The sequence below is a fragment of the Lactuca virosa genome, chromosome 2 (assembly GCF_052849685.1).
Source record: "Lactuca virosa cultivar CGN04683 chromosome 2, Lactuca_virosa_CGN04683_v6, whole genome shotgun sequence".
In the NCBI taxonomy this organism is placed as follows: Eukaryota; Viridiplantae; Streptophyta; class Magnoliopsida; order Asterales; family Asteraceae; genus Lactuca; species Lactuca virosa.
In genome coordinates this window covers 161,558,404-161,609,289 of record NC_136427.1, presented here as the reverse complement: position 1 = coordinate 161,609,289, position 50,886 = coordinate 161,558,404, and the positions used below count along the sequence as shown (strand labels likewise).

Here is a 50,886-nt window from a genome sequence, read left to right as displayed (position 1 = left end):
AGTTTAAATGTTTGTTTTCATTTCATTTAGACTAAGAAAATATTTTCTCCATAGTGGTAATGAAAGCAATAGATTACTCTTTGGATTTGGTGACTCTTAAAACCTAATGCTAATTGATTTTCACAAAATTACATGCTTCATTAGTTTTGTGACTTTGATTTAGGAAATGTGTTGTGAGCTTCTATAGTCATTTTAATACAAAAGAAGAGTTGAGGCAAGTTATGCTTATAAATTGCTATAGCCAAGTTAGATTATAAACACAAGTATTGCACCTTGGTATTCTCATGATTATTTAACCAAATGTTCATGTAATGAAAGTCCAAAGTCAACCATCTTTATCTTATTGATTTTACATCAAACTTTGCTTTTGTTGAATTGTGTTTTTAAATCTTAGTGTAATTCTAGTTTTCTTTTAAACATATCAAAAGATCAAAATCCCCCAATTTTATTTTATTTTAGTTTTACAAGTATTTGTACAACAAGATTATCATAGAGTTATAAATTTGAACCAATCTCCGTGGATACGATCCATTTACCACGATACACTATTTTAGTGTGTAATATTTAGGGTATTTATTTTGTTGGCCTCGACAACCACCGGTATTCAAAAGGAATCGTAGATTATTTTTTGTTATCTTGGGTATCCTTCGGTGTTAGACGAATATTCAAAATGCAAGTTGGATATCTAACTTAGAGGATCATTCTTCTACAAGTAATTATGTATTATTGCTCTAGGAGGGTACTATTTATTGGGTAACTAAGAAGAAAACTTACATCACAAACTCAACAACTGGATATGAGTGTGTTATATTAGTCACATCAATTCAAGAGATTGAGTGGCTAAGGAATTTAACAATTTCTATCCATTGTGATAGTGCGGCCATTTTGGATAAATCTTATAGCAAAGTGTATAATGGAAGGTCTAGACACTTAGGTGTTAGACATAACATGATTAGAGAGGTAATCATGAGTGGTGTAATTTTCAATAGAGTTAGTAAAATCTCAACATAATTTGGCGGCCCATTTGTCAAAACGTTTAACCCCAGATTTAGTGCACAAGTCTTTGATAGGGATGGATTAAAGTTCGTATAAATCCTAAATGGTGAGACACCTAATTCTACTCTAATACAACGTTATAGATTGAATACAATGGAAAAATCTATCATTTTGGGATTGGAACACACACGTCAATAATATCTTAGGTAATTCATTATTGATTGTATAAATCTAACTTCCAAGCTTTCTTAAATGTGGTAATATTTTATTATCATTTAGGTAATTCATTTATTCATGTGCCTCCTTATATTTTATCAAAGGAACTAATAAGAATATAAGTTCAACCTTTTAACTACAGCTCTGAACACACCCATTGGGACACCGAGTGATAATAATGTCATGTTGTATTTTACTAGATGATTTAATTAGAACTTGTGTGTATATTAATTGCATTTATTCAAATGGGTTGATCGGTTAAATCCTTATGACACGTAAATTCCTGAATATTTGGAACGTGTAATATACTAATATAAAAACTCAATTGATTTAATATTTTCATTTATGCGTAAGATTGGTTTATTTTATTCTTTTTTGCGTGGATTCATGGTTACATTAAAATAGGGGGATTTTTGGTTATTTTAGTGTCATCAAGTCATTTTAGTCTAGCGGAAATTAAAAGATTACTAATTGAATTCAAACTTTTTATAAAAATTAGGAAGTACATAGTGTATATTTTTATAAGACCAATTTGTTATCAGCATGACTAAAATGGTCGGAGTTAAGAGGGTTGTGCCCACTTGTGAGTTTCTAGGGGCAGCCCCCCTAGCGGGATCCAAGGGGTTGCATGTACCGCTAGCATGTGTCCCACTGCCCATTTATCGGGCGAGGTAGAGGGGGTCTCCCCCACGTAGTGCATGGCAGCACCCGACCAAAATGGATTGTATGAAGAAAAAGTGTTGTGGAAAATGTGAATTCTAAAGTGTGTATAAAAAAATAAGTCATATCATGTTGTCTTTAGGTTGCATGTTTTTATCATTATTTGACAGCATATGGAAATCCATTTTGGGAAATCTACAAAAAAAAAATCCCTAAAGTTTGGCTCTATTAACGCAAAAGTCATCCTTAATTTTTTTTTTTTTACTTTTTTTTTTGCAATTAAGCCCAAAAAGTCGGTAAATACTTGCAAAATAACCATTGTTTCTGGCTAATTCCATTTTTATGGCTTTTTTGAAAATTTTAAAGACTTTTCTGAAAATAAACAATCAGATATGGCTTTTTCATTAATAGGATTAAAGTTTAAGGATTTTTTTTAAAAAATTTCTTTTTATATATATTAAATTAATTTGAAGAAAACTCATATTTATTTATTTATTTAAAAAAACTCAAAATAAAGATACCATCTACATCATTTTCACTAAAAAAAAATCATTTTTATTTATTAAAAAACACAATAATGATAATTTATATATCATTTTTGGGTTTTTTGTGATTTCTTCAATAAATATCATAACTATATACTCATTTTTAGCATGTGTTTTTATAACTATTGTAACTACTATAACGTTCTTTGCAACTGTTTAACTATGTTGGCATTTAAGTTATGTGTTGTAGAACAACTTGAACTAAATTTGGTTGCTTCTAAAAAAATTAAAACAAAATTACAAAAATGGTCCCTATGGTTTGTCAAAAGTCACAAAGTCAATCCCTGCTAAATTTTTTTTATGCAAATGGTCTTTGTGGTTTGCAAAACTTGCACGGATGACCCTTTTTATTAACTCTGTTAGTATTCAACCGTTAGAGACTGAATTTATAAGGGCATTTTCATCTTTTAAAGTATAAAGGAACTGAATTCGTGACATTTGGTAAACCACATGTACCATTTTTGTAATTTGTCTTAAAATAATATAAATGATAGAAAAATGAGTCCCCCTCCTCCTTAATCAACCAAAGCCTTACCCAACTAGGCCAGTTTTATATTTTCGAAAACTAGTTAATATTATCTACAAATCGTAAATAAATTAATAATAAAAAAATTAAAAAAACTTTTTTTAATAAAACAAAATATATTTTTAGCGTGTTGTAAAAAAATTACAAACAATTTATATGTTTCTTTTACGTATTTGTTTTACGTAAAATATACGTTTTTATGTATTTAAAAAAATATGTTTTCGTATAATACGTTATTACGTTGTTATAATCCTAAAAGTTTTTTGTATATATTTATTTTATGTGAAGTATGTTTATTATGTATTTAAAAAATACATTTTCGTATAATACGTTATTACGTTGTTATAATCCTAAAATATACTTTCACAGTTTTACGTTATCTTAATGTCTTTAATTGATTGAAAGGGAATATGTAAATATTTTTTACCAAAAAACGTTAACGTAATAACATATTATATGAAGACGCATTTTTATGTTTTGTTAACGTCTTTAGTTTGTTTTAAAAAAAAATATGTTTTTGTATGATATGTTATTACGTTTTTTTAGGTATTTAAAAGTATATTTTCGGATTTTAACAATGTAATAACATATTATACGTATATAAAAAAATAAAAAATAAATAAATAAATAAAGTTTTTTTTCTACGTGAAAAAAAACTTATTTTTTTAAGAAAAAATAAAAATATTTTTTAGGATCATAGCAATGTAATAACGTATTATACGAAAACGTATTTTTTTAAATACATAAAAATGCATATTTTACGTAAAACAAATACGTAAAAAAATATATATTGTTTGTAATTTTTTTACAATACGCTTAAAATATATTTTGTTTTATTAAAAAAAGTTTTTTTTTTCTAAAAATATGTTTTTTAATTTTTTATTATTAATTTATTTACGATTTCTGGATAATATTAACTAATTTTCGAAAATATAAAACAAGTATGGCTCTAGCCTAGTTGGCTAAGGCTTTAGATGATTAAGGAAGAGAGGGAGTTGGTCTCAAGTTCGAATAGTTCATTTATACTTGAAAAGACGAAAATGCCCTTACAAATTCAGTCCCTAACGGGCTAAATACTAACGGAGTAAGTAAGAAGGGTCATCCGTGCAAGTTTTGCAAACCACAAAGACCATTTGCATAAAAATAATTAGCAGGGACTGACTTTGTGTCTTTTAGCAAACCACAATGATCATTTTTGTAATTTTGTCAAAGTAAAAACTCCCTTCATTTCCATTCTTTACACCTAAGTCACTTTTTTTACGTCTAAGATCTAAATATTCAACAATAAAGATAGCATTGGCCTAGAAACATGCTATATACTACAAATCAACAAAGTCCTATTAAATTATATATGATAACTATAATCATTAAGATATCTTCTATATCCTATATAATTTAAGAGAACTTTATTGATTTGTCATATGAAGGGCGTTTCTAGGCCACATGGTGTCTTTTATTGTTAAATGTTCAATTTAGATAGTCACTATATATATATATATATATATATATATATATATATATATATATATATATATATATATATAATGAAGAGACAATGGAAAAACAAGGAAGTAAAGGGACTGGAAAGAAGTCGGTTGAAGTTTAATAATTTTTTGATAGATTGTTTGTTTTGATATGATGGTATTTTGGTACATTGTTATTTTGGTATAATGGTCAGGGACAGAACACAAACACTACAAGTAGGGGCGGAATCAAAACTTCATAATTAAACTATATAACCAACTTTTATTTTGTTCCAAGTTATGACATATTAAAAGTGTAAACAAGAAAACTAATATAAAGATTGTTACATCGTTTTTCAAAGTGGAACGCGACGATCTTTTGCATTTTTAAAGTCTTGTACAATTGTCTCTAAACTAATCTTTTCAGCAAGTTCTCATTCGAAGTGCAAAACCAATGAGTCATTCAAAAACTTGTCTTCCATTTTATTTTGTAACCTTGTTTTAATGAGGTTCATTGCTGAAAATGGCATCTCCGTTGTAGCTGTAGAAACTGGAAGAGTAAGTATGAGACTAGCTACTCAATAAATAAGATGAAAGTTCGCCACTCTTCTTGTGTTTATCAACCATTGACACAATTTTGACATAGATGTCAATAGTTTATAATCTACATGTTGAACGACATCAATCTCATAATGTTGAAGTTGTATCTTCAAAACTACTTTCTCTTGTTCAATGAAATAATCGGGATAAAACTTATCTACTAACTTAATTACATCACCACTTCGAAAAGGATCATCAAAACTTTTAGGATCTAAAGTTGTTGAAAGTCGAAGCAACTTCGTTGATCTATCATTGAATCGATGATTTAGTTCCATTAACTGACAATTAATTGCTTCATAAAATATACCCCCCCCCCCCGCGGTAATGATGCTTAAGTGTATGATCACTATGCTCGTTACGCGCTCGAGCCCCTCTACTAAAGTATGGAGAAGACATATCAAGGATATCAATGTTGTGTTCCTGACAAAACGACATAACAAGAGACAACAAACCATCCCATCTTTCATCTTTCATTTTTTGCAATAACAATTTGGTGCATGCAACTAGCCTCAATGCATTACAAATATCTTGAGATTGTCTTTGTAAAGCTTGACAAAGTAAATCAGCGATCTCCATTATTTCTTTCTCAAGCTGAAGAACAAAAATGAACTCAAATGTAGTAATAGCCTCATATGATGAATCTACGTCGCCTTTGATTGGACCGGTGCCATCTTTAATAATTTTAAGTAAAACCTCACAAGTTGGACTAAACATTTTAATTAAGCTCGAAACTGATTTGAGGTCCATCTAGTATCGCCAGCTCGTTGTAATGTACCAATTTGATTAAGACCTCTACCTGTCTCTAACTCATCAATAGAAATCTTATATGCAATTTCCTCAGCTTGTGCATCTCTAAATTGGTAGGTACGCTTAGAGGAAGCACCAACAACATTGATAACAAAAGATAATCGAGTAAAAAAACTTATGTAATGCAACAACTCCTTATGAAGCAGCCATTAATGCTAATTGTAATTGATGTGCAAAAGAATGAACATAATACGCATATGGACAATCATTTGAAATCAATGCTTGCAAGCCCTTGAAATGACCTCGCATATTACTTGCACCATCATAGCCTTGACCACAAATTGACTTAAGATCAAGATTGTTATGTGACAATACAGAATAAATTGCATTCTTAAGAGTTTGTGATGTAGTGTCAAGTACATGAACAAGCCCAAAGAAACGCTCCATAATAAAGCCATCTTTATTTAAAAATCTCAAAACAATTGACATTTGTTCTTTAGTAGACTGATCATGTGCTTCATCAACAACTAAACAAAATTTTCCTCCATTAATCTCCTCACAAATCATCCTCCTCGCCCTAGTTGATATAAGGTTTAAAATCTCTTTTTGAATTGATGGTGAAGTATATAATGCATGTTTAGGAGCAGTACGGAACAATTCTTTCATCTTTGTGTTAAAATGGCCAATTGCCTTCAATATTTAACGAAAATTTCCTCTGTTTATGGAATTTGATCCTTCATCGTGGCCTCTATATGCAATTCCTTGAAATGCACATAAACGGACCGTATAAATAGTAGCCTTCAATCTCAATCTATTATTTTTACGCTTTTCTTATGTAAATGTATCAAACACATTTTGTATATCTTGAGCCTCATTTAACAAATCATCACATGATTTTTGTGCAACATTGTGAAAAGATGTACACTCATTCCCTATGTGATTCAAAAAGGAACAACTTTTTCCACCAACTTTCTTCTGGTTATGAAATCTATCTATAGTAAATGCTTGTTGGCCGTAGTGTCCCATTCCAGAAGGCTTGTTGAATAGAAAACATGGAAAACAAAACTCAGCATCTAAGCTCTCTGAATATTTAAGCCAAGGATATAACTTAAACCAAGAAGCTTGAAAACTATGTTTATGGGTTTCTGGTCCAGATTTTGGATATACAGAAAGTGTTTGTTGAAAGGGACCACGATTAATATATGCTCGTATAATAGTATCTCGTTGATTAATTGGATAATCATGAATTTGCTTACGCAAACCAGGATCTCGTTTCTAGTGTACTATGATCCATTTCATTACTTTTAATATGAGGTTTTTTGAAACGGTTTTCAGTAATAGGAACATCAGGCGTGGGGGTATCTTCATCCAAAACAAACTGTGGTGGGTTTTCAGAATCTTGAGTAGAACTTGCTTGTTTTCTTTTGAAAAATCCATCAATAGTAGATTGTTTTTTCATGTTCATATAAACTACACAATCATATTTACTAACAATTAACAAATAGCAATATAAGATAGCAATAAACAAATAAATTTTTATATTTTCAAAAAATAATATAAAATATATATAATTTTAATTAGTTTAATATCATAACAAGTAACAAATATACATACAAAAATATATGATAGTATATTATATATACATATCATCGATTCCATAAAGTTTATATGCTAATAAATAAATCATAATATATTATATATACATACTATCGTTCCTATCCAAATAAATCAGTCCATTTAAAGTGAATAACATACTAAGGTTGGAGGGAGTGGTAGCATGCTTAGCATGTTGCCACATCAAAATTTTTGATGCCATGTCAAATTTTTTGAAGCCACATAGGACGAAGAAAATGGTGGTGGTGTGTTAGTTAAATGGATTTTATTTTAGAAAAAAAATAAAAAAAATAGAAAAGAAAAAGGTTTCAACTAGCACTTATAGCGAATTAAGAGTCGAGAGGGGCGGCGATGCCACTCCCTCAAGCCTAATAAGTTTTAAGTGCAAAATGTATATTTCTTAATTCAACAAATACTATCTGTCATTATGTCATACACTCATAGAGGTTGTGTGTATGTGTATTAATCAATAGTACCAATTTCTACTTTATTGACTAAGTGACTATGTGAGAGAAAACGCATTAAATAGAGATAAAAAGAACAAGAGAGACAAAATCCATATACCTTAAGAACGGAGATTGCGAACAGGCGAAGAAAAACCTTAGGGGAGGCAGCAGCCGGCTGAGCACTCAAGCGCACAGTGGTCGGCGGAGGTCAAGTCTCAGCAGTCCATGCTCCGGTGACTAGGAAAGAGGCGAGACGGCATACGGTACGAACGTGGTCAACAATATGACGACCGGAAAAGTGAGCAAGACAGCAACAGTCGTATCAGGCGGCGTTCTTCCGGTGAGTTTCGAGAAGTAATTTTCTAACGGCCGAATTAGATTTTAGATTTTAGGTTTACACTTTTCAGTTTTATTAAACTCAAACTTGGGTTAAATTGTTGTAAATTTGACTAGATTTTGGGGTTTTTATAGATTTTAATAGATACATGTATTAGGAGACTCAAAAGATGTGATTCTAGTTAATTTTTCAATTGGGTCATGTAGATACATGTATTAGGAGACCCGAAATCAGGGAGGTCATGCCCCCCCCCCTGCGGCTCCTATGAGGGTCTGCCACTGATAATGGTATATTGAAATTTGATATATTAGTCCTTTATTTACTAATTTAAATGGTATTTTGCAAGTTGAAATTTAATATAATGGAATTTGGCTATTTAGTGTGATACATTCATTGAAATTTGATATATTGGTATCTTGGTTTGATTCTTAAATGTACATTCCATTGTTTTAAGACAAATCTTTAAAAATGGTATATGCGGTTTCTAAAAAAATCGAGTCCAGTTCTTAACTTTTTTTATCTTTAAGGATCATCCCTGTGGTTTGAAAACTTTTAATGGATTGTCTTTATGGCTAACTCCATTAGTTTCTTCTGTTAAGTCTAACCATGTGAGGGTGAAATCATATTTCCATGATGTAGGGACCATTCTTGAAGTTTTGTCTTGAAATTTTTTATTAACTGATTTTATTGAGAGTCGGAGTTGTGTAGAACAGGTTTTTATAAGATTTTCAACATAATCACATAGATCAGATCCATATTTCTTCAACATTTAATACCAAAATCCAATTCTTGTGTGTATTCACACCTACCTAAAAAAAATTTCAATTCAAACAAACCCTAACTTATCCTTGTAACGTCCCAATTTTCAACCCAAAATTTTTATTTCTATTTATTCAAATATATCATAGTATATTTACATTATGCGGAAAAACATGATGCGAATGCATGTATGTATAGTTGAGCCTTGCCCTTTTGACGAATCATTGAAGTGCTTGAAAAACATTTATAATCAACTCGGTAAGCATAAACCTTAGTGAGTTCCCCAAAATACCATATACCATAATACATATATAATGCATACACATAATGACCTTAAACATAAAGCTGGTCCACCTCTTGGCCTCCAGCATAAAGCTGGTCCACTCCTTTGCCTTCAGCATAAAGTCGGTCCGCTCATTGGCCTTCAACATAAATTTGGTACGCCCGAGTCTATTGGCCTTCAGCACGAAGCTGGTCCACCCTCAACTCCCCCACATAGTTTATCATATCTAGCAGACAAACAGATCCACACAACAGGCGACTAACTAAGTTGGTCTAAGTGCCTAATAACATACTACACGCAACTATATCCTAACATACGTAGGATACATATTGGAGCATACAATATAGTGAGAAAACTCACCTGGACAATTTCTTTGGATATTAACAGTTATCCAGGTAATCCAATTGTAAGCAACACGTCTAACAAGTATTAACCTATAATACTATAACTTATTAGTCCCTATGACAATCGGGTAATGAAGGATAGATCTTTCACTAATCCCAATGAATATTGTGAGTTCTATCAAATAAGGATCAGCCAGGCAGGACAGGGTGGCAGGATCATTTCGGCATATTGTTTTTCTGAAATCCAACAACCAAGCCAACGTACCCATTCTAGATACCTCTCATATAAGTAGACCACTCAGTATTATAACTGGAATTACTGAGAAATCTTATGTATACATTCATAACAACGACTATGAATATAAATATAAGTTACACTTAAAGTGTAGTAAGTGCAACTTAACTTACAGGAGTTTCTAGCGAAAACCGGAATTTGCACAGACAAGACTTCGATACCAAACACTTCTATTTTTGGGGCTTATTGAAGCCTCCGATCCTTGCTAGAAGGAAGTTTCCCAAAAATCTTGAAAACCCCAAAGAAATTCGAATTAGAGAGAAAAAATGATAAGATATGATTGTGTGAGGAATGAAGGAGGGCTAAGCATCAATTTATAGAGCTGGGAACGAGGCTTGCCGCACATGTTGTCTTGGGCGTGTTGTGTGCTTGGTTGGCAGCATTGTGTTGGCTCCTCTTAAAGACTAACACATGTCATCACCATATTGCTCCACCTTTCCACCTTCTAGAATGTCCTATTGTCACACCCCCAAACCGGAACGGCGGAAACGTTCGGGGGCGGAGGACGTCATGCACAGTATCACAACAACTGCATCATAGTAACCAAAGTAAACACAACCATTACATTGAATATATATATAAGGTATTTACATCTGTTTGATACATAGTTTGTATAACAGCAAAAGTGCAACAAAAGTATAAAAGACACGACTCTATACGCTCCGCCTTCTCAAAAGTCTGCGGGTGTACCTGTCTACCGGTTCCCTGAGAATACAAGCGGTTTTGAAAGAGTATCAGCATTTAAGCTGGTGAGTTCATAAGTATGTTTTTGTAATGAAAACCTGTCTGTGAATCTGTAAAATGTTTGCATGTTCTCAAGAAAATACAATATTTTCTTTAGTAATGAAAAGTAGTCTTAAACCCTAAAACCAAAATGTACGTTCGTTACTGTATCCTGTAGTAGTATATGAAAATGTTAGTCTGTATGCCTAGTTACCACCAGTTGTATTGTATAGTGTGTTCCGTACGAAAACCTTTGTATGAAAACCCTGGCTTTAACCAGTAATATATAATGTGTTCTGTATGAAAACCCTAGCTATCACCAGTATGTATTGTGTGTTCTGTATGAAAACCCGGGCTACCACCAGTATGTATAGTAGTTTTATTACTTAAAATAAAACCATGTATTTGTATTCCCTGGGATCCTCCGGTTGTAGTGTATGATAGTTCTATTAATGAAAATAAAACTATTTGAAGAATTCAAATACCGTAAACAAATGGTTAGTTTATACTGTTGTGAGTTTGGTATAACCATGCTTGATATGACCTAGTGACCTCTACGACGTTCTTCAGGCGTCGGATGTTATGAAATTTGTCACCCCAGGCATGTCTGCCTAACTGTAGCTAGCAGTTTAGGTGTGGGATTGTCAGTCCCGAATAGATCTATTTACAAATCTCACACTCTCCCTCCAGGAGACTCTGGTTATACTGTGGTAGGATTTAGTTCCGCACCCCAAAGGGTACAATTGAAGTAGTGCCTCACAACCCTGTATTAACTAGTTTACGTGTAGTGTTGTAGTGTTCTCTTGTACTTGAAACTGTATGTATACTTGTAGAGTAAAATAATTATACTTAAATAATTATTTGGTATTGTGCTCTTATTTTCAGGAAAATAGTATTGTATGCCATAAACTATATCTATCATAGTTTATATGTTTGTTAATGTATAAGCTCTGGAATTGATAAAACCGTGTGTTGAATCCCAAACTATACCTATTATAGTTTGCATGTAAGTTATGTATTTGATTCATGTATTGTACTGAAAACTTTGCAATTATGGTTGTATGTTGAAAACTTCACTTATGCTCAACATGTTACAAAAGGGATAAAATATCTAAATATTTTATAAAAATGTAGTCATCTCTTGGTTGTATCAATTGCATAAGTTTTAATTCTGTTGAAATCCTTTATATAAGAACACAAAATTTCTTTGTGTTTTCTTGTATTCCCCCCCCCCCCCTGAAAACGTTAAAAAACAGTAAAAGTGTAGAGGTATGAACTCACAGTTGATTATGTGTACGTGCTCGACAGCAAAACCGGAAAGATGACCCTCGAGTTGGAGTACGCGGAATTAACGGTATCCTAATGATAATTAAACACATAATTGTATTTAAATTAGCGAAACCATAAATTAAAGTGTTAGAACACACTTGCTTTTGGGTTAGGAATGTTACCGAGACTTGTTTGAAGTTGAAAAAGAGGGTTTTCAGCCAAGGTTCTCGGCTCAAGGCTGTTTGCGGCCGTGAACTGGGTTTGCGGCCGTGAACTAGGTTTGCAGCTATGAACTGGGTTTGCAGCTGTGAACTAGGTTTACGGCTGTGAACGGGGTTTGCGGTCTGTGAAGATATGAAGGTTGTTCTTGGTGTTCTTGGTGAAAATAAGAAGATTTGAAGGTTTGTTCTTGAGGATATGAATGTTCTTGGGAGGTCCTTGGGAGCAACTTGAGAGAGTTTTCGGGTGAAAAATATGAGAAATGGAGAATCTCTCCAGGAAAAACCTTTATACCGATTGGGTTTACGGCCGTAAATGGGTCCTCGGCTGTAAACGGGTTTACGGCCGAGGAGTTTATGGCCATAAACGTCTGGCTGAACGAGTTTCTAGATTTTTCGAGGGAAATCTTGATTTTTCGAGCGTTTTTGGTTCCGAAAACTTATATAACCTCTAGTTATATATTTTAGATTATTTTCTAACCCACAAGAACTTAACAGAACAAATAAAATTCAAAATTTTATTTAACGAAAATTGACTTATGTTGACTAGAAAGTATTGGGTTGTCACATCATCCCCCCGTTAGAGGGAATTTCCTCCCGAAATTCTAAAATGAATACAATTATGGACTAGGGAAAGAGATGTTGATACTTCTGTTGCATCTGATCTTCTCGCTCCCAAGTGAATTCGGGTCCCCGCTTGGCATTCCAGTGAACCTTCACTATCGGAATGCGACTTTCTTTCGTTCGTTTGACTTCCCGATCCATAATCTCTACTGGTTCTTCCACGAAGTTAAGACTCTCATTTATCTTGATTTCATCGAGTGGAATTACAAGAGTCTCGTCGGATAGACACTTTTTAATATTTGACATGTGGAAGACGGGATGAATGTTCTTAAGCTCTTGGGGTAACCAGAGTTTGTAGGCTACGGGGCCGATCCTAGCGAGGATCTCGAATGGCCCAATGTATCTTGGATTTAGCTTTACACACTTTCCGAAGCGTATCATGCCCTTCCAGGGTGAGACCTTCAATAGAACGCGGTCACCAACTTGGAATTCCAAGGGTTTTCGTCTTTTGTCGGCGTAGCTCTTTTGTCTATCTATGGAGGATTTTAGTCGTTCTCGGATTTGCACGATCCTTTCGGTGGGTTCTCGAATGATTTCAGGGCCAATGAGAGTGTTATCAGGGACTTGACCTCTGGCTAGCTACGCGTCACCCACCTCAGCCCAGCACAGAGGGGATCTGCACTTACGGCCATAGAGGGCTTCGAATGGAGCAGCCTTAATACAAGTGTGATAGTTGTTGTTGTGGGAAAACTAGACCAGGGGCAAATAGGTATCCCATGACTTTCCAAAGTCGATAACGCACGATCTCAGCATGTCTTCAAGGGTTTGAATGGTTCTCTCACTCTGCCCGTCCGTTTGAGGATGATAAGTTGTACTCATGTCCAGCTTAGTTCCAAGAGCCTTCTGCAGTGACTGCCAAAATCTTGAGGTGAATCTGCTATCTCTATCCGAGATAATGGATACGGTCACCCCGTGCAGTCGTACTATCTCTTGGATGTAGGTTCTAGTCAGTCTCTCCATTTTGTATGTTTACTTGATTGGCAGGAAGTGAGCGGACTTGGTCAGTCCGTCGACGATTACCCAAATAGTATCATGACCACCCGGTGTCTTGGGTAACTTGGTAATGAAATCCATTGTGATCCGCTCCCACTTCCACTCAGGTATTTCTGGCTATTGGAGTAAACCTGAGGGCTTTTGATATTCTACCTTGGCTTTGGCGCAAGTTAGGCACTTGCCCACGTAGGTAGCAATATCTGCTTTCATGTTTAGCCACCAATAGAGCTTCTTGAGATCCAGATACATCTTATCTGAACTTGGGTGAACGGAGTATCGATGTCTGTGAGCTTCGTTTATGACGATCTCACTGTACCCACCGAACTTTGAGGTCCAGATCCGGTTCATGAAGTAGTAAACTCCGTCTCCCTTGATTTCTAAGTTCTTCTACATTCCCCTCAAGGCTTCATCCGTCGTGATCTCTGGTTTCAAGGCTTCCAGCTGAGCCTCTCTGATTTGGGCGGACAGATGGGAATGGATTGTCATTGTTAGTGCCTTCACTCTGCGACCCGAGTACTCTTTACGGCTGAGGGCATCCGCTACCACATTGGCCTTGCCAGGATGATAGAGTATTTCACACTCATAATCATTAAGTAGTTCTACCCATCGCCGTTGCCTCATGTTAAGCTCCTTTTGGTCAAAAATATGTTGGAGGCTTTTGTGGTCGGTGAAGACAGTGCACTTGGTTCCGTAGAGGTAATGTCTCCAGATTTTCAGCACAAAGACCACTGCTCCTAACTCAAGATCGTGAGTAGTGTAGTTGACTTCGTGTGTCTTTAGATGTCTCGAGGCATAAGCAATAACCTTTCTTCGCTGCATAAGTACACAACCTAGCCCCTGATTGGATGCATCGCAGTAAACTACGAAGTCTTCTGTCCCTTCAGGAAGAGACAAGATAGGTGCCCTGCACAGGGCTTGCTTCAGAGTCTGGAACGTAGTGTCTTGTTGTTCTCCCCAATTAAAGGTTACACCTTTCTGAGTCAGGGTGGTAAGCGGCTTAGCGATTCTGGAGAAATTCTATATAAATCTTCGATAGTAACCAGCAAGTCCTAAAAATTGACGTATCTTTGTGGGCGTTCTCGGTGCTGACCAATTCTCAATTGCCTTAATTTTGGAAGGGTCCACGTGTATGCCTTCCTCGCTAACCACGTGACCCAAGAAGGCTACCTTCCTAATCCAAAACTCACACTTAAAGAATTTCGCGTAAAGCTTTTCTGCCCTCAGTGTTTCTAGGACTTGTCTTAAGTGTTGGCTGTGTTCTTCCTCGCTTCGTGAATAGATAAGTATATCGTCTATGAATACTATCACAAACTTGTCTAGGAAGGGGCGGCACACCCAGTTCCTCGTATCCATGAATACGGCGGGTGCATTGGTTAGACCAAAGGGCATTACTACAAACTCGTAGTGCCCATATCGAGTTCGAAAAGTTGTCTTAGGAACATCACTCTCCTGGACTCGTAGCTGATGGTACCCTGATCACAGGTCTATCTTCAAAAAGTAGCTAGCTCCTTGAAGTTGATCGAAGAGGTCATCGATTCTGGGTAGAGGGTAGCGATTCTTGATAGTGACTTTGTTGAGCTCACGATAGTCTATGCACATTCGGAAAGATCCATCCTTCTTCTTAACGAACAAGACCGGTGCTCCCCAGGGTGAGAAGCTTGGTCTAATGAATCCCTTGCTGAGAAGTTCGTTAAGTTGGCTGGATAATTCCTGCATTTCCGCTGGAGCTAGACGATACGGGGATTTGGCTACGGGGGTAGCTCCGGGAATTAAGTCGATTCGGAACTCGACTTGGCGTTCGGGAGGAACTCCTGGAAGATCCTCGGGGAACATATCGGGAAAGTTACATACTTTGGGGATGCTCTCGAGGTCTTTAACTTCTTGTTTTTCGTTGACAACATGGGCTAAGAATACATGACACTCTTTTCGCAGGTATTTTTGGGCTTTAATGCACGAAATGATACGAAGGTTCGTGCTGAGTTTGTCGTCATAGATAACGAGGGTTTCGCCAGATGGCAGATTGAGGCGAATGGCTTTTTCGTAACAAAGGATATCAGCACGATTGGGGCTCAACCAATCCATGCCGATGATGACATGAAAGCTTTTTATGGAGACTGACATAAGGTCAATGGAAAAAGAGTGGTCGTTTAGAGTGAGGGTACAGCCTATGAATATGTCATTAGTGCTCCCTTTCTTGACGTTAGCCATCTCGCCGGTGAACGTTTCGGTTAGAGGTTGGGATTTGTGTTTGAGTAAGTGTTTAAATGCATGACTGACAAAACTCCTCTTCGCACCACTATCAAAAAGAATGCATGCATAAGAGTTGTCGAGGAGGAACGTACTCGTAACTACGGTGGGATCAGCAACTGCCACCTCCTGACCCATTGCTAGCACCTTCTCCGTGTTTCCAGCAGTCGTTGCTTTGGGGCAATTCCTCTTGTAATGACCGGTTTCTCCATACCCATAGCAAGCTTGTCCTATTCCAGCTCCGGGGGTTTGACTGGTTGGTTGGACTTGTGTCTTGGAAAAACGGGCTGTGTGCCCCTTTTTGCCACAGTTGGTGCATTGCATGTCACGGAAAGGTCCGTGATGATGGAAGTTACATTTGTCGCACCTTGGAAGGGTTCCAGCATATCTACTGGCATGTGCTTGAGCAGTAGGAACAGCAGCAGGAATGATAGCAGCATGGACTGCCACTGTCTGTTGCTTCTTAGAGGGCTCTTGTAAAGGCTGGCCTTTGCGCTTGTTCCAGAACTTTTTCTTTCCACCACTCTCTTTAGGTGGTTCGGGAGCAGCTGCTACGGGTTCATAGCTATCCCCGTGATCTTTCAAGGTCTGCGCCAGACGCTTGGCGCTGTCGAATGTGAGAGGTTTAGCAGCCAAAACGTTCCCCTGAGTTGGGGGTGTCAATCCCCATATGTATCTCTCAACTTTCTTGCTTTCCAGGGTGACCATCCCGGTACATAGAAGAGCCAGGTCGCTGAACCTAGTAGTGTATGCAGCGACGTCGGAACCTTTCATCTTCAGATTCCACAGCTCTTGTTCCACCTTTTGCATCTCGCCCCGCGGGCAGTATTCGACGAGCATTAACTCCTTCAAATCGTCCCACCTCATGGCATTAGCCACTGGAATAGTTAGGGATTTGACTTGGCTATTCCACCAAGTTAGTGCTCTGTCAGTGAAGGTGCATGCAACAAATTTCACCTTGCTTGCCTCGGGGCACGCACATATCTCGAAGATTGATTCGATTTTCTCGAACCAACGAGTTAGAGAAATGACTCATCCATTGTCGTCGAAGGATTTGGGCTTCGTGTTCATGAAATCCTTGTAGGAACACTCCTTCGGGTGTCCCTGGCTACCATCGAGGTTAAGGGGATGGGTACCACTACCCGATCCGCTAGTGCCACTAGACTTGATCTGCGTCATGGCGGCAGCCACAACGGCTGTAACTGCAGCTTGGAACACAACAGGGTCGAACTGAGGAGGTGGCGGCGGTAGAGGATTGTTGTTCTTTCGGTTGGACTTCTTCTTCGGAGGCATCTTTCTCTAAAATAATTTGTGAGAAAAATGAAGATAAGTCCTCTATAGTGGTCGGAAGTCAGGTGATATTGAACAGGATATATCGCAACCTGATAGATAAAGTGTTCTATTAAGCGATTTTACATAGGAAGTCTACTAATACAAGTAAACAATCGCTAGAAAATAAATAGCAACACTTGGAATGAAATGTCTACAATGTGTTTGGCTCTAGATAAAATACTCCTATTGTATTTTAGGTTGTGTGTTCTGTTCTATTGATCTCTTTTGTATGGAGTTTGGTAAGTTTTAGACTTGTCGCAGCACCACTATCACTCCCAAACACATGTTGGTCGTATCTCAAATAAATATAGTTGATCAGGCTATATTTATCCCAGATATGATTACGTAACTGCCCAGGTTTGACCGCAGTGTCCAACATCTAAATACTTTTGTTTTATTCTTCTTGTGATATTGATTCTGGTATGTATGTAGTGTTAGTATACTTCTTATAAAATACTTAGATTTTAAAAGTATACTTTTAGTTCAGAGCGCTTCGGCCCCATAGTGTTTATAGTTGTATACCATGTGAGGTTAGATATACTTAGTTCACTATAAACAATGCTCTGATACCAATCTGTCACACCCCCAAACTGGAACGGAGGACACGTTCGGGGGCGGAGGACGTCATGTACAGTATCACAACAATTGCATCATAGTAACCAAAGTAAACACAATCATTACATTGAATATATATAAGGTATTTACATCTGTTTGATACATAGTTTGTATAACAGCAAAAGTGTAACAAAAGTATAAAAGACGCGACTCTATACGCTCCGCGTTCTCAAAAGCCTGCGGGTGTACCTGTCTACTGGTTCCCTGAGAATACAAGCGGTTTTGAAAGAGTATCAGCATTTAAGCTGGCGAGTTCATACGTATGTTTTTGTAATGAAAACCTGTCTGTGAATCTGTAAACTGTTTGCATGTTCTCAAGAAAATCCAATATTTTCTTTAGTAATGAAAAGTAGTCTTAAACCCTAAGACCAAAATGTACGTTCGTTACTGTATCCTGTAGTAGTATATGAAAATGTTATTCTGTATGCCTACTTACCACCAGTTGTATTGTATAGTGTGTTCTGTACGAAAACCTTTGTATGAAAACCCTGGTTTTCACCAGTAATGTATAATGTGTTCTGTATGAAAACCCTGGCTACCACCAGTATGTATAGTGTGTTCTGTATGAAAACCATGGCTACCACCAGTATGTATAGTAGTTTTATTACTTAAAATAAAACCATGTATTTGTATTCCCTGGGATCCTCTAGTTGTAGTGTATGATAGTTCTATTAATGAAAATAAAACTATTTGAAGAATTGAAATCCCGTAAACAAATGGTTAGTTTATACTGTTGTGAGTTTGGTATAACCATGCTTGATATGACTTAGTGACCTCTACGACGTTCTTCAGGCGTCGGATGTTATGACATTTGTCACCCCAGGCATGCCTGCCTAACTGTAGCTAGCAGTTTAGGTGTGGGATTGTCAGTCCCGAATAGATCTATTCACAAATCTCACTCTCTCCCTCCAGGAGACTCTGGTTATACTGTGGTAGGATTTAGTTCTGCACCCCAAATGGTACAATTGAAGTAGTGCCTCACAACCCTGTATTAACTAGTTTACGTGTAGTGTTGTAGTGCTCTCTTGTACTTGAAACTGTATGTATACTTGTAGAGTAAAATAATTATACTTAAATAATTATTTGGTATTGTGCTCTTATTTTCAGGAAAATAGTAGTGTATGCCATAAACTATATTTATCATACTTTATATGTTTGTTAATGTATAAGCTCTGGAATTGATAAAACCGTGTGTTGAATCCCAAACTATACCTATTATAGTTTGCATGTAAGTTATGTATTCGATTCATGTATTGTACTGAAAACTTTGCAATTATGGTTGTATGTTGAAAACTTCCCTTATGCTCAGCATGTTACAAAAGGGATAAAATATCAAAAAATTTATAAAAATGTAGTGATCTCTTGGTTGTATCAATTGCATAAGTTTTAATTCTGTTGAAATCCTTTATATAAGAACACAAATTTTCTTTGTGTTTTGCTTGTATTCCCCCCTGAAAACGTTAAAAACAGTAAAAGTGTATGGGTATGAACTCACAGTTGATTATGTGTACGTGCTCGACAGCAAAACCGGAAAGATGACCCTCGAGTTGGAGTACGCGGAATTAACGGTATCCTAATGATAATTAAACACATAATTGTATTTAAATTAGCGAAACCATAAATTAAAGTCTTAGAAAACACTTGCTTTTGGGTTAAGAATGTTACCGAGACTTGTTTGAAGTGGAAAAAGTGGGTTTCAGCCAAGGTTCTCAGCTCAAGGCTGTTTGCGGCCGTGAACTGGGTTTGCAGCCGTGAACTGGGTTTGCAGTTGTGAACTGGGTTTGCAGCTACGAACTGGGTTTACGGCTGTGAACTGGGTTTGCGGCCTTTGAAGATATGAAGACTGTTCTTGGTGTTCTTGGTGTTCTTGGTGAAAATAAGAAGATTTGAAGGTTTGTTCTTGAGGATATGAATGTTCTTGGGAGGTCCTTGGGAGCAACTTGAGAGAGTTTTCGGGTGAAAAAGATGAGAAATGGAGAATCTCTCCGGGAAAAACCTTTATACCGGTTGGGTTTACGGCCGGAAATGGGTCCTCGGCTGTAAACGGGTTTACGGCCCAGGAGTTTACGGCCGTAAACGTCTGGCTGAACGAGTTTGTAGATTTTTCGAGGGAAATCTTGATTTTTCGAGCGTTTTTGGTTCCGAAAACTTATATAACCTCTATTTATATATTTTAGATTATTTTCTAACCCACAAGAACTTAACGGAACAAATAAAATTCGAACTTTTATTTAACGGAAATTGACTTTTGTTGACTAGAAAGTATCGGGTTGTCACACCTATTTTGTTAAAGTATTGAATAATTAATATTCAGTCATTGTACATTAAATTAATACTAAATTAATTCCAAGTTAATTTTAATTAATTTCAACTAGTTATTACTTAATTTATTAATCATATAATAAATTAATAAACATTTTCCTCAATCTCCTAAAAGTATTTCTAGTTCTTGAGGGCAACCCAAAAAGGATTTTGCTATTATTCTCAAAGTTACACCAATTAGTTATGACATTGGACACCTATTTTCAACACTTCCTTCATTTCAATTTCAATCCATACGCTCAGAAGGTTACAAGATCAAAATCTAAATCGATTTATACATACTAATGGGAGCAGAGAAGAAATGGATTTTTACACCGTTCATCATCGCATTCATCTCCCTACTACTATTTATTTCCCTGATCCGCGGTTTTAGTTCTTCATACGCCTTCACTTCACACAAACCCTTCTCCACCCGTCCACCATGTGCGCGACAACCCATCAGCGTTCGCTTACTACATTTCAGGCACCCACGGTGACGCCGATAGGATTTTATGATTGTTGCTTGTTGTGTAGCATTCAAAGAATAGGTATATGTTGCACATTAGAACGGAGAGTTTCGATAATAAGCGGAGGAAGTTAAGTGTGTTGGTGAAGTCGATGTCGATGATTAGGGATTTTGGGAATGTTAATGTGATCGGAAAGCATGATCGAACAACATACATGGGTGCCAGTAACATTGCTTCCATTTTGCATGTTGCTATAATTTTTTTGAAGGTTGATCGTGATTGGGACTAGCTTATAACCCTGAGTGCACTGGATTATCCTTTGCTAACACAAGATGGTATTCCCTATGTATTCCTAAATACAAATTCTGATATTAATTCTATAAGTTTCTCAGCTAATAAAAAGTGTGTTACCAGTATAAGTTTATAAGTTTATGGAGGAGATTTTATGTTGTTGAAGAACAAAAAATTTCTAGTTAATAAAAAATTTCAAGACAAAACTTCAAGAATGGTCCCTGCGGTATGAAAAAAAGATTTTATTCTCACATGGTTAGACTTAACAGAAAAAACTAACGGAGTTAGCAATAAGGACAATCCATTAAAAGTTTTCAAACCTAGAGAGATCATCCTTAAAGACAAAAAAAATTAAGACAAAAAAAAAATAAAAACTAAACTTAATTTTTATTGAAAATCATAAGTATCATTTTTAAAGATTTTCCTAGATTTGATAAGTGGTGAGTTCATGGATGTAAAAACTATAATTTTCACATGATTTTAAGAAAAAATTATCAGTAAAAGAAAATTATATAAAAAAATCCATACAAGCATAACTTTAAACATCAATGGTTCAAATTTGGAATTTGAGAAAAAAAAATTACGGTGAAAATTCTTGACAATATATATTATATAATCTTAACAATATATATTATATTATCATAAAAATAAAAATAGGTATAGCAATTTTTTTGTTTAAGCAAACATGAAACATAACAAAATCATAAATAGTTCAACAACTTATAATCAGGTATAAAATCGAAAACCGGTTTGGGGAACCGGAACCGGAACCGGCACACCCCAATCCTGTCCGGTTTTCGGTCCATGAATTTTAAAAAATAGGTTTTCGGACCAGTTTGACCCGGGTCTGAACCGTTACTCATCCCTAAACCGAACTACGACGTTTATAACATTCATTTGCGATGTAGATACCATATTGCCATCATATCATATCATATATATATGTTGGAAAATTTAGTATAAATATTTATATTTTACTAACATTGGACATATATAAATATATACATATGTTGTATATATAACTAACTCTAAGTGGGTTTGTGTTCTCCTCCACAAGGACTTCGAAACGATATATAATATGTCCAAAATTGAGTATATGTGAATGAGATATCGATACTAAAAGAAGGGTATTTGAGAATAAATTTAGCAAAAAGAGATGAATGTGGGAATGAGTCCCACATTGGTAGAAAGACCAAACTCAACAAATGTTTATAAGCTTGAATGCATGAAAGGATTATAAGCTTGTGTCTATGGTTTTACTACAATTCCTACCCGCGTGCAGGGGGGGTGCAAACCTTGGATTTCGTAGACCAAAAACATTGAACTTGTGCATGGGCGCGTGCTACCCTCGTTTTTACTAAACTTGACAGTTTTGGTCCCTATTTTGAATTTTGTAACGGATGCATTAATTACGTAATTAATGACATTTATTGGCATTAAACGCTTAATCAATTATTGATTTGTTTCCATTACACGATTCAAGTATAAAAGGAGACCTTACCATCGCATTCAACACACGAATGAAAATACTCTTCTTTCTCCTCCTTCTCTGTACTCCTACTTCCGGCGAATCTTTCAGGCAAGTGAAATATCCGGCAGTACACCACTGTTAAGGTTGTTGTACCCTGGGAACAGACAACGAATCTGTTTAAGGGAATCGAGTCCAACTCGAGCCTCAGCTACCACGTTTGCTACTAATTTTTCTTTACATGAAACTTTCAAGAGGAAAAACGAAGTCCTACACTAATAGTCTTAAACAGATTTCTATTTTGTTCTAAAACTTTCGTTTTTTTTCTGTTCTTTTATTATAAATCGATTTTTTATCGATTTTTCCTATAATCTATTTAACTGTGGCTATGACTCTTTCAGAATGTCTGGAACTCCTGTTGCTACTGGAACTCCTGCTGCTGGTGCTACCCCTGCTGTGAACCCAAATGCACCGGTTCCAAACATCATGGCTAATCATGCTGAGAGACCTGAAAAATTTTCTGGTCTCAACTTCAATAGGTGGCAGCAGAAGATGCTATTCTACTTGACCACCTTGAACCTGGCTCGGTTCCTAACAGAAACTGCTCCTGTAATTGGTGAGGGGCAGGCTGATGCTCAATCTGTGAATGCAGTGGATGCATGGAAGCATTCAGAATTTCTGTGCCGCAACTATGTGTTGAATGGGCTAACTGATGCACTTTACAATGTTTATTGTAAAGTTGCAACTGCTAAGGAACTATGGGAGTCTTTGGAAAGGAAGTATAAGACAGAAGATGCTGGAACTAAGAAGCATGTTGTTGCTAAGTTCTTGGAATACAAAATGGTTGACTCAAAATCTATTATGAGTCAAGTCCAAGACCTTCAGGTCATCATACATGATAACAATGCAGAAGGGATGGATCTTAATGAGTCATTCCAAGTTGTATCAATGGTTGAAAAGCTTCCTCCTGGTTGGATAGACTTCAAAAACTACCTTAAGCATAAGCGAAAGGAGATGTCTGTGGAGGAACTGGTGGTGCGTCTTCGGATTGAAGAAGACAATCGAATGGCCTTGAAGAAAGGCAGTGAAGTTGAATCTTCAAAGGTTCATATGGTGGAAGTTGGTCAAACTTTCAAGAGCAAAAGCAAGGGACCTCACACAGGCAAAGCAAAGGGCAAAAACCTAGGCCCCAAGGCAGGAACTTTCAAGAAGAAGTTCAAGTGCTACAACTGTGGCCAACCGGGTCACAAGGCTTCGGAGTGCCCGCAACCTAAGAGGGAAAACCGTCAAGCAAACATGGTGAATGACAACATGGAGTTGGTGGCCATGATAACTGATCTCACGGTTATGGTTTCTGAAGTGAATCTCATGAATACAAATTTAAAGGAGTGGTGGATTGACATAGGGGCTACTCGTCATGTGTGTCATCACAAGAGTGTTTTCAACACCTACAAAGAAGTTGAAGATGGTGAAAAGCTCTACATGGGAAATGCAGCTACCATGGATATCAAAGGTGTTGGTGATGTCATTCTAAAAATGACTTCGGGGAAAGAAGTGAAGCTCAGGGATGTTTTGTATGTTCCTAAACTTCGTAAGAATCTAGTGTCGGGTGTTTTGTTGAACCAATTTGGTTTTAAGCTAGTGTTTGAGTCGGACAAGTTTGTTTTGTCCAAAAATGGTATGTTTGTGGGAAAAGGATATACGTGGAATGACATGTTCAAATTGAATGTAATGGTGACAAACAAAATGAATAATGAAAGTTCTAGTTCTGCTTATTTGCTTGAGTGTTCAAATGTTTGGCATGGTCGCTTAGGACATGTAAACTACAATTATATTAAGCGATTAATTAAACTAGAATACATACCAAAACTTAATATTGACTCAAATCACAAATGCCCCACATGTGTTGAAGCAAAACAAACTAGATTATCTTTCCAAACAATCAAAAGAAACACTGAACCTCTTGATTTAATTCACACTGATGTGTGTGATTTAAAGTCAATTCCTACTCAAGGTGGGAACAAATACTTCATTACATTCATCGATGATAGCACGAAATATTGCTATATATATTTACTTAAGAGTAAAGATGAAGCAATAGACAAGTTTGTCTTGTACAAAAATGAAGTTGAGAATCAACTCAACAAGAGAATTAAAGTAGTTAGAAGTGATAGGGGTGGAGAATATGTTTCTCCTTATGCTGAATTTTGTGCGAAAAATGCAATTCGTCATGAATTCACATCACCCTATTCACCTCAATCCAATGGAATTGCTGAAAGAAAGAACCGCGCCTTGAAAGAAATGCTCAATGCCATGATAATAAGTTCGGGTGTAAACCAGTCAATGTGGGGGGAATCTATTTTGCAGGCTAACTATCTTTTAAATAAGATACCTCGCAAAGAAAAGAATGAAACACCGTATGAACTTTGGATGGGAAGAAAGCCATCGTATAAGTACTTATGAGTGTGGGGGTGCCTAGCTAAAGTTGTAGTACCACTGCCTAAGGTACAAAAGTTAGGACCTAAAATAGTGGATTGTGTATTCATTGGATATGCACAAAGTAGTAGTGCCTATCGTTTCCTTTTGCATGATTCTAAGAATCCAGAAATACACAAGAATACCATAATGGAATCAAGGAATGCTTCATTCTTTGAAGATGTGTTTCCTTGTTTGAACAAGGAAGTTGAAAGCCCATCTTTACCAAACAACAAAGCTGTTCGAGAAGAAGAACAAGCTCAATCCGAGGAAGAAGAGATAGAACTCAGAAGAAGTAAGAGGGCTAGAGTTGAAAAATCATTTGGTGATGATTTTTACACCTATGTGGTGGAAAATGAACCTAAAACCTACCAAGAGGCGGTTAATTCTTCTGAGGGACCTCAATGGAAAGAAGCCATCAAAAATGAGGTAGAATCTATCTTACAAAACCATACGTGGGAACTAGTAGATCTACCTCCAGGTAGCAAGCCACTGGGTTACCGCTGGATTTTTAAAAGAAAGATGAACCTGATGGCAGTATTGATAAATACAAGGCAAGACTAGTAATCAAAGGTTATAGACAAAAGGAAGGTCGATTACTTTGATATGTATTCGCCAGTGACGCGAATAACATCCATTAGATTAGTTCTTGCCAATGCAGCTATTAGAAACCTGCAAGTTCATCAAATGGATGTGAAAACTGCTTTCCTAAATGGGGAGTTGGAAGAAGAAATTTATATGGAGCAACCTGAGGGTTTCATTGCCTCGGGACAGGAGAACAAGGTTTGTAAACTTGTTAAGTCTCTATATGGATTAAAACAAGCTCCAAAACAATGGCATCAAAAGTTTGATCAAGTCATGATGGAAAGTGGCTTTAGAATCAATGAGTGTGATAAGTGTATCTATGTGAAAAGCACCACTCATGGGTATGTCATCTTGTGTTTATATGTTGATGATATGCTATCATTGGGAGTGATGACAAGATAATAAGATCTACGAAAGATATGCTGAAATCCAGGTTCGACATGAAAGACATGGGTTTAGCAGATGTGATTCTTGGAGTCAAGATCACAAGAACCCAAAGTGGTTTGATTTTAAGTCAAACACACTATGTGGATAAGATTCTTGAAAAATTTGCTAAGGGAGATACTAGCATAGCTAGAACTCCAATTGACACTAGTCAACATCTACGTAAAAATAGAGGTGAAAGTGTTAATCAAGTGGAATATTCAAGAATTATTGGCAGTCTGATGTATCTAATGAGTTGTACCAGACCTGACTTAGCATATGTTGTGAGCAGACTAAGTATATACACTAGTAAACCCAGTTATGAACACTGGAAGAGTATTACTAGGTTACTAAGGTATGTAAGATACACGCGAGAATATGGACTGCATTATGGCAGACATCTAGCAGTTATCGAAGCATACACAGATGCAAATTGGATATCTGACATAAAAGATTCCAGGTCTACAAGTGGATATGTGTTTACACTTGGAGGTGCTGCTGTAGCATGGAAATCATCTAAGCAAACATTTATATCTAGATCCACAATGGAATCTGAATTTATCGCCTTAGATATTTGTGCTGAAGAGGCGGAGTGGCTACGTCAATTCGTAGAGGACATTCCTGAATGGCCTAAGCCGGTAACAGCCATATGTATACATTGTGATAACCAATCGGCAATTGGTAGAGCTCCAAGTACAATGTATAATGGGAAATCAAGGCACATTATACGTAGACATAAAACGATACGACAACTAATCTCTACGGGGGTTATCACGGTTGACTGGGTAAAGTCAAAGATAACATTGCGGATCTGCTTACAAAAGGCTTGAGTAGAGATGTAGTTTATAAGTCATCAAGAGGAATGGGACTAAAGCCCATGAATGATTAAATTCATACGAAGGAAACCTTACCCAGAAGACTGGAGATCCCAAGATCCGGGTTCAAAAGGAGAACCTAATTGTATGAATGAGGCAGGTCACTGTGGGGGAGAGTTAACACTACTTCCTAGTTCATTCCTATACGTAGTGACAAAATTAGGCTAAACATATGGTTTTTAATGAATCTTGGAATCACCTATGTGAGAGAGAAGTGGGGTCGCTTCAAAGGGAATTATAGGGGCACAATTCCTAAAGCTCTTGCAGAACCAGGTTAGTGTTCATGACCAAAACGAACACGACTATGAGGATATGGCCTTGCCCGGAAGAGTCCTGTGAGATTTACACTGTCGTCTACATAAATGACAGCTTAGTTCAAATACATCGAGATCTACTAACTGCTAGGAGATTAAGTGTAACATCTTAAGGGAGGGTTCAGAGGGTAATACCTACCTATCCTATGCATGATTCAACTGTTGAAAATTTCCTAGAACAAGCTTCTTCCCAGTTATCTTCAAGACAAACGGCAATCAAAGAAATATGACAACTCGTTTATGATTTAGAGCTCGTGATTAGAAAAAAAACGAGAAAGGCAATTCGTTGGTAGCTAGGTCGCAATGGGAAGATGAAAGAAATGATAGGTTGATGGTTTTAGGGAGTTTGACGGCTCCTAACCCCTGATCTCCCTCTCTGTTGTCTCCTTCTGGTCTCTCTTATTGCACGTGAAACTGAATTGCAGTTTTGATTTTACATGTTTCATCTTTATTTCTCTGGTGCCTGCATCTTACTGAAAATCGAACATAATTAAGGTTAAAGCCATCATTGCATACCTCTTCTTTATAGGACCAATCTCGGAAATCACACAGATTTCAGAAATCCTACTGAACCTATGACGACGGAGGCGATTGAGTGTGTGTGTGTGTCATCCTCTAAAAACTTGAAATAAGTGTGTATGTTTTATGCTTGTCTGTTGAACTCACTCTATCTTCTTTGTGGTTGTACAATGAACTGGGAAAACTTTGGGAGGAAACGTTAACCATCAAGAACTAGCCCCGAAGAAGAAGCTCCAATGAGAGTCTTCTCTTTCTCTTGAATATCTTTATTGGGCACATTAAAAGAATTTTGTTCTTGGGTTCAGGGGGCTTCGATCTTTGGGTTTGTAAATCTAATTGAAGAAGAAGAAAATGTGTTTCTATGATTTTATTATGCGTTTTGTTCATCAATTGGGGATATTAGTAGAAGACGTTGTACATGAGGTGTGTGTGTGTGTGAGAGAGAGAGAGAGAGAGAGAAAGAAAGAAAGAGAAAGAGAAAGAGAAGGGTATGGTGGGATAGGGATAAGTGGGGTTTTTTTGTCTAATTTTCTATTTATCAATATATTAAAATAAAGAAATAATTATAAAAATAAATGAAAATAACAAATTAAAAGGGTATAATAGTCTTTTTAAGTTTGATAGGGATCATATCCACAAAAAATATCCGATTTTTGACCAGTGGTGCAAGTTGAAAACATTTTGGACTTCATCCACATTTTTTTGATAACCACAGGGACCAAATTTGCAGTTTAGTCATATATATATATATATATATATATATATATATATATATATATATATATATATATATATATATATATGATAAACATGCTAATATGGAATTTTTTATTTTTTACTTATTTATTCTTTTTATTTATCTTTTTTGCACTGTCACTTCAGTCTCTTTTTATGTTCGTACTAAAATTTAATCACAGCTGTCCTTGTGATGGAATATATATATATATATATATATATATATATATATATATATATATATATATATATATATATATTTATTTTTTTATTTATTTTTTTTGCACTTTGTCACTTCAATCTCTTCTTATGTTCTTACTAAAATTTAATCACAGTCGTCTTTGTTTTTTTGTTTTGCAGATCTTATGTTTCTACTCGGACAATAGTGTGGTATATAAGCATCTCAAGGTCGAATTAGTTTATGAGAATCCTTCTCAAATTTTTTGTTTTTATCACTTTCCGGAACTGGGTTTATATGCCGTAATTGTTTTTATGCACAAAAAACAATAAATCACTCACTAAAATCCATAAGCCCAAACACATCAACCATTTCGTTTTCGTTTTCCTTAACATAGAGCTTAAAAACAAGAAGAAAAAAACACAAGCATCTAAAGCCCAAATCCATAAGATCATAGGCCTAGTAACAAACATTTGACACAAAAACATTCTTAAAAAAAAACAACCACCCAATCCTAGATTCCTAGGTAGCAATATTATGATGCTTTATCGGTAGATCTTCCACACGAACCTTAACCACATCACTCCTTATACCAATATCCGTAGCATACCGAGTAACACAATATGTAGCCACACTCGATGCCACCGACGCTGTCTTCACATAAACATTCGTCTTCACAAGCTTAACCACAACCGAAAGGAACCCCACAAGGGGCCCATCAATGAGGGAGGCCACCTGTCCACTTTGACCCATTGACTTTTTTCCGGAAACAAGAAGGCCAGTTTTACAATATATGGCAAAATCCTCGCAATTGTTCTTGAAAATGTTGTAGCAACCGAAGCCTTTGTCAAGGAGGTAATTTGCGCGGTGGAGGACGGCCCCTGGCGGGTCGCTGGCGGCAAACGTGCAAGTGCCGCGGCGGGCTTTGACGAAGAAGACGGCGGGGTTGGCGGAGTATTCGAAACGGTAGAGGACTCCACCGGCGAGGAAACAATCGAGACAAGAGGTTATAACTTCATTGTTGTTTTCGGTGTGAGTGCAGTTAGGGCATGAGGTTAGAGAGGGTGTTGGCACTGAGCTGACCATGAGGACATCGAGAACTGATGATGTTCCTACTTTTGGACCGTGTCTCGTGAAATGGATCACTTTTTCATCACCAATGTAGATACCTGTCAGTTATCAGATAACCAACTATGGTTTTAAAGTTTCACTAGTACAATTGGTCCTTCAACTTTGAAGTTATTCGTTTTTAGGTTATTGTTTTTAAAATAATAGTTTATAGTTAATTTTGTTATTTTGTTATTCATTATATGTTGTTTCATTAATACGATAATTTATTATATGCAAATAATTTAAATTGGTTATAAATGTAATATAGATAATTGATTCAGCGAGCCAGAATTTTGTTGTGTTCCTAGAAAAAAAATTAGTATTCCTTTTAAATAGAGTCCAACCTTTTATGCATAGTAATGTTATGAGCACAAAGATCTAGGAATATGGTTTTTTTAAGTATGCAATCCAAAAAAAAGTTAGCGATGTAGTTTGTTGCATGTTTGCCTTCAATCTTGAAGTGATTTAAAATATTATAAAACATGTCGTGTTTTAGGGGTGAGCATTTGGACCGGACCAGTTTTGCAAAATTGGTGGACCTTGGACCAGACCTGTTGAGACTTGGCTTACCAAGTCTAGTTCCCGGTTCTTGGACGTAAGAGTGAGCATTTGGACTGGACCGGCTCTTAGACCCGACCTATTTTGCAAAAAATGGTTGACCTTGGTCCCAAACCTGTTGACGCTTACCAGATCCAGATCCTCCAGTTCCAGTGGTCCAAATTATAACCCTACCGTGTTTGGTAGGGTGGTCAAAACCGAATATCCAAAAATTCGAATGGTGAATTTTGGTTTTCGGATGCCAAAATCGGCTATCAAAAATTCTTAACTTTTTGGTCACTATCAAATGTCATTTAAATTAAAGAACCAATATTAACAATTTAGTATTAACATATTACCATGTTGATAGCCTACTAGATGAAACTAAATTCAAATAAACTAAAAACAATTAATAATCAATTTATGAAACACAAAACAGTGAACCATTAAGTATTAGCAAAAAAATTTAAGGGGAAAATACAAATCTAGCCAAAATCCTTAATTACTTATCAAAAAATAGCCAAAAAAACCACTTAGCGAAAAATAACCCACAAAAGAGTAGTCAACCTACAGTTGACTACTCTTTTCCACAGTTGACTACACTTTTCCCCTAAGACTACTTTTTTTCCCTAATGAGCTACTGTTTCACAGGCTCGTTTACTTTTTTATGGCCCATTAGCCCAAAGTATATAATGTAAAAATTTTCACATTAGGTCATTTTTTCCTATTTTTTTGATGGTTTGGCAATTTTTTTCTCTTAATGGAGCACCCGAATAACAACCAGGTTTGTCTACTTTTCATCAAAATTTTACCGTGTTTGTGATTAAGAGTATGTTTTGTATATAGGGTTAAGTTTTTTTTGAAAAAAATCGAAAAAAAAAAATATAAAACCGTAGGTTTCATACGAAACCTACGGTGTACAAGTGCCCAATGCACAGATTGTACAGTGTCGACTTGTACACCTACGGTTTCGTATGAACCGTACGGAATTTTTTTTTTTGACAAAACAGTAGATTAAACCCCAAAACCATAGTTTTTTTGACAAAACAGTAGATTAAACCCCAAAACAGTAGACTTTAAAAAAAAAAAAAAAAAACGTATGTTTTTTCCCAAAACCGTAGGCTACGGTTTGGGAAACCGTAGCTAAACCGAGAGGAAACCGTAGGTTTTAATAAACCTACGGTTTTGTTTCTTAGAAATGAAAAAAAAAAAATTATACAAAACACGAAACAGTAGACGAATTGGCGAAACAGTAGACGAATATAGAAACCTACGGTTTCGTGGGCTATATTTGGACATTTACTAATTTTTGGCTAAAAATTGCTAATCACTTCCTTAATTTGGCTAGAGTAGTAATTACCCCAAAAATTAACAATTAAGCTTTCATCCTTTAATAGCTTGAAGATCCACAATTTAAAACAGTGTGCAGTAGAAAACAATAACATGCTATTGATGTGAGTCAAAAGTCAAAACAGCAAGAAGATGGTTCAAATAAAAGGCAACAACATTAGTTTAACAAATTATAATCACAACACCAATAAATAGTTGCTGAAAACATATAAAATAAAAAAAATCATCATAAAAAATAACAAAACAATCAAAAATCATGTAAATAGGATAATAGACCCATTAACCTTGATCTAAATCTTCCTAATTTGTTGTTTAAAATTAATATAACAATAAGATAAATTATATAAAAAAAACATATTTTTGGATTTCAAATATCCGAAATATCTTAAAATAAAACACAACTTTATAGTAAGAAGATCAAATCAACAATAGATCCGAATTTGGAACCTATCGAAATTTGATGAAAATTTTAAGAAAACTTCCATAGTCAATCATGACTCATGTGCAGAAATGAAAACGCGAATCCATCAGTAAAACTACTTAAACGAACAGCTACAAGAAAGATTCGTACATAAAACACAATCGATTACAAAAGGAACAAAAAGTAATTGGGAACTAGGGTTTTCAATTAGATGAAATAACGTAAATTAGATCTGTCGTATGTCAAATTAACTCGATTCCAAACAGAGATTGACGAAGAAACAAAACAAGTAGTAAAAAATTGAGAGAATTATACCGTGATGAGCGTAAATATAAGCAGCACGCCATGAATATATGTGATCTCCTAGTTTCAGACTCTCTCTATCCACTCTGCATTGGGAAAATCAAGTTTCTTCATCAAATTATTCACCCACATATTCGTGGAGCTGAATTTGAAAATTGTTGAATGTCGTACACGTAATTGTGAAGCTGAATCTGAAGATTATTGGAAAAGGCCTTTACCTGTTAGAGAGCAAACCCATCTTTTCTTCTGAAAATGGTGATCATGGAACCCTTCATGTTTATTGTTCTCAGAAAAAGTTAAAGTGTCCTTTACAAGATTAACAAAACATTGAAAGTTAAAGTCTTAGTCTTAAAGTAATGAATATATTAGTATATATAAATGGTCTTTAAAAGTAATATCTTTAGCCCTTTTATTTTATAATTCGGATAGGTCTTAGTCATTTCAATTTCTTGCTTGAGTGCTCTTTATGGGTTCATTTTGTGTCATTTGGTGTCAATTTTATATAAAATTACTATTTTAGTCTTATTAAATATATCACCGCTTTTTATTTTAAATTTTAAAATTATTTAAATCGTTTTTAAAAAAAATATATAAACATTTTTTTTTTGCAGAAAACGATCTCAATATCTTAAAAGTACTCAAAACAGTTTTGTTTAAAAGGGATTTTAGTGGATAATCATAAAATTTTATATATGATTACATAAGATAAGCTATCACAACGTAACAATGATCTTTATAATATCTCAAATCCTCTAAGCTCCGGTCTCTAGTCACTTGAATACATGTCAAAATTATATGTTAGGCATGAGGAATGTCTTAGTGATATCATGATTTCATCATGTTTGTAGTTAAGGAATCACTCCTTCATTGACCTATGATATATCTTTAAAATCTTATGAAAACTCCTTGAAATCATTCAAAACTTTTGTATAAGAAATCGTACTCTTTACTCATTTGAAAAAGCATTTAGAAATCTTATAAATCTTTTGTTAATCAATGTCTCAATTCTTATATCTTTAAATAAATTCTTTTCGTCTTTTCTCTTTAAATCAATTTGAAATCTTTAACTTCTTTTATAAACTCTTATTCTTTTCTCATTAAAACACTTAAAAGATATAAAACTCTTTTTATTAACTTTATACTATTTTGTTGGAAATGGTGTCCGTAGTCATTAACTGTTTTGGTAATATTTCCAATAATAGTATGTTCATTTTAGATTGGCCTAAGAATCGAAATAGCATAAGGAAATAGAGATTAATAATGTATTAATTTATTAAGAAATTAATAAATTAATTTGAAATTATTTGATAAATTAATTAATTAAGAAGGTTAAATTTTAATTAATCCAATGAATTAATTGAAATGTTCTAGAACCCCCTGTAAAGAGGGTGGACGGTTTTGCATATCCCTTTGATAAAGATATGACAAGTTTGAAATAGGGAAATGATTATGATAAAACCTTAGAGTATGTATCCTTCTAGAGTACTCTTCGACTACCTATAAATAAATAGACTGATAGGGTTAAACCCTAGAGGCTAATTAATCCTTCAGAATTTCGTCCCCTCTTTCTCCTTCTTCTCCTTGGAAGAAAATCATAACCCCTCTCCTAGGGTTCGGTGATTTTCGATTAAACCCTAGATTGGTTTAATTCTTTCTTGCTTTTGGTGTTGTGGGTTTAATTTCATTAAAGGGATTCTTATTTGGATCCTTCATCTTGCAACTAAGTTGGCACGTACGTATATCACAAGGGAATCAACAAGAGGTTAGTAAATATCTTCTAAAGTCGTTTTTCAAAGTAGGGTGCTATAATAGTAAAACATAGATCTTTAGGTTGTATGTGTACTTAGGTATATCAATTTTGATTTTTATGCTACCTATGTAATGTGTACTTGATGTCAACAATCCCCAACAGTGGTATCAGAGCCTAACTGTTTTGGTTATGGTACAAAACTTTGTGAAAAACAAAAACCAAAAAAAAACATGTCAACTGCAGGTGCGATGTGACTATCGGGTTTTCGGGATTTTTACTAGTTTTGAAAATATGGGGATAAACCTCAATTTTAAAATATTATTTGAACTGGATAAATCTGAATATTTAAATTTGATAATTAATTTGGAGTAATATTTAATTGGAATTAAATTTGAATATTAATTAATTATATTTTAATGTTATTTAAACCAGATTAAAATTTGAATATTATCCTGAATTTTTTCTAATGAGAAAATTAAATTAGAAAAGTCAAGAACGTAAATCCAAAAGCTTAAATATGATATTATTTATTATACGTAAAATGTTAATACCACATGTGTCCTCACATGTTAATAATAAAAGACATTGTCGTTGCATCAAGACTAGACTCACTCGCTCTAATACACGGTTTAAGGAGGTCTCTTTGATTCCTAATGAAGTCGGTTTTTAATATGCTTCACACTTACCTCCCTCATCACCTATAGTATTTTGAGAGTGGAGTTACCGAAAGGGTTCAATTAGATTTTGTCTTTCAAGATTAAAAGTATTAATCAAGTAATAAAACAAAATAATCATGTTTTATATAATGTGAAAACGTGAGTCGTGTGCTTCCCATGAAAACACACATTTTGGTTATATTATAATGATGGAGTGTGTGTGGTTAACCGGCACACCATTTGTGAGAATATAAATTTAAATGATGAGTCGCTCATGAAATTATTCTGTCGATGGAGCGTGTGTAGCTAACCGGCACATCAATATTAGAATAATTTTATGTCAAGGTTCAAGCGGTTTTGCATGGTTAATTCACCATTTATTTAATGGCTTGCGGCATCCTTGTAACGACCCAAATTTTACAAATAAAATTTTCATTTTTAATATAGCTAAAATATTGATACCATTTATTTCAAACATTCCAAATCATCATTAAGTAAAATAATTATCAGAGTTTGTCCCAAAACCATTCATTGCGGAAATCATAGGTGTGTGCACTGCGATCAATCCGAGCCCTTCATTTCCAAATCGATGCAACCTGAAACCAAAACTGTAAACAGTAAGCACAAAGCTTAATGAGTCCCCCAGAGCATACCCCACACACAATCCACATAACACATATTGTATTAGCTGTAAAACACTATCTCTACCGTTATCACATATCAATCAGCTATAAAAGCTACTCTACCACATATCACATATCAAATAGCTATAAAAGCTCTCTCTACCATGAGCACATATCAATTAGCTATAAAAGCTACTTCTGCTACATATCACATATCAAATAACTATAAAAGCTATCTCTACCATTGGCACATATCGATTAGCTATACAAACTATCTCCACTGTTAGCCACAAAGGCTATCTCTACCATTAGCCACAAGGCTATCTCTACCATTAGCCACAAGGCTATCTCTACCATCAGCCATAAAGGTTGTCTCTACCATTAGCCACAAGGCTATCTCTACCATCAGCCATAAAGGCTGTCTCTACCATTAGCCACAAGGCTATCTCTACAGCATATCACGCATACATACATATCACACACCTCTACATGGCAAGTATACCAACTATCATAAAATGGGCCGGACTTGGTGCCTTAGACCCATTGGTATGGTGAGAAGACTCACCTCACAAAGCTGAATCGACAACTGAATTCAGGTATGCCCTATGCTGCTCTTCCCAACTGCCTATAATCAATGAATAATATCTCAGCATAGTCCCATAAATACCCCCAGGGTCAACCCTGGTCAAAGTCAAAGTCTATAGTGAAGGTCAACAGTCCATATTTACTTTGACTCGTCGAGTACAATCAATCACTCGTCGGGTTCCCTGCTTTACTCGCCGATTCGCCGAGTCACCCGAGGGACTCGTCGAGTTCCTTGGTGTGTACGGCCATACACCTCTGACCGTAAACCCTTGGTCGAACACCCTTGGCCGTACACTCTTGGCCGTAAACTCTTGGCCGAACACGAGAAAACCCTATCGACTCACCGAGTCTCTTGCACGACTCGCCGAGTCCCTATTAGTCCATTATGTTTACGGCCTCTTCCAGTGGGACTCAAGGCCCCAAACTTCAGATCTATACTCTACTAGTGTGGATAACACGTAAAGTTGCAAACTTTACGTGCATGCAAAGCCTCACATGGCCATAATCACCAAAACTAACCTTCCAACAAGGTTTTCATGCATGGAGAGGAAAGGGCTTAATAAAGGGTGCAACTTTATGATGCTTGGGACCTAAGAAGGTCCATATCTGGAACCATATCCTTGTGATATGTCCAGATCCAAGGTTGCTTATATTTCCTCAAAGTTGGCCACAACTCTCAATTAGAATTTATGCTTACGGTAACAAATTCATACCTCAAATCAATGCCCTAGGAGAACTAGATGCTAAATCTAGTGCGTTCCCCTTGATACTCCTTCTTCAAGCTTGAAATCCTCCCCAAAATCTCAAGGATAAGCTCCCAATTGATCTTACTTCACTCACAAGAGGGTGTGCGGCCGTAAACGTTCTTCTAAGGTGCTAAGGGAGGCTACTGGGGCGGATAATGACGTTTATATAGGGGGCAAACCTAAAATTTAGGGTTTTCTTTAAACAGCTCGGACTCGCCGAGTCGGACATCGACTCGCCGAGTCGGTCCCGTTCCGCGTTTCGTGATCTTACGACCCTACTTGACGAGTTGACCTCCCAACTCGCCGAGTCCATGCATAAATCCTTTCCAACTTAAACCAGGTGTTACAAACTCCCCCACTTGAACTAGACTTCATCCTCGAAGTCTGCTGACCCAAACAATTCTGGGTAATGCTCTCGCATCTCCTCTTCCGGCTCCCAAGTCCATTCAGAGCCCTTACGATGTTGCCATTGCACTTTCACCAGTCTTATTTCCTTATTCCGAAGAGCCTTTGTCTTCCTATTTAAGATGGCAACGGGCTTCTCTATGTAGTTCAAGCTCTCATCCACCTGGATATCTCCCAATGAGCAACCGCAGCCTCGTCTGTGACACACTTCCGAAGTTGCGACACATGGAACGTGTTGTGAATCTGACTAAGCTCCTCTGGCAGATCCAAGCGATATGCTATTTTGCCCACCCGTGTCGTGATCCTGAACGAGCCTATATACCGAGGCCTCATCCTGCCTCTCTTCCGAAACCTGATATTCCCTTTCCAGGGCGACACCTTCAGCAACACGAAATCCAAGAATGAACGAATTACTCGCAACCTGATCATATCTGCTTCATCTAACAACTGAAGTTTCGAGATGGTTTGTCACCCTGACAGACTGCCTACATCAAATCATCATCATCGAACTGGTTCCACAAGATAACCAATCTAAATAGAATACTTCCCACTCGCAATGCCTTGAGGCTTCCTAACGAACTAAATCCTCGATCAACTACGACTACCGAATAACAAACAATTCTACGCACAGACCCCAAGTCAATGAAGTCGCTCCTACTCCTCTTGCTGCCACATGGCTGTTTTCCAGAAGAACAACCGGGGACCCCCCTGGCCCCAACCTGTCTACCAACTGTCCGGAACACCGTACACCTACCCGATTGCTGAGCCAAAACACACTCAGCAGTCCCCTGCGACCTCCGAAGGATACCTCGTCTAACCATAACTGCCCTATCTCCTTCCATCCGACTGATCCATCCAATAGTGATAGGCTGGCAGCCTGTCGCTACTGAATCCGACGCAAAATGGTGAATACTACTAGGATAGCTATAGTCTTACATCATACCCGGTCTCCTTCGACCTGCCGTTTCCTGATTCCGACATATCGTGGCTCTATTAAAGATAGAGCTACCCGAGACACATCACAATGGCTTAGACTACCATCAATACCAACACGTTCACCACCCTGGAATTCTGCCCTCAATGCCGTTGGCATATAGATGCCCCACATCTCATCTCACCGAAACAAAATCCTGCACCAAACATGCGCGAATTTCGATTCGGGTTCCTATCCAAAACCGAATTGATACTCTGCTCCTATACAGAGATCCTCGAATCGGCATTTTCATAATGCACCATGACTTCCCGTCATCCTTTACTCAACCGATTAATGACTACCCTTAGCCGATTCCTTGATACGACCAGTCTTGCACCCGGTCCACCTACTAGGTTCCTATAAGATCTAATATCAGGGCTGCTCAGCTGTAGCCCTACTGTAACATGCACTACTCATTCGCATGATCCTGTATCTCAAGATTCAGCCCTTGACTTAACAGTCTCTACCAGTTCCAACCTGAATTTCCATAATCACCCAAGCTCGCCCACGGACACCGAAGACCCTCAATCCTAAAACAGAGAATAATTCCCTGACGACCCTGGCTGGTCTTGCCCAAAGCACGAGCTGATCTCCCTTTCGTGCATGTGACCATCACATAAATAGCCTAATTCAGACCAATGAATGCTACGTACTTATCGCAGCCTAGCACTAATTCCATCCAGCTATTCTTACCACCCATGGTCTTGCCATACTTCACTATCACATCGTCGCACTCATCGAGCCGAATCCTATATCTCATCAGGAGTTTGGGTCTCACCTATGGATTCCTACTGCTCACTATGCATTGTCAAGGCGATGCCAACCGGCGATTGGGAGTTTCCTGAACTCTCACCAACACAACCGAGGCCTAAACAGCCACCTGTTTCTCCCCCACTTTGGCTCGACGATGTTCTTCCACCTCTTACACCTTATGGATCTCCGATCCATTTCCATCAATATGCATGACCCGCCCAAATCCTGCGCCGATCAACACAAGCGCCCCATTGCTAGCCAAACACAAAAGCTAAACCTACTTATCCCTGGCGACGTCGGATAACCGACCTACCGAAACCCTAGTCAGCAACCTACCACGTAATACTCATGCACCGTCCTTAGTCATAAACCAATATAATACTGAACACCCCAAACCCACTAAAAGGGAAGCGACCTTTCACTAACCACGTAATAATTCATGGTATGTAATTGGCATACGATAATTCTTGAAGATATATTCCAAACATAAACAGGTAAACAAACCCAAAGGTACACTTACTCAGACCGATGCAAGATAACAACCACAAGGTACGGATAGAGCCAGAAAAAAAAGGTACATACCCGCAACCTCGCCAGCTGAAGTCCTGATCTCCCCTGTCTGATACTGCAAAGTGCGGCTCCTCTCTGTTGGGGCTCTTGGCCTACTCTCTCGCCCATCGGTGTACCTCAGTATGGCCGGAGCAGGCGCGCTCGTCGCTCCTCCCTTGATCAACGGACAGTCGGCCTTCTTGTGGCCCATCTGATCATAGTGAAAACATAACGAGCCTGCCCCCTGAGGATAATCCCTGCTGACGTGACCAATCTGGCCGCAATTGTAGCATCCCAGACCCCTGGCATGACAAACTCCATCGCAGTTTCCCGCACGTACTGCACTGGCTCCGGCCCCGCCGGCCCCTCACACGATGGCCCAAAATCCTGGGTTTCTTCTTCGAGCCCTCCACTGTATGCACCTGGTATGAACCTCTCTTCCCAAGGTGATCCAAGTCGAACTCCCGCCCTCGGTCTCTGGGAGTCATTTCCTTCAGGGTCTGGCATCTTGACACGCTCACCAACTCAAACGCCGACGGCCGACTGCAATAGCTGGAGTAACATCTGCCCTAAACCGGGCCACAAACTCCTCCCAAGACATAGCCTCCAATTCGGACGACGCAGAAGATCGCACAATTAATTCCCAACAACTCCTCGCCGCCCGATGCAAGAGGTCCAAGGCGAACCGAACCCTGACTCCCCTAGGGTAGGGACTGGTGCGGAAGACGCCTTCCATCTCCTCAATCCAACGCGAACTCAAAACCCTGCCAGTCCTTCCACTAACTAGCTCACTACAGGAGTCGGACCCAAACCATGGTCTATCCCCATGCGTGCCCATCCTCAACCTGCAATGCTACTATTTCCATGATCAGAGCATAATCAAAAAAAATTCTTTTTCCATAAGCTTCTTAGATTCTCCAAGACTTTCCCCGATTCGAGTATGGATCCTGTGCTTTCAGTAGTACGGGCCCAATACTACCTTCCACACCTATCCATACTTTCCTTCGGAATCATCCCGAATCCTCTAAGTCACCTACTCCCATGATGTATTAAATGTCTGCTAATCAGCAATGCAACATCCACCGAAGCACCTCCTAGGATCCCCCCTAGGTTCCCAACCTCACTGAACTGCCTCACTAACTTACTAGAGCATACCCTAGGCTTTCCTAGGTTCCCAACCTCACCCTGCCATCAGCTGCTGCGGAACTCCTCATGATGCCAGCCATCCATTCTCACTGTCGGCTGCCTTATGCATGCAGATTATACACAGAACAGGATCTAATAGACTGTCGAATAATAGACTCTACCCTTGGACCACAACCAGACAAGGAACATGAAATAAGGCCAAATCAATTATTCTAAGGCTATAAGTTCCTAACCGTATACAATTTTAAAAGCATACACGTTGCAGTTACAAATACCAATTATCATTCTCATTCCAGCATGACATCAAATATTCCCAAGGCTAACAACACCACATATCAGGCCAACCTATTGCTAACTACTCAGCTCTAGCATGCAAGTCTACCAATTCATACAACATATACAGGCATCTCCCTTAGCCCTAACTATCATGCGATTCACAGATTCATAATCAGATCATAACAGATAACAAATGTGGGTATTCTTGGGAAACTTACTTGAGCTCGGTTGATTGCACGCACCACACCCTTTCTTGCCTTAGAAATGCTTTACTTATAAACATGTTTCTTTTGAAAATTTTACCGATCCTCAGTTTGAGTTCAGACTCACCCGAAAGTATGTCCGAATCCTTCCAACAAGGTTTTCATGCATGGAGAGGAAAGGGCTTAATAAAGGGTGCAACTTTATGATTCTTGGGACCTAAGAAGGTCCATATCTAGAACCATATCCTTGTGATATGTCCAGATCCAAGGTTGCTTATATTTCCTCAAAGTTGGCCACAACTCTCAATTAGAATTTATGCTTAAGGTAACAAATTCATACCTCAAATCAATGCCCAAGGCGAACTAGATGCTAAATCTAGTGCGTTCCCCTTGATACTCCTTCTTCAAGCTTGAAATCCTCCCAAAAATCTCAAGGATAAGCTCCCAACTGATCTTACTTCACTCACAAGAGGGTGTGCGGCCGTAAACGTTCTTCTAAGGTGCGAAGGGAGGCTACTGGGGCGGATAATGACGTTTATATAGGGGGAAAACCCAAAATTTAGGGTTTTCTTGAAACAGCTCGGACTCGCCGAGTCGGTCCCGTTCCACGTTTTGTGATCTTACGACCCTACTCGACGAGTTGACCTCCCAACTCGCCGAGTCCATGCATAAATCCTTTCCAACTTAAACCAGGTGTTACAATCCTCACATTAAATTTGAGATGAGCCCAATCGAGATTAACATGCCATTGAACGTCAATGAATCTCAAATGATCTAAGAGTTTCAAAAGTTTGAAATTGGCAAGTTGTTTTGCCTACCTAAGTAACTTTTTTGTGTGTGTACGACATCCATTTACACATTGCAAAGTGAAATATGGATCTTGGCCTTGTTAATAATTCATTTAGGGTTAAAAAATATTTTATGGACAAACTCGATCTAACTAAATTTATTTCATCTTGAAGATGCCGAATGAAACCGATCTTCTTCCTCCTCCTCCTCCCACACCTAACTCAAACTTTTCGCATATCTCGATCTTGCATAAGCATTGGAAACGATAAAATCACAGACAGAATGACAACATCAACAGATCTTTTATTGATTAAACTAAGATCCAGTTGGTTTTCAGGTACTTACAAGGGAAAAACCTCACTACAATCACACTCACACTCAATGAATTACAACATAACCTAAATCTAACTCTGAGATTACAAAGAATATGAACAAACAAGAACTGTATGAACCCTAATCAACAGAGAGAACTAGACGAAGACGAGAGTGTATGAAAGTGAACAAAAATGAATCTTTCATCTGATTTACACTGAGCTGCTAAAATATATACTCCGAGTAAAGAATCGGGGAAAATATGGGTAAAACCCATATAAAACCCTGACCCATTAACCGACCCAAAGTCTGCGTGTTTCTGTGAGTTTGAAGTAAATGAGTCGCAATCCTTGCACAAATGATATTGACAGAACATACCCTCCAACAACCAATAACTTACAAAATCCAAACAATTAACTTATTTTTATCAATGTTGATCTTGCACCTTTATACCAATATTTCATCACCCCTATCAAGATAAACATTGAGAAGAATCAGAAATCAATTTGAATTAAACGGATCATAGAGACCTAACATATTATAAAGAAAATCATGTTGTCTTATATTTAATGGCTTTGTAAAAATATTAGCTCTCTGATTTTCTGAAACAATTTTAATAATTTTCAAAACACCTTTTGAAACTCTAACTCTTACAAAATGAACATCCACTTCAAAATGTTTTGTTTTTTTTTCATGAAACACAGGATTCAAAGTAATTTAATAATTGAATCATTATCATAAAAAACTTCAGTGGGAATCAAAATTTTAAACCCAATATCAAAATACAATTTAAGAATCCACATGATTTCACAAGTAACGGAAGCCAGTGACCGATACTCAGATTTAGTAGAGGATCTTGACATTGTATCCTATTTCTTGCTTTTCCAAGAGATAATAGAGTTACCAAAATTAACACAGTATCCTATAACAGACCTTCTAGATGAAACACACCTTGCCCAATCAGCATCCACATAGGTACTTAATGAATTAAGACCATCTTTTACAGTACTAATGTCTCTTCCTGGATTGAGTTTTAAATACCTCAAATACACGAAGAGCCACATTTAAATGATACTTCCTAGGTGAATGCATAAATTGGCTAAGAGCCTGAACAGTAAAAGATATATCAGGTCTAGTAATGGTTAAATATATCAATTTGCCAATCAATTTCTAATAATTTGTAATATTAAACAAAATATAATCTTTACCATCAATACCAATGTCACTTATAACAATATTTAAATCAAGAGGTATCTTAATAGGTTTATAACCTAAAAAACCAAAATCATGAATCAATTCCAAACAATATTTCCTCTGAGACAAACAAACACCATTTTCAGTATAAAGAACTTCAATGCCCAAAAAAAATCAATTTCCCTAAATCTTTAATCAAATATTTTTATTTAAGAAATTTCTTAACATTGTCAATCAATTTTTCATAATTTTCGGTTAAAACAATGTCATCAACATAAACTAAAAGAATCACATTCGAATTACCTTTATTTCTAACAAATAATGAATAGTCATTTATACTGTGCACAAAACCAAATTCATAAAGAGAAGCACTTAATTTTTCATTTCACTTCCTAGGTGCTTGCTTAATACCATAAAGATATTTTAACAGTTTACATACACGATTATCACCTCGAGTATGATAACCTTGACGAAGAGACATATATACATCTTCTTCAAGGGTACCGCGAGTAGTTAAAATGTATTATAATAACACTTTGTATAATTTATAATTTATTATACTTAACTCATATATTGCTTATAGGTTCATAATAACGATAAAGAACTTAAACATAAGTTATACTTAAAGTACGGTACACATAACTCGGTTACAAGTGGTTTAGCGAGAAACCGGGCTTTGCGCGGACAGAACTTTGTCGCTGAATCTTTCTAAAAAGATTCTTGTAGCGCTTCAGTGCTCACCTTACTATACTAAAACTACAGAAAGAGAAGTTGAATCACAAGGGACCAAAATGCTCGGGGGATAAGAAGAGAAAGACTCTTGAATCAAGAGAATGGTACAAGAAATATTAGAGCTTAGAGCCTCTTATTTATAGTAATTGAATTTTCAAAAACTATCATCTATAGTTAGTTAAACGATTAAACACCCCTTTATAATACTATTTTAAATAGATTTAACGATATTTGTACTAAACTAATGTCGAAAGTACTCAATACTAGTCTTATAACGACCGCATCGTCGATACCTTTCTAATGATATATACCAGTGTTGTAAATATGGGCCTATGCGGCCGCCTAGGAGCTTGGCGGTCTGCAACTGATTACGATTAGGGATGCTTGGCGGAATCTGGTCAATATCGGTCAAACTCGGGCTAGGCGGTCCTTGGCGGTCCTAGGCGGTCCTTGGCGGGAAGATTTTAAAAAATTCAAAATTTTAAATTTTTTAATATTCAAATTTTCAAATATTATACAAAATATTTCAATTTTTCAAAATTTAAAAATTTTAAATTTTCAAATACTATTTTTTTCTTAAGATATATTAAGTTTTAAAATAGTTTTATTAGTAATTTATGGTCCCCGATTAATCCTCTGATTAATCCCCGCCAAACCGATTAATTGCTTGACCCGAGTCGACCGCCGAGCTACCGTCGAGCGATTTTTACAACCTTGATATATACATATGTATATATATGTATATGTATATATGATTTATATTTTATTTTAATACGTAAATATGTTATTATAAATTATAACTCGTTAATACGAACTTCGTTTTTGACGTTCTTTATATCCACGCGTAGCTATCGACGAGATCTACAACTTTCGTTTAGACTCTGTTGTCTAATTTTGACTTTATTTTTCATCCATATTTTTATAAAATTAAATGATTTTGCTAAAATCATAATTCTCTCATACGGACTCCGTTTTTGACATTCTTTTTCTCGAAATTTCTATTTTAAGGAGTACTACAATGTTCTTTTTGGTGGCATTAGCTAAAAGCCAGTCATTCTCTTTGTAGCTTTTTACGTCATACATTCCTTGTACGCGACTGACTTTTATATCTTGTAAAAATAATATCTAATTCAAACGGATTTCGACGAAATTTATATTTTTGGGATCGGGAATATATGTACTTTCTAAATATAATATATATATATATATATATATATATATATATATATATATATATATATATATATATATATCGGCGCACATATTTTTACGATTTACGGACGATTCGACTGATTTTTCCTATTTTATTATATTAAAATAATCATGAAACACGTAATATTCATATAATTCTTCTTTATAACGTCATATAGGTTACAATTGTTGACCCTAACTATTACAATTGTTAAGATTATTTATCCTAGATAATCTTCTATAAAAAAATCATTTTTAAGGCTTATTATCTCTAAATTGACTAGCCCGAATATGCGGGCGTTACAATCTTCTTCACTATAACACTGTAACATCCCAAATTTCAAGGCCAAAAATTTCATTTTTAATTAAGTAACTAGTAAATAGTTTACCAAAAACATTGCCAATATCATATCAATTTATAACAACCGTAACAACGTGTCTCAAACCATATCATCAATAGTAATAAATATCAGAGTACAATCCCAGAAAACTTAATGCGGAACTCATGTGTGTGTGACGCGCTGCTACACTGTTGGCTCCTTCCCCTTGGATGAAGAGGTACCTGAAACGAAAACTGAAACTGTAAGCACAAAGCTTAGTGAGTTCCCCCATCATACCACATACCATACAATCACATAGCATACATGCTGTCGGGCAATTCTGGGGTGCCGACCTACCCATGTCAAGCCGTTCTGGGGTGCTGACCTACCCATGTCAAGCCATTCTGGGGTGCTGACCTACCCTTCGGTCCTAACAACCGAGACACGAGGACTATTTCACCTCCTACTACTACCACATAATATCATAACATAATCATATTCTTAGGCATATCTGGGGTGCCTGACCTACCCTTCGGTCCTAACAACCGAACTTGGGGACTATTCCCCTCCTGCTACCACTATCACATATAACATATCAAGCTAGCACATAAACATATCAGGTAGTATCAAACCTAGATGAATATCACAAAGACAATCATCTAACACACAACTCCTACTTGTGGGCCGACATTGTGGCCGTAGACCCACCACTACTGGAAGGTAACTCACCTCACTGTCGCATAGTGTCTGCACTGATCTCAGTGTGGAAATCGACTCTCCCCGACTCCTCAATCCCTACACGACAATTCTTCTAAGTTATCAACTCATACTCGTAACCCTTACAAGGGTCACTCAATCCCAGTCAATGTCAAAGTCAAATCCATGGTCAATGTCAACTTTTGGTCAAAGTCAACATCTGGTTGACTCGACTCGCCGAGTTGGCCCGCCAACTCGTCGAGTCCCCATATCCACAAAATGCCATAACCCCGTTCCTACTCGTCGAGTCTATCAAGAACTCGACGAGTTCGCCTTCAATCAACACATCGGACAATCTTCAACCAACTCGCCGAGTTCATCTTCATCCATAAGAAAATGTTCAGTCTATGACTTGCCGAGTTCCCATTGAACTCGCCGAGTCCGTCTTCATAAGTTGGGAGATTGCCTTGGACTCACCGAGTCTGTTCATACACTCGCCGAGTCCTATGATTTCCAGGTCCAAGACAAACCCCTAGCAGGCTGAGTGTTCCTTCTACTCAACCAAAACCATTTCCAAAAGACGTTTTGGGGGAAAAAGCGTCCCGACTCGCCGAGTCCCTCTTTGTCCAGACTATACAGTCGATTATACTGGGTCTTAATGCATCCAAATCATAGATCTGGCCTCCTAGGGTCCTTTTTATACGTAAAGCTACGAACTTGATGTCCATGCAAGGGGTTTTTGGCTCAAAAGGCTATAAAATGGGGTTTATAAGATGCATGGGCTTCTCATGGCCATAAAGTTGGCACCTTTATGCCATGGAAACCTTCAATGGTCCCAGATCTGAAGCTAACACTACACAATATGAGCTAAACCCAAAGGTGGCTTAGAAATGTCCCAAAAATGGCAAGATCCAAGTCTTAAAGGAGATCTATCAAATGATAAGTCAAGGTTCAAGCTTTTTACATTGAATGAACTAGAAATGGAGCAAAATCTCTGGATCCACTTGCTTCTTCAAGAACTCACAAGCTTCCACTTCTTCCTTCAACTTCAAACACACACACAAAAGGCACCAAAAGGCTCAAGAACACACAATAAGGGCTAGGGTTTCGAGTTAGGGTTTTCTGGAAGTGAGAGGGGCGATGGAGGCTGGTTTGGGACGAGTTAAGTTGCTTAAATAGGGTGCAAACCCTAAATATTAGGGTTTTATCCAAACAGCTCCTACTCGTCTAGTCGTTCTTCCGACTCATCGAGTAGGTCACTTAAACCCCGATCAAAAGTTGAGTCTACTCGACGAGTTGGGCCTCCAACTCGCCGAGTCCCAGAGTAATTTGCAATATTTCTTGAATTTAAATACGTACCAGGAATCGGGTGCTACAAATCTTCCCCACTTATTTTAGACTTCGTCCTCGAAGTCTGCTGCTGAATCTGGAAAAAGCTCGGGGTAGTGCTGCCTCATCTCTTCCTCCGGCTCCCAAGTCCATTCTGACCCCTTGCGGTGCTGCCATTTCACCTTCACCAACTCTACCCTCTTGTTCCTCAGATCCTTCGACTTCCTGTCGAGGATCGCCACTGGCCGCTCGATGTAGTTCAGGATGTCATCCACCTGAATATCCTCCAAGGGCACCACTGCCGATTCGTCCACCAGGCACTTCCGTAACTGGGAGACGTGAAACATGCTATGAATCTGACTGAGTCCGGCTGGCAGGTCCAACCTATATGCCACCTTGCCCACCCGGGCTACAACCCTGAAGGGTCCAATATACCTGGGGCCTAGCTTTCCCCGCTTCCTGAATCGAATGACGCCCTTCCAAGGCGACACTTTCAGGAGTACCATATCCCCGACCTGGAACTCCAGGTCCGATCGACGCTTGTCGGCATAACTTTTCTGCCGACTCTGAGCGGTCTGAAGCCTGCTCCGAACCTGCTGGATCCTCTCTGTAGTCTTGAGTACCACCTCAGTACTCCCCATGACCCTCTGGCCAACCTCACCCCAACATATCGGGGTCCTGAACTTCCTCCCGTACAATATCTCGAAAGGAGGACGGTCGATACTCGCATGATAGTTGTTATTATAGGAAAACTCCGACAGAGGAAGGTAAGTATCCCAACTACCTCCGAAGTCTAAAACACACGCCCGCAGCATATCCTCCAGAGTTTGGATGGTCCGCTCACTCTGACCATCCGTCTGCGGGTGAAAGGCGGTGCTAAAGTGCAGACGAGTACCCAGCTCGTCATGAAACTTATTCCAGAACCTGGAAGTGAACCACAAATCCCTGTTGGAAATCACCGAAACTGGCACCCCGTGCCGAGCCACTACCTCCCTGATATAAATGTCGGCCAACCTTTCGGCCGAAATGCTCTCCTGAATCGGAATAAAATGGGCGCTCTTGGTCAATCGATCAACGATGACCCAAATCGAATCTACCCCCCACGCGGTCCTGGGAAGCTTCGTGATGAAATCCATAGTGATATCCTCCCATTTCCACAGCGGGATATCGAACGGCTGGATCTTGCCGTGAGGCCTCTGGTGCTCTGCCTTGACCTTCCTGCAGGTCAAGCATCTCTCCACAAACCAAGCAACGTCCCTCTTCATACGGGGCCACCAATAATCAGGACGACGATCCCTGTACATCTTCGTTGCCCCGAAATGAATAGAAAACCTGGATTTGTGCGCCTCCTCCATCAATACCTGGCGCACACCTCCATGATATGGGACCCACACCCTACGGTGAAGAGTCAACAATCCACGACTTTCGTAATCGAAGGAGGAAACCTGACCCACAATACGCTCGCTCTTCCGATGTTCCTCCTTCATGGCCTCTAGCCGGGCCTCTCGGATCCGCTCCAAAAGTGGAGTCACTACGGTCATCCGCAAGCAAATATCCCTGATTGGCGCTGCCTTGCGGCTAAGAGCATCAGCCACAACATTGGCCTTCCTGGGTGGTACAGGATCTCACAATCATAATCCTTCACCACGTCTAACCACCGACGCTGCCTCATGTTCAGATTCGGCTGATCCATGAGGTACCTTAGACTCTTGTGATCCGTGTAGATGGTACAACGGACCCCATAAAGGTAATGACGCCAAATCTTGAGGGCGAAGACAACAGCCCCCAGCTCCAAGTCATGCATCGAATAGTTCGCCTCGTGAGGCTTCAACTGCCTCGAAGCGTAAGCAATAACATGCCCTCTCTGCATCAATACCGCGCCCAAACCCGAGATGGACGCATTGCAATACACTACAAAATCTTCCATGCCCTCCGGCAGGGCTAAGATTGGTGCCTCGCACAATCTCTGTCTCAACGTCTCAAATGCGGCCTGCTGCTCAGGCCCCCAGCGAAAGACCACGGCTTTCCTCGTCAACCGGGTCAGGGGCACGACTATCTTGGAGAAGTCCTGAATGAATCTCCGATAATAGCCTTCCAGTCCCAGAAAGCTCCGAATCTCAGATGGAGACCTCGGAACTTCCCACCTCATCACGACCTCTACCTTGGCCGGGTCAACCGAAATCCCGTTCTGGTTGACAAGGTTCCCAAGAAACTGTACCTCACGCAACCAGAACTCACACTTGGAGAACTTAGCATACAATCTCTCCCTCCTCAAAGTATCCAGAACCTCCCGCAAGTGCTCCTCATGCTGCTCCTGCGTCTTGGAATAAACCAAGATGTCATCGATGAAAACTATCACAGACCGATCCAACATCGGTCTGCACACGCGGTTCATGAGATCCATGAACGCGGCAGGAGCATTGGTGAGCCCGAAAGGCATCACCACGAACTCATAGTGACCATAACGCGCCCGAAAAGCAGTCTTCTGCACATCCTCCTCCCTGACCCTCATCTGATGATAACCGAAACGCAAATCAATCTTGGAGAACCAAGATGCCCCCTGGAGCAGGTCAAAGAGGTCATCAATCATCGGGAGTGGATAACGGTTCTTAACCGTTACCTTATTCAGCTCCCGATAATCTATACACATCCAATGCGACCCGTCCTTCTTCTTCACAAACAAAATCAGGGCTCCCCAGGGCAAACTTCTCAGTCTAATGAATCCCTTGTCTAACAGCTCCTGCAGCTGTGTAGACAACTCCTGCATCTCAGGAGGAGCCAACCGATACGGTGCCTTGGCTATCGGAGCTGCACCCGGGACTAGGTCGATCCTGAACTCTACCTGCCTCTCCGGAGGTATCCCGGGCAACTCCTCGGGGAATACATCCGCGAACTCTCGTACCACTGGCACATCGCCCACCGTCGCCTTACCCGCCTCCCGGGTATCCATAACATAGGCGACATATCCTGCGCAACCCTGCTGGAGGTAGCGCCTAGCCCTCACTGCTGAACATAAGGCTGGTCCTCGCTGTGGCCTCTCGCCCTGAATCACCAGCTCTCCCCCACTTGGGGTCCTGATCCGCACCAACTGTTGCGTGCAGTCGATCACCGCCCCATTGGGGCTTATCCAATCCATGCCTATAATAACCTTGTTCCCCCGAAAAGGTATGGGAACCAAGTCTACCAGGGAGCGCTCCTCGAACAGTCTCGAAACACAATCTATGAAAACCTCTGATGCTCGCACTGACCGGTTGTCCGCAATCTCGACCTCTAGAGAGCAATCCAACATGCCCGAGGATTCAGGAAACCTCTTGCTAAGCGCAAGAAAGACAAACGATCGGGTAGCACCCGAATCAAACAACACCTGAACTGGAATACCGTTCACATGGAACGATCCTAAATAGAGCACATATATAACATATCAAAATCATAGCGACATAACATAAAAGATTAG

At 38.0% G+C, this 50,886-nt stretch overlaps 3 protein-coding genes across 3 annotated transcripts; all 3 read right to left on the bottom strand.

The window, feature by feature from the left end:
- Positions 1 to 4,984: 4,984 nt before the first annotated feature.
- LOC145157928 (uncharacterized) lies at positions 4,985 to 5,753 on the bottom strand. The gene is made up of 2 exons (XM_079076901.1): positions 5,314 to 5,753; positions 4,985 to 5,252 (listed from the first exon to the last, which is right to left on the bottom strand). Exons 1-2 carry the CDS (start codon positions 5,751 to 5,753, stop codon positions 4,985 to 4,987), a joined length of 708 nt encoding a protein of 235 aa, XP_078933027.1.
- Positions 5,754 to 5,948: 195 nt separating this feature from the next.
- LOC145157927 (uncharacterized) lies at positions 5,949 to 6,419 on the bottom strand. Its single transcript, XM_079076900.1, has one exon. The coding sequence runs from the start codon at positions 6,417 to 6,419 to the stop codon at positions 5,949 to 5,951; it is 471 nt and encodes a 156-aa protein (XP_078933026.1).
- A 22,393-nt stretch (positions 6,420 to 28,812) lies between these two features.
- Positions 28,813 to 32,562, bottom strand: LOC145159672 (protein LEAD-SENSITIVE 1-like). The gene is made up of 3 exons (XM_079078696.1): positions 32,423 to 32,562; positions 32,217 to 32,290; positions 28,813 to 29,652 (listed from the first exon to the last, which is right to left on the bottom strand). Exons 1-3 carry the CDS (start codon positions 32,440 to 32,442, stop codon positions 29,006 to 29,008), a joined length of 741 nt encoding a protein of 246 aa, XP_078934822.1. The 5' UTR covers positions 32,443 to 32,562; the 3' UTR covers positions 28,813 to 29,005.
- Between the last annotated feature and the right edge of the window lie 18,324 nt (positions 32,563 to 50,886).

What these genes read in the sequence shown, in the direction of transcription:
- LOC145157927 (XM_079076900.1), bottom strand. Translation starts at nt 6,419, where the DNA reads ATGAAAGAATTGTTCCGTACTGCTCCTAAACATGCATTATATACTTCA.
- LOC145157928 (XM_079076901.1), bottom strand. Translation starts at nt 5,753, where the DNA reads ATGGACCTCAAATCAGTTTCGAGCTTAATTAAAATGTTTAGTCCAACT. An exon ending in CATTACCGCGGGGGGGGGGG is followed by an intron (nt 5,253 to 5,313) that starts GTATATTTTATG and finishes ATTCAATGATAG; the next exon opens with ATCAACGAAGTTGCTTCGAC.
- LOC145159672 (XM_079078696.1), bottom strand. Translation starts at nt 32,442, where the DNA reads ATGGGTTTGCTCTCTAACAG. An exon ending in ATGGGTTTGCTCTCTAACAG is followed by an intron (nt 32,291 to 32,422) that starts GTAAAGGCCTTT and finishes TTCCCAATGCAG; the next exon opens with AGTGGATAGAGAGAGTCTGA. An exon ending in TTATATTTACGCTCATCACG is followed by an intron (nt 29,653 to 32,216) that starts GTATAATTCTCT and finishes GATAACTGACAG; the next exon opens with GTATCTACATTGGTGATGAA.